Here is a 72,089-nt window from a genome sequence, read left to right on the forward strand (position 1 = left end):
TACAGAGCCTGTTTTTAGATATGGGTCATTCCACAAAAACAGAGTGACATTGAGACTCAGATTTTCACTTTAAAATGTATGCCAAACAAAACCCAATGATTGCAAACTTAGACATTCAACTTACACTGAACATTTTACAAAAACACATTTAACAGTGCAGATGCAAAGTTTGGTAACAGAATGACAGTTTGTGCTGTTGGTGCAGTCATTCTGTTAAATCATTGTTTTTTGTTTGTTATACATTTGTTTGTTATACAGTCTCAACATCCCTGTGTAACCGTGGAATTACCCATATGTGTATTAAGATAAATAAACTAAACTACACATGTCCTTGTTCAAACGTAGTTGTTGCAGTGCTTGGGTCCACTAGATGGCTAGTGTTTTCTCAGTGTCAACGTGCTTGATCATGATCCCCAATGCAAATGTAATACATTCCTGAAGTTCTGCAGTTAATTCTCACATCATGGAACTTTGATATGAAAACTCACTTGTCCTTTTTTCAATTGTGCTTGTTGCCACCACATCACACAAATGAGACCGTTTTGAACAAGCTGCTCTGTACAGTATGTAGCCGCAACATAGTCATACCAATCCAGCTCCCTCTTCAATTAGAGGAAAACACTGCTATTTGGCTCCAAGGACCAATCCTTCGTATGCACTTTATAGTAGCTACTATGTAAGGCTTCAGACCCCAGATGGCAACAGTCATATCAGGTAAACACCTCAATAACACATATCTTTGTTTGTACATGGGCCCAGAGCCCAGCTCCCGGGCCTCCAGGCAGGCACCCAGACATGCAAAACAGGTTGCTGGCTCACCTCCCCTTCCTCGCCTGGAGCCCCTAAGCCTGGCAGCTGGCCAGTGTACACTCTCGCACAACTCACGCTGCTACTATACTCTCGCACAACTCACGCTGCTACTATAATCTCACACGACTCACGCTGCTACTATACTCTCACACGACTCACACTGCTACTATACTCTCGCACGACCCACGCTGCTACTATACTCTCGCACGACCCACGCTGCTACTATACTCTCACACGACTCACACTGCTACTATACTCTCGCACGACTCACGCCGCTACTATACTCTCGCACGACTCACGCCGCTACTATACTCTCGCACGACTCACGCCGCTACTATACTCTCGCACGACTCACGCCGCTACTATACTCTCGCACGACTCACGCTGCTACTATACTCTCGCTGCTACTATACTCTCACACGACCCACGCTGCTACTATACTCTCGCACGGCTCACACTGCTACTATACTCTCACACGACTCACGCTGCTACTATACTCTCACACGACTCACGCTGCTACTATACTCTCACACGACTCACGCTGCTACTATACTCTCACACGACTCACGCTGCTACTATACTCTCGCACGACTCACGCCGCTACTATACTCTCACACGACCCACGCTGCTACTATACTCTCACACGACTCACACTGCTACTATACTCTCGCACGACTCACGCTGCTACTATACTCTCGCACGACTCACGCTGCTACTATACTCTCACACGACTCACACTGCTACTATACTCTCGCACGGCCCACGCTGCTACTATACTCTCACACGGCTCACGCTGCTACTATACTCTCACACGGCTCACGCTGCTACTATACTCTCGCACGACTCACGCGGCTACTATACTCTCGCACGGCTCACGCTGCCACTATACTCTCGCACGACTCACGCTGCTACTATACTCTCACAAGAGGCTTCAAGTTTCCCCTCGCCATCCCTGGACTAGAGAGATTTCTTAACACTGAAAGAGTATTGCCTAGAACCTACAGTACCCTGTACTTTATGTCATTTTAGCAGATGCTCTTAACCAGTTGACTTACAGGAGCAATTAGCGTTAAGTGCCTTGCTCATGGACACAGACCGATTTTTCACCTAGTCAGCTCTGGGATTCGAACCAGCGACCTTTCAGTTACTGGCCCAACACTTAACCGCTAGGCTACCCGCCACCTGATATACTGGAACTATAATAAAGCTAGTAACTGGCTATAAAGCTTACTATCCCAGGCTACTATGGAGGCGATTATTCAACAAGAGTTTAGTAAACTGAGCTAGTCGCCTCTAAAAACACCTTCCTAATATAAAGTTGCCCCATAAGTGTCTAATTGAGTTGAGATCTGGTGACAGACACACACAGCCTTTAAGACCCCTCTTTCAAAGGCACAGATCTCTTCTAGCCATGGTAGACAAAATAATAATCAACTGGGCATTATTATACATGACCCTAAGCATGATGGGATGTTAATTGCTTAATTAACTCAGGAACCACACCTGTGTAGAAGCAACTTCTTTCAAAATACCCCTCATTTACTCAAGTGTAAAATAAAGGTACAAATAAATGCTCCTTCATGGATGCTAGAACATTGACAGGAACATCAGCACAGTAGAAGACTGAGATAATACGTTTAAAAACAATAGAACAGACAAGTATATGTAATTCCATGCATTCTTTATTCCATTAAGCATTAAAACATCCACTGTGTTGCCTGAAAGCAACACAGCCAACATGAATGACAATCTGTAGCACAGCACATTTAAGGCTTCTTCTTTGTCAGTTTAACACTAAGAAACCTCTGTACCCACTAGTTTTTTTATGCATTAGATTTGCATACTGTGACTCCAGTGTTAAACTCAAGTAGGCTAGAATAGCCCTTAAATCAATGTTTTATATTATGTATAGAGGATATATAGATACATTACATATGGTTCTGACAAACCAGCATTAGAGTGTAAATCTATCAACATTTACTGGAAAATAACATAGTAAAAATGTCAGTATCAAAACAATAAATGGGACTAAAGCAGTTTTTCGTTCTTTAAAAAGACGAGCAGTAAAAACTAGATGTTAAGTTAAAGGGCTCGTTGTGTCAAAACATAGGCCCCTTAGTAAGTTATGACGAGAAAACACTAGAATCTTTTATTCGTCACACAAAAACCCAACCACGACCGCAAAATACAGCCATCACCTCACAGCAATACACTGTCAGTCAAAACATTAATCACAAGTTGCTACGCACATATCCTTCACTTATACCCCCTCCTTCCAAAAGGACACTCCTTGAGCAGTGTAGTGTTTCTGTGTTTATTATTATTTTACAGCTGAGAACATTAGCAGAAGACTTCCAACCCAGTCATTCCTCTGTCTTCTTCTCTCTACACTCAAAATGTCCTTTATGAAAAGTTGTTTGCATGCAGTGTTTCTTCCAAAACGTAGTCTTGGTGACACTTGCAGAGTTCTTTGGAGTGAAACGAGATGGGGAGCAGGGAAGGGGTCTGTTGGGGGGAATCCCCCCTTTACCCCCAGACAAAAAGGGATACAGCCAGAATCTGCAAATGGTGGTGAGATGGCTCAAAAATCTCTCATCTACATGTGAAGACTCATTGAGATTGCATTAGGTGAAGTACCTTTTTGATCAGTATTACCCCAAAACATCTTTTCACAGTGATTGAGAAGATTCCTCCAACCGAACCCATAGCAGCAGTCAGTCCCCCTGCAGACCATGAGACTCCCCAACTCAAGTCGACAGGAATTTTAGGGTGAAATGTCCACAGACTTAAGGCTTTATTTGAAGATTTGAAATGAAAGGAACAGCTACATACTGACAAACAGCAACCCAAAGCATTTACGTTAAACACAATCTTAATTCTGAACAAACAAAATGGCTTCGCGGAAAACTTCTGAACAAAAACATCTACACTGGTGCTGAATCCCAAATCAACTCCTACGCCCAAGACATACCTCCAGATCTGAAATGAATGGATAGGTCTTAGCAATATGGTAAAACATCCTCCGAACAGCAAGACATGAATACTGCTTCAAATCGGCTCCTTTCAGATCTACACGGGTGTCTAGAGACAGTACTGGCTAGGGGCTGATCAGGTGTGTCTAGAGACAGTACTGGCTAGGGGCTGATCAGGTGTGTCTAGAGACAGTACTGGCTAGGGGCTGATCAGGTGTGTCTAGAGACAGTACTGGCTAGGGGCTGATCAGGTGTGTCTAGAGACAGTACTGGCTAGGGGCTGATCAGGTGTGTCTAGAGACAGTACTGGCTAGGGGCTGATCAGGTGTGTCTAGAGACAGTACTGGCTAGGGGCTGATCAGGTGTGTCTAGAGACAGTACTGGCTAGGGGCTGATCAGGTGTGTCTAGAGACAGTACTGGCTAGGGGCTGATCAGGTGTGTCTAGAGACAGTACTGGCTAGGGGCTGATCAGGTGTGTCTAGAGACAGTACTGGCTAGGGGCTGATCAGGTGTGTCTAGAGACAGTACTGGCTAGGGGCTGATCAGGTGTGTCTAGAGACAGTACTGGCTAGGGGCTGATCAGGTGTGTCTAGAGACAGTACTGGCTAGGGGCTGATCAGGTGTGTCTAGAGACAGTACTGGCTAGGGGCTGATCAGGTGTGTCTAGAGACAGTACTGGCTAGGGGCTGATCAGGTGTGTCTAGAGACAGTACTGGCTAGGGGTTGATCAGGTGTGTGTAGAGACAGTATTGGCTAGGGGCTGATCAGGTGTGTCTAGAGACAGTACTGGCTAGGGGCTGATTTGGTTCATTACAGTACATTGTAGGTATGTTTTTATTTGATACATGGTGTCCCTCAAGTGTTATCATTAGGGTCAGGTGGTGTCCCTCACTGGAAAACCCCAGTTGAGGAAAAACACCTGACGTCCAGTTAACAAGAGCATTGTTACAGGAGGTGAGACACCCAGGGGTGAGCTGGGTAATGACGTTTTTCAACCACACGCATCTCTCACACGGTCACACACTGCCTTGAAAACAAGATGGGAATGAGATTCTGTGTAGTGAAACACATGGAATGTCAATAAGATAACAAAGAACATACATCAGAACATACAGTATGATTACCTGAACTTATCTGCACAATAAAAGTGCATTCGTTTCAATTCACCCTGAATGGAAAAAAAATAAAATAATATTTAACAAACACAAACAAGCAAGAACATCAATCATGTATCTGAGGTGCAAAACAGATTGTTCTTCATCAGGTAGAAAAGAATACAAAGTCAATCAATCATGAGCATAAAAGAGAGCGAAACAGATGAAATAGGGAGAACAAGATCGCAGAGGGAATTTATCACATCCCCACCGGCAGAGAGGGAGAGCGAGAAGGAGAATCAAATCCAGATCCAGATTGAAGAGCAAGTGCAAATACTGAGCGGGCCCTAGCTCCTTGGCAAAGAGACCTGGGACCTGTCCACATATGAGCGCCGGGGATGCCTTGGCCTGGCTCAGCTCAGCCTGACCTGGTTAAGCCCTGGGGGAAGCATCTCAACACTTCCTCCCCTCCTCTCCAACATCTGCACCGATAAACAATACAAACCAACATGGTGGATTTCAGGTATCAAATTTCCACCAATCCACTTCTCTCTGCACAGATCAAGGAAAGAAAAAAGGAAGCCATTTTAGACTTGATACGCAGCCCCCCTCTAGGTTTTACTGGAGGAGGCCAAGGGAGATCAGGATGTGGGCAGCTCGATGGAGATGAACTGCTTGAGCCGCTCCAAGTACTGGGCGTAGAGCTCGATGTCGTTGTGCCCGGCGCCCTCCACCCACAGGGGCTCCACGGCACGCGGGCAGCGCTCGTACATTGCCAGGCCGTGCGAGAAGTCGATCACCTCATCCTCCGTGCCGTGGATCACCAGCACCGGCGACGCCACCTTGGACACCTTGTCGATGCTGGGGAGAGAGAAGGGGTTACAGTTTATCAATGCTTTAACAAAGCCAGAGCCCACGCAGCAGAGAGAAAGACAGAACAGGGAGAGAAAACAGAGAGAGAACAGGGAGAGAACAGGGAGGAAAGGGAGAGAAAGAGGAAAGGGAGAGAACAGGGAGAGAACAGGGAGAAAAGGGAGAGAAAGAGGAAAGGGAGAGAGAGAAAAGGGAGAGAGTGGGGAAGACAAACACATTAAGACAAATGGACCTCCTTGGGGGCATTAGTAGTTGTATCCATCTGTCTTGTAGCGGTGCAGTAACAGCAGGGGTGGAGAGACCGACTCCACACAGCACGCTGCCAAACCATTAACTACATATCATACAGAGGGGGTGTGCGCACCTTATTTGCACTACATATGATATATACACATATGATATAGAGATATAATATCAAATTGATCAGAAATACAGTTTAGACAAAGCACTTTCTTATGAAACTCGTCAGTCTATTCGTGTTCTGAGAAATGAAGGCTATTCCATGCAAGAAATTTCCAAGAAACTGAACATCTCGTACAACGCTGTGTACTACCCCCTTCACAAAATAGTGCAAACGGGCTCTAACCAGAATAGAAAGAGGAGTAGGAGGCCCAGGTGCACAACTGAGCAAGAGGACAAGTACATTAGTGTCTAGTTTGAGAAACAGACGCCTCAAGTCCTCAACTGGCAGCTTCATTAAATAGTACCTGCAAAACACCAGTCTCAACGTCAACAGTAAAGAGGCGACTCCAGGATGCTGGCCTTCTAAGCAGAGTTGCAAAGAAAAAGCCAACACTCTGTCCAGTGTTTGTTTGCCCATCTTAATCTTTTCTTTTTATTGGCCAGTCTGAGATATGGCTTTTTCTTTGCAACTCTGCCTAGAAGGCCAGCATCCCAGAGTTGTTTCTTCAACGTTGACGTTGAGACTGGTGTTTGCGGGTACTATTCATTGAAGCTGCCAGTGAATCACACTTCACCATCTGGCAGTCTGATGGACAAATCCGGGTTTGGCGGATGCCAGGAGAATGTTACAAGCCCGAATACATAGTGCAAACTAATGTTTGGTGGAGGATAAATATTGATCTGGGGCTGTTTTTCATGGTTCGGGCCCCTTAGTTCCAGTGAAGGGAAATCTTAACACTACAGCATACAATGACATTCTAGAAGATTCTGTGCTTCCAGCTTTGTGGCAAAAGTTTGGGAAGGCCCTTTCCTGTTTCAGCATGACTGCGAGCCAGGCCTAATCGCCCAACATCAGCGCCTGACCTCACTAATGCTCGTGTCTGAATGGAAGCATGTCCCTGCAGCAATGTTCCAATATCTAGTGAACAGCCTTCCTAGAAGAGTGGTGTTAGAGCAGAAAAGGGGAGACCAACTCCATATTAATGCCCATGATTTTAGAATGAGATGTTTGACAAGCAGCTGTCCACATACTTCTTGGTATTAATGTATGCATGTACACACACACACAGAAAATGAGGTTGGAATGATAGTAACATTGCGGGTAATGCCCTTGTAGTGTAAGAGCTGGAGTTCTGACCTGACTGGTGAATTTGTTTAAATACCAATAGGAGACTTCCAAACCTCTTTCCCCAATTACAGGTACTTTTCCCCTCCCTTAAACACACTGACTGAAGCAAAATTCTTGCTTCAGAAATTGTTCTTTGCTATGCTATTATTGACAATTTGAATTGAAAACAAATCACAGCAAGGTACTTACTTAATTGTTACCCAGAAATGATGTGATGTCTGCATTGTAGCTTTAAAGCAGGATCCTCACATTCCAGGTGGAATAAGACTATAATCTCAAAGGGTTCAGAGACTAACAACAAAAGCACACACAGGCATGCATATTGCCATTTACCTGTCCCTTTAAGGGGGTAGAGGACCTAAACCATGCCAGGATATTGCAGCCCACACCATACAGTGGCTTGTGAACGTTTTCACCCCCCTTTGGCATTTTTCCTATTTTGTTGCTTTACAACCTGGAATTAAAATAGATTTTCAGGAGTTTGTATCATTTGATTTACACAACATGCCTACCATTTTGAAGATGCTAAATATTTTATATTGTGAAACAAGAAATAAGACACAAAAAAATGAAAACTTGAGCGCGCATAACTATGCACCACTCCAAAGTCAATACTTTGTAGAGCCACCTTTTGCAGTAATTACAGCAGCAAGTATCTTGTGGTATGTCTCTATAAGCTTGGCACATCTAGCCACTGGGATTTTCACCCATTCTTCAAGGCAAAACTGCTCCAGCTCCTTCAAGTTGGATGGGTTCCGCAATCTTTAAGTCATACCACAGATTCTCAATTGGATTGAGGTCTGGGCTTTGACTAGGCCTTTCCAAGACATTTAAATGCTTCCATTTAAACCACTCGAGTGTTGCTTTAGTAGTATGCTTAGGGTAATTGTCCTGCTGGAAGGTGAACCTCTGAAATGGGTTTCCTTCAAGGATTTCCCTGTATTTAGCGCCATCCATCATTCCTTCAATTCTGACCAATTTCCCAGTCCCTGCCGATGAAAGACATCCCCACAGCATGATGCTGCCACCACCATGTTTCACTGTGGGGATGGTATTCTCGGGGTGAGGAGGGTGTTCTCGGGGTGAGGAGAGGTGTTGGGTTTGCGTCAGACATAGCTTTTTCCTTGATGGCCAAAAAGCTCAATTTTAGTCTCATCTGACCAGAGTACCACCTTCCATATGTTTGGGGAGTCTCCCACACGCCTTTTGGGGAACACCAAAAGTGTTTGTTTATTTTTTTCTGGCCACTCTTCTGTAAAGTCCAGCTCTGTGGAGCTTTGCAGCTCCTTCAGGGTTATCTTTGGTCTTTTTGTTGCCTCTCTGATTAATGCCCTCCTTGCCTGGTCCGTGAGGTTTGGTGGGTGTCCCTCTCTTGGCAGGTTTGTTATGGTGCCATATTATTTACATTTTTTAATAATGGAATTAATGGTGCTTCGTGGGATGTTCAAAGTCTCGGATATTTTTTTATAACCCAACCCTGAACTTTGTCCCTGACCTGTTTGGAGAGCTCCTTGGTCTTCATGGTGCCACTTGCTTGGTGGTGCCCATTGCTTAGTGGTGTTGCAGACTCAGGGGCCTTTCAGAACAGGTGTATATATATACACACTGAGATCATGTGACACTTAAAGTCCACCTGTGTGCAATCTATTTAATTAATTATGCCACTTATGAAGGTAATTGGTTGCACCAGGGGGCTTCAGAGAAAAGGAGGTGAATACATATGCACGCACCACTTTTCATCATTTTTTTGAAATCGTATTTTTTAATTTCACTACACCAATTTGGATGATTTTGTGTATGTCCATTACATGAAATCCAAATAGAAATCAATTTCAATTACAGTGTAGAAAAGGCCCATAGAGTTGGTGGAAGAATCTTTTAATTCAAGGCCACTTGCTCAGCTGGGCCAGGAGTGCTTTAATTAGGTCAGGTGGAAATATCCCACAGATCTCAACTCCATAAAAGGAGGAAATCGCCATCGCCCATCTCGCTGCTTTCTCTTCCTTAACTCAGTCTAATCCAGAAGTTCTGTGCGTCCATGAATCCACGTTAAGTCCACCGACTCTGTTACCTTTCATCTGAACTATCTGTTGCGATCAGGAGAGTGGGCCATTCAGTTATTGTTTATAGTTATTAACGCGGAGTGCGGCTTGGAGCGCACGCTTCAAACCTATGAGAATGCTGTTCATTGACTACAGCTCGGCATTCAACACCATAGTACCCTCCAAGCTCGTCATCAAGCTCGAGACCCTGGGTCTCGACCCCGCCCTGTGCAACTGGGTACTGGACTTCCTGACGGGCCGCCCCCAGGTGGTGAGGGTAGGCAACAACATCTCCTCCCCGCTGATCCTCAACACTGGGGCCCCACAAGGGTGCGTTCTGAGCCCTCTCCTGTACTCCCTGTTCACCCACGACTGCGTGGCCACGCACGCCTCCAACTCAATCATCAAGTTTGCGGACGACACGACAGTGGTAGGCTTGATTACCAACAACGACGAGACGGCCTACAGAGAGGAGGTGAGGGCCCTCGGAGTGTGGTGTCAGGAAAATAACCTCACACTCAACGTCAACAAAACTAAGGAGATGATTGTGGACTTCAGGAAACAGCAGAGGGAACACCCCCCTATCCACATCGATGGAACAGTAGTGGAGAGGGTAGCAAGTTTTAAGTTCCTCGGCATACACATCACAGACAAACTGAATTGGTCCACTCACACAGACAGCATTGTGAAGAAGGCGCAGCAGCGCCTCTTCAACCTCAGGAGGCTGAAGAAATTTGGCTTGTCACCAAAAGCACTCACAAACTTCTACAGATGCACAATCGAGAGCATCCTGGCGGGCTGTATCACCGCCTGGTACGGCAACTGCTCCGCCCTCAACCGTAAGGCTCAACCGGGGGCAACCGGGGGCAAACTACCTGCCCTCCAGGACACCTACACCACCCGATGTCACAGGAAGGCCATAAAGATCATCAAGGACATCAACCACCCGAGCCACTGCCTGTTCACCCCGCTATCATCCAGAAGGCGAGGTCAGTACAGGTGCATCAAAGCTGGGACCGAGAGACTGAAAAACAGCTTCTATCTGAAGGCCATCAGACTGTTAAACAGCCACCACTAACATTGAGTGGCTGCTGCCAACACACTGACACTGACTCAACTCCAGCCACTTTAATAATGGGAATTGATGGGAAATGATGTAAATATATCACTAGCCACTTTAAACAATGCTACCTTATATAATGTTACTTACCCTACATTATTCATCTCATATGCATACTGTACTCTATATCATCGACTGTATCCTTATGTAATACATGTATCACTAGCCACTTTAACTATGCCACTTTGTTTACATACTCATCTCATATGTATATACTGCACTCGATACCATCTACTGTATCTTGCCTATGCTGCTCTGTACCATCACTCATTCATATATCCTTATGTACATATTCTTTATCCCCTTACACTGTGTACAAGACAGTAGTTTTGGAATTGTTAGTTAGATTACTTGTTGGTTATTACTGCATTGTCGGAACTAGAAGCACAAGCATTTCGCTACACTCGCATTAACATCTGCTAACCATGTGTATGTGACAAATAAAATTTGATTTGATTTGTGTAATGTGAATGGTCAATGATCACGGCCCTACGGATCATCACAGGCCAATTATGCCATCGATATATGCTTAATATGTAATGAAATTACATGTACACACGAAGACACTTGAAAGGGTGAAATATGAAACGTCATTGTTTGCTGAACTGATCGATTCTGATATCAAACTAATGGGGATTATAGATTGATCACTGTATTCTTCTTCTCATGATTATGATAAATAGTTACGAGCATAAATGACTCAAGGATGATTCCTATTGACTTCTTAATGAACTGGATTGTTGAATTCCCTAATTATGTTAATAATGAATGATTGTTATGACTTGATCTTTGTGATTATGAGTTTGATTGGATACATGTTATTCTGTTTCCTTTGTGATGCAGCACAGACTACTCAGTAAATATACCACTTTATGGTTAAAGGAATTCCTGCCTCAGTCTCATCCATTCCTCTGTCACCTGACACGTTCACCTGTTCACCTTCACTGTCAGTCATCCTACTTGTCCAGCTACCCACACAGATTCCACGAAGCTTTCATACAGGTTGTAATGCAACAAAATAGGAAAAATGCCAAGGGGGATGAATACTTCTGCAAGGCACTCTAACAGAGACCCTCTAAGGGGATGAGAGGTCCTAAACCATGCCAGGATAATGCACTGCATATCATAAGAGAGACCCTATAAGGGGATGATGTGAGGTCCTAAACAATGCCAGGATATTGCACTCCACACCATAACAGAGACCCTATAAGGGGATGATGAGAGGTCCTAAACCATGCCAGGATAATGCACTGCACATCATAACAGAGACCCTATAAGGGGATGAGAGGTCCTAAACCATGCCAGGATAATGCACTCCACACCATAACAGAAACCCTGTAAGGGGATGATGAGAGGTCCTAAACCATGCCAGGATAATGCACTCCACACCATAACAGAGAACACAGAACCCTCATTTACTCAAGTGTTTCCGTTATTTTGGCAGTTACCTGTAGGCCTCTATAGCAGTCCTCTACAGCAGTACCAGCTTAGGAGAGCCACTTGCAGATTCAACTTCTGCTCGCTCCCCCTCCCCCCCCCTTCTCCTCCTCCTCTTCTGCCCGCTGTCCCACAGATCTCATGGCTGATAACAGTTTGATGCCATTGTTCCACAGGAGTCAGGGCTGAGGGTTATTAACAGTTTGATGCTATCTGTTCCTCCCACCTGCACCAAATGTACAGTATTTCTCATCCTAATAGCTTGTTCTCCATCTGATAACCAAGACTTATTTTCTAGTTTTCCGACCCTTTACAATAAAGCAGCACAGGAAGTAGCTGCTCATGGAATATGACTAGGGGACACAATACAAACCCTATGGATAATACAGGCATCTGATAGAGGCCAGCCAGAGACCGAGACCTGGGAGCCCTATTTTTCACTAGGTCTGTGAGCCCAGCCGCCAACCTTTCATAGCTAGCTAGCATGGCAAGCTACTACCTACCTACGGCTGCACCTTAACCTCATGAAACTCTGGGGGCAGTATTTCAATTTTGGATGAAAAACGTTCCCGTTTTAAACAAGATATTTTGTCACGAAAAGATGCTCGACTATGCATATAATTGACAGCTTTGGAAAGAAAACACTCTGACGTTTCCAAAACTGCAAAGATATTGTCTGTGAGTGCCACAGAACTAATGCAACAGGCGAAACCAAGATTACATTTCATACAGGAAGTGAGCCAGATTTTTGAGGCGCTGTGTACCAATGTCTCCTTATATGGCTGTGAATGCGCAAGGAGAGAGCCTACACTTTGTCGTTTCCCCAAGGTGTTTGCAGCATTGTGACGTATTTGTAGGCATATCATTGGAAAATTGACCATAAGAGACTACATTTACCAGGTGTCCGCTGGGTGTCCTCCGTCGAAACTATTGCGCAATCTCCAGGTGCGCACATTTTTTCCACTTTGAACAGAGGAGAAACCAAACTGCCAGGAGTGACTTATCATCAAATAGATTTGTGAAAAACACCTTGAGGATTGATTCTAAACAACGTTTGCCATGTTTCTGTCGATATTATGGAGTTAATTTGGAAAAAAGTTTGCTGTTGTTATGACTGAATTTTCGGGTTTTTTTCTCAGCCAAACGTGAAGAACAAAACGGAGCGATTTGTCCTACACAAATAATATTTTTGGAAAAACTGAACATTTGCTATCTAACAGAGTCTCCTCATTGAAAACATCTGAAGTTCTTCAAAGGTAAATGATTTTATTTGAATGCTTTTCTTGTTTTTGTGAAAATGTTGCATGCTGAATGCCAGGGATAATCCTATGCTAGGCTATCAATACCGTTACACAAATGCTTGTTTAGCTATGGTTCAAAAGCATAATTTGAAAATCTGAGATGACAGTGTTGTTAACAAAAGGCTAAGCTTGAGAGCTAATATATTTATTTTATTTCATTTGCGATTTTCATGAATAGTTAACGTTGCGTTATGGTAATGAGCTTGAGGCTATAAATAGGATCCCGGATCCGGGTTTGCTCGTCGCAACAGGTTAACATTCCCTCAGCACCCTGCAGGAGAGAGATAACACTACCTACCCAAAATCCAAATCAGGGCTTTGCCACATGGCTGTATATCAACTGTCATTCAGTCAAAGACAACAGGCCAGGAAAGCTAACACATCCAACATCCCTCTGTCCCTAGACTCCATCTATTTCCGCCGACCCACTATCTCACCATCTCACCCCATAATAACCCACCTGGGGAAGGCGTCGAAGCAGTAGGTCTTGCGCGTGTCAGGGAAGGCCACTCGCAGGCCGGACATAAGAGGTGAGTGCAGGATGACGGCGGCACACTCGTAGCGCGCCGCCAAATCCACCGTGGGTACCGTGCCGATGCTCTGACCGTACAGGATGATGTTCTCTGGGGTCACTCCATACCTGGATAGGAAGGAGGTTAGGACACAGAGAGAGAGAGAGAGAGAGAAGATGGGGGGGATAGACAAACCGATAGTTGTGGACAAGGAGATGAAGGAAAGTGGGTGAAAAAAAAGGAAAGAAACAAAATAAGGTTAATAGATCAGACCCAGATTACTACCATCGTCATCCTCCTAGGAGATATCTGACCCAGATTATTACCATCGTCATCCTCCTAGGAGATATCTGACCCAGATTACTACCATCGTCATCCTCCTAGGAGATATCTGACCCAGACTACCACCGTCGTCCTCCTCCTAGGAGATATCTGACCCAGACTACCACCGTCGCCCTCCTCCTAGGAGATATCTGACCCAGATGACTACCATCGTCATCCTCCTAGGAGATATCTGACCCAGATTATTACCATCGTCATCCTCCTAGGAGATATCTGACCCAGATTACTACCATCGTCATCATATCTGACCCAGATTAATACCATCGTCATCCTCCTAGGAGATATCTGACCCAGACTACTACCGTCATCATCCTCCTAGGAGATATCTGACCCAGACTACCACCGTCGTCATCCTCCTAGGAGATATCTGACCCAGACTACCACCGTCGTCATCCTCCTAGGAGATATCTGACCCAGACTACCACCGTCGTCATCCTCCTAGGAGATATCTGACCCAGACTACCACCGTCGTCATCCTCCTAGGAGATATCTGACCCAGACTGCCACCGTCGTCATCCTCCTAGGAGATATCTGACCCAGATTACCACCATCGTCATCCTCCTAGGAGATATCTGACCCAGATGACTACCATCGTCATCCTCCTAGGAGATATCTGACCCAGATTACTACCATCGTCATCCTCCTAGGAGATATCTGACCCAGACTACCACCGTCGTCATCCTCCTAAGAGATATCTGACCCAGACTACCACCGTCGTCATCCTCCTAGGAGATATCTGACCCAGACTACCACCGTCGTCATCCTCCTAGGAGATATCTGACCCAGACTACCACCGTCGTCATCCTCCTAGGAGATATCTGACCCAGACTACCACCGTCATCATCCTCCTAGGAGATATCTGACCCAGACTACCACCGTCGTCATCCTCCTAGGAGATATCTGACCCAGACTACCACCGTTGTCATCCTCCTAGGAGATATCTGACCCAGACTACCACCATCATCATCCTCCTCTGAGATATCTGACCCAGACTACATCACTGTACAACAAGGAGACGATACCTCCCATCTAACATCACTGCACAACAAGGAGACGATACCTCCCATCTAACATTACTGTACCACGAGACGACAGCTCCTCCCATCTAACATCACTGTACAACAAGGAGACGATACCTCCCCCATCTAACATCACTGCACAACAAGGAGACGATACCTCCCATCTAACATTACTGTACCACGAGACGATAGCTCCTCCCATCTAACATCACTGTACAACAAGGAGACGATACCTCCTCCTATCTAACATCACTGCACAACAAGGAGACGATACCTCCTCCTATCTAACATCACTGCACAACAAGGAGACGATACCTCCTCCTATCTAACATCACTGTACAACAAGGAGACGATACCTCCTCCTAACATCACTGCACAAGAAGGAGACAATATCTCCTATCTAACCCAACATGACATCACTGTACAACACGACATAACAGAAAGTTTACAATGTAATACGTAAACAATGCAATATAATAATACATGCCATTTAGCAGAGGCTTTTAGCCCGACGCGACTTAGTCATGCTGGCATACATTTTATGTATGGATGGTTCCAGGAATTGCATCCTCTATCTTGCAGTAACAAGCACCAGGCTCTGCCAATTGAGCTACAGAGGATGTCATGAAATAAGCTTCTAGAGACTGTAATTCTTATTTACCAAACACTGATATACTTAACCCTTATAAAATCCGACTGACATTAAACATCTACTCTTATCAGCACATCAGTTAGAGTTGAGATGAGTTTACACAGTGAAAGGAGAGCTGTGTAGTTAAATCCAGACTTGTGTACAGAGCTATACTTATATATACACTATGTAGCTAAGCTACGTTGCTATATAGCTTAGTCTCTAGGCTCGTAGTGAGAGGCAGCAGGCCGAATAGGGGAGGATCATGTCACTTTAAAGCCTGGCTGCCAGTGCTGCGGCCGGGGCAGCTGTCTGCCGGGGCAGCTGTCTGCCGGGCACACTGACACACACACTTCAGGCATCAGTTCTGCCCTATAAAAACTAAAGCCAGAGCATTGAGATAAAAATAAGGGATGGATGGGTGGAGGACAGAGGTAGCGAGAGGACAGCCCTACATTTCATTCTCCCACTCCTCCTCCTCCACTCTTGGCAGGCTTTCCCATGGCGAGAGCAAACCTCAGGGAACCCGATCTTCGGGGTGCTGTGTGTCAGGTATGCGGTGAAGTCTGCCCGACAAAATGGAAACATATTTGATACGTGACCTAAAGGCTGGGCCTCAAAGGTTTCGAAAGGCTAGTCCCCTTTGATGGCGAAAGTTGCAGAGGAGACAAAACAGCTGCGCACCCCGTGTGTGTGTGTGTGTGTGCGTGCAAAGGCAGGCGAGGCAGAGAGGAAGGGAGTGCTGTACAACGTGTTCGCTGAGACTGCCCTCAACATCACGTTCTGCTTTGTTTGGCCTTTTAGAATGAACTCTGAGAACTCCAAGAAAGTGTGGAATGCATGGGGGTGAATCAAAGGCTTACACAACTCACCACAAGCTAAGATGTAACACGCAACACGCGGTACAGTTAGGCATGGCTAAATATGTGGAAGGTGAGCAGGTGCATGTAAATTTACCCATGAAATTACGCTGTAGACTTAGGCCCAGCTAAGGAGGCGGAGGGTTGAAGGAGGTGTGCGATTGGGTGTGTGTGTGTTTGAGGGTGTGCGCCAGGGTTTCCGTTAGCCAGAAAATGCTGGCTTTTGGACCCAACAAAATTAATGAAAAGCCGATAAAGTCAGCCAAAAAGTTGCAGGCCCAATGCCTAATGCTTTTTATTAATTGATAGAAATGCCAGTCGACATGCTCTAACTTCAAAGGCAAATAAACTGCATGGGTTAATGAATCCTCAGGCTGCTGGGAAATTCATGTGTGTTTCTATTTTCACTCACGCAAAAGATGTGAGGTTCCCATCAGGGACCAGCTAAGTACACCCAGACTGGGCAACATTTGCCCAGATTAGAGATCGACAGATTCAATCAAATTTATTTTATATAGCCCTTCGTACATCAGCTGATATCTCAAAGTGCTGTACAGAAACCCAGCCTAAAACCCCAAACAGCAAGCAATGCAGGTGAAGAAGCACGGTGGCTAGGAAAAACTCCCTAGAAAGGCCAAAACCTAGGAAGAAACCTAGAGAGGAACCAGATTCATTGGAATGGCCGATTATTTAGGGCCGATTTCAAGTTTTCATAACAATCGGAGATCTATATTTTTGGACACTTTTTTTTTTACACCTTTATTTAACCAGGCAAGTCAGTTAAGAACACATTCTTATTTTCAATGATGGCCTAGAACGGTGGGTTAACTGCCTCGTTCAGGGGCAGAACGACAGATTTTCACCTTGTCAGCCCGCAATCTTGCAACCTTACAGTTAACTAGTCCAACTCTATAACCACCTGCCTCTCGTTGCACTCCACGAGGAGACTGCCTGTTACGCAAATGCAGTAAGCCAAGGTAAGTTGCTAGCTAGCATTAAACTTACCTTATAAAAAACGATCAATCATAATCACTAGTTAACTACACATGGTTGATGATATTACTAGTTTATCTAGCGTGTCCTGCATTGCATAGAATCTTACTGAGCATACAAGTATTTGACTGAGCGGTGATAGGCAGCAGCAGGCTCGTAAGCATTCATTCAAAAGCTCTTCGTTGTGCGCCAAGCATTGCGCTGTTTATGACTTCAAGCCTATCAACTCCCGAGATGAGGCTGGTGTAACCAAAGTGAAATGGCTAGCTAGTTAGCGGGGTGCGCGATAATAGCGTTTCAAACGTCACTCGCTCTGAGACTTGGAGTGGTTATTCCCCTTGCTCTGCATGGGTAACACTGCTTCGAAGGTGGCTGTTGTCGTTGTGTTCCTGGTTCGAGCCCAGGGAGGAGCGAGGAGAGGGACGGAAGCTATACTGTTACACTGGCAATACTAAAGTGCCTATAAGAACATCCAATAGTCAAAGGTTAATGAAATACAAATGGTATAGAGGGAAATAGTCCTATAACTACAACCTAAAACTTCTTACCTGGGAATATTGAATACTCATGTTAAAAGGAACCACCAGCTTTAATGTTCTGATGTTCTGAGCAAGGAACTTAAACGTTAGCTTTCTTACATGGCACATATTGCACTTTTACTTTCTTCTCCAACACTTTGTTTTGCATTATTTAAACCAAATTGAACATGTATCATTTATTTGAGGCTAAATTGATTTTATTGATGTATTATATGAAGTTAAAATAAGTATTCATTCAGTATTGTTGTAATTGTCATTATTACAAAAAATAAAAAAAAATGTATATATATTTTTTAAATTGGCCGATTAATCGGTATCAGCTTTTTTGGTCCTCCAATAATTGGTATCGGCGTTGAAAAATCATAATTCATTGGTCGACCTCTAGCCCAGATTCTGTTGATTATGCCCGTTTCACTGAGCCCGAGAGGGGATTCTTTCTCCAAAACAGAGTAAAGATGGCTTCCAGATCGCTCCTTCTCGAAGACACAGTAACGAGGCTGATGGCTTCCAGATCGCTCCTTCTCGAAGACACAGTAACGAGGCCGATGGCTTCCAGATTGCTCCTTCTCGAAGACACAGTAACGAGGCCGATGGCTTCCAGATCGCTCCTGCTCGAAGACACAGTAACGAGGCCGATGGCTTCCAGATCGCTCCTGCTCGAAGACACAGTAACGAGGCCGATGGCTTCCAGATCGCTCCTTCTCGAAGAGACAGTAACGAGGCCGATGGCTTCCAGATCGCTCCTTCTCGAAGACACAGTAACGAGGCCGATGGCTTCCAGATCGCTCCTTCTCGAAGACACAGTAACGAGGCCGATGGCTTCCAGATCGCTCCTTCTCGAAGACACAGTAACGAGGCCGATGGCTTCCAGATCGCTCCTTCTCGAAGACACAGTAACGAGGCCGATGGCTTCCAGATCGCTCCTGCTCGAAGACACAGTAACGAGGCCGATGGCTTCCAGATCGCTCCTTCTCGAAGACACAGTAACGAGGTCGATGGCTTCCAGATCGCTCCTTCTCGAAGACACAGTAACGAGGTCGATGGCTTCCAGATCGCTCCTGCTCGAAGACACAGTAACGAGGCCGATGGCTTCCAGATCGCTCCTTCTCGAAGACACAGTAACGAGGCCGATGGCTTCCAGATCGCTCCTTCTCGAAGACACAGTAACGAGACCGATGGCTTCCAGATCGCTCCTTCTCGAAGAGACAGTAACGAGGCCGATGGCTTCCAGATCGCTCCTTCTCGAAGAGACAGTAACGAGGCCGATGGCTTCCAGATCGCTCCTTCTCGAAGAGACAGTAACGAGGCCGATGGCTTCCAGATTGCTCCTTCTCGAAGAGACAGTAACGAGGCTGATGCACATTAAGCTGCTCCAAGGAGTTGGACAGTTTGGACTTCCAACAGCAGCGGCTCACTTTGAGCAGGAAAAGGTCCGCTGCAAATGCAAGAAAATTAGAGGCAAATTGTGTTATTCAGGCCTGGTCCCAGCAGTTCTGATGCTGCCCTAGACCAGACCAACATATGCCGGCCGTGTCATGTATAGTATAAAGATTTGTGTTGGATTGATATAGTAGAGTCATGTGGATCATGTGTAATTGGTGCATTTCAGATGAGCTTATTCAGTAGCACTTTGAAACTAAACATTGTGGCCATCTATTCACAATTCCAATGTTGCAATCACTAGGCAGCCAACTGCCTACAGTAGGAAACTGAGCCGGTATCAATAAGATACCTATATTACAGGACACGAGTCACGGCCCCACGATCGTTCAAATTACCATGTGTGTGTGTTTGAGAGAGGCAGCTAGAGAGAGCAAGAAGGTGAGTGAGGAAAATAGTGTAACCAAGAAATTAACACAGAAACAGAGGAGTGAGTGAACAACATGCCCCTCTCTTTTCAGCCGGTCAGCCAAGAGAGCTTTACTAACAAGATTCCGAGCCAAATCTAACTGTTCCATCCAGGAGGAAAAGCTGATGGTTTTGGCCTTAGAGGCAAGCTGCAGTAGCTACAAAAAATTTGACTTATAAATTAATAGTATGGACCAACTGATTCTTAAAGAATATAATGTAGAAATGCCTCAGGCGCTTAGTTCAACTGTCCTACCCCATCAGAACCCAAAATAAGCTTTACTCCAATGTTTGTAAACAAAGTAAATGTAAAAACAAAAAACTGTATAACCTTAAAACATGGTTAAAACTATTATTTTAATATCATGGATGGTCAGTCCTTGCATCCATAGCGCCGTCTATTAATTTGAGAGTGGTTCCATTTCCCTATCCCTCAGCTTTTTAGCAAACGCTTTGTTATCGTTTCGACTGCTGATTGACGCTTTAAGTTTGATGCAGGCATTTATTAACCAGGGATGTTAAAAGGATGAGACAAGTTCACTTCCCTTTTAATTTCCCCTGCTAAGGCATCACAGGCTGGACATCTTTGTTTGCAGACACAGCTGTTATTGTAGTCCCAAAGGCTCAGTTCTCCCAGTTCTGGAGAAAGCAACAAGGTGTACAGGATTTTAGTTCCAGCTCAGTATTAACATACCATATCAGACGCCATTCTAACACCAATGTAGTGAATATTCAAGCCTAGTTGAATGAGGTATATTAGAAACGGGTCGGAAGAAAATAAAAAAATGCCTGGAAACAAACCTTGTGGGTCTCCAACATGAGGAATAATGACCCCTGACCTGAGTAAAGGTCAGGCATTGAGATAAACAGGTCAAAAAGTCAGAGAGACACCAAGTTGTGATTTCAGATGTGGAATTTAAAAAGACATCCACTGCCAAAGTATCACTGGAAAAAGGGCTGTTCGCTAGAGAGAGAAAAATGGACAGGAAATGGAATTGCGTTTAAACTGGACAAAAACAAGAACATTCTCTTATTCCATGCTAATCAGGGAATTGATCATAACCCAGCGCTTGGAGAAGCAGTGACATGTGGAGTGAGGGAAAATAAAGTGTTCCGTGAAAACACTTGTCCAAACACCAGAGGCACTTAATGGAAGGAAAGCTACAGAGAGAGAACTACTAGAGAGGAAGAAAGATATTCAAAAGAGGAGTCAAGCCCAGTGCAGATGCCATGTTTCCATAAACAAATATCCATTGGTGAGATTCAATGGAAAAATGGGGCTAGAACGACAGGGCAACCTTGACGTCCAGGCCAGCACTGAATCGACCTCAAGAAAGTCCACTACATAACAAACCAACAAACTGTAGCCCAATATATAGGCTAGGTTTGCATTCCCCCGTACACATCAATCATACTGTTTACCATAAATGGTGAGAGAGAAAGAGTTAGGCTGAGAGAGAGCAGAGCAAGAATGAAAGCAGTTGTACTGGGAAACCTTGTCAAGTCAAGAAATTGCAAAGTGCTCGCTCAAAAAGTCCTTACATTGTGGGCTGCTGAATCCTTAGAACAGTAGACTTATCATCATAGCATGCCAAATATACAGACTTGAAATCAACCTTCTTAACCTTGAAGTCAAAAAGCCAGCACCGAGTTGAACTCGAGCATTCACTAGAACCAGAAGAAGAGTTAACAGGTAGCAGAAATAATGAAAGCAAGCCCTAAGTGCCTTGGACATTAACTAAAAGAGTGTTTTGAGCCGCGAGAGAAGGGTGTTAGCAAGATAAAGCGCCTTATATACAGTAGTCTTAGTTTTGCGAAACGGCTCATGGGAGCCAAAACAAACATTTCCAGATGTTTTCAGGCAGAAACTTCCCTCCGGTTGCCAGTCTTTACAGTTTACCCTGAAAACACCCCAGCTCTGAGGTGAATTAAATCCTCAGACTGGACTTGAAACATCACAAAACCAAACTTGTTGTGGAAATACGACTGCAAATACCAGCTCACCCATACTAGTGAATTTCTTTGTTGTTTTCTATCACAATAAATCATATGTTTAATTGGAAGAATAGTTTATTAGAAAAGGTTGGAGTTGAGCACTTTTGTTTGAAGAGAGGATCTTATTGGTTGTTATTCAGAGCATCCTGCCTAAGAATTTAGCAAATTCCAGCCGTGCATCTCAAGTAGTTTCCTCTCGTTTTCTCGTCTCCTTGCCTTCATTTGTACTCATGCGAATTCCAAGTAGACACTATCAACAATAGTACCATCAACCTTCAAATTGTCAGATGAAGGAGAAGACGAGGAGAGGAAGCCACTTTAAACCATGATGCAGCCTACAGTATGTGCAAATGTGTTCAGAGAACATTTCCAAGGATGTAAGCTCCGTGGAGAGGACAAAGGGGCAAGGGCCTCGGGTATTCGTCGGTACAGACAATTTAATTTGAACTTCTGATGACATTTAGCGAGACCTAGCCTTGGCATTCTACAAGCCCATTCGCCATTCTCAATGCATTAATAATGAATGTGAGATTTTACTTTTTTAATTTCCTACCATTTTGTCCTTTCCTGTATATTGGCTGTTTTTGTTTTCTTTGTGTTGTCGTAAATGAGTTTTTATTTGATTCTTTTCACTAGTTATTCCCTGTTTCTAGCCACGTTTCAGCCTATTGCCCTGTGTTTCCATCTAGCTATTCATCTTATGCACCAATTGTCATTCATTGTCCCCATGTCTTATTTAAGACTAATAATAATAATATTACCAGGTTATCACATGCTGGGTTAAAGATGCTCATTAACAACTGTTAAACAGCATGAGTAGTATTCTCTTAGGAGGACAGAGGAGGTTCACAACTGGTCAGGTCATATGTCCATGGATGCCTGAGGCACTGAGGTGGACAGCCTGAGGAGAGGTGAGAGAATAGGAGAGATGTCCATCAGTGGGAGGCACAGGAGTGTGAGGTCTTTACTCAGGTCATGATTCAAACGATTCACTGGAAAACAGCCTGGCAGAGACCACCTAGACAGATCTGACAACTGGTCACAGGCTGTGGAGAGTGCACAGAAATGAGGCACAAAGGCCCATCAACATCTAGGCTCAAACCATACGCAACTGGTCAACTCCACCCCCGTGGGGAAATGGGGGTTGCGTTGAAACTGACACTCCACCCCCGTGGGGCAGAAGGGTGCTGCGTTGAAACTGATACTCCACCCCCGTGGGGCGGAAGGGTACTGCGTTGAAACTGATACTCCACCCCCCGTGGGGCGGAAGGGTGCTGCGTTGAAACTGATACTCCACCCCGTGGGGCAGAAGGGTGCTGCGTTGAAACTGATACTCCACCCCCCGTGGGGCAGAAGGGTGCTGCGTTGAAACTGATACTTCACCCCCCGTGGGGCGGAAGGGTGCTGCGTTGAAACTGATACTCCACCCCCCGTGGGGCGGAAGGGTGCTGCGTTGAAACTGATACTCCACCCCCCGTGGGGCGGAAGGGTGCTGCGTTGAAACTGACACTCCACCCCCGTGGGGCAGAAGGGTGCTGTGTTGAAACTGATACTCCACCCCCGTGGGGCGGAAGGGTACTGCGTTGAAACTGATACTCCACCCCCCGTGGGGCAGAAGGGTGCTGCGTTGAAACTGATACTTCACCCCCCGTGGGGCGGAAGGGTGCTGCGTTGAAACTGATACTCCACCCCCCCGTGGGGCGGAAGGGTGCTGCGTTGAAACTGATACTCCACCCCCCGTGGGGCGGAAGGGTGCTGCGTTGAAACTGATACTCCACCGCCGTGGGGGGGAAGGGTGCTGGTTGACACTGATACTCCACCGCCGTGGGGCGGAAGGGTGCTGGTTGAAACTGATACTCCACCGCCGTGGGGCGGAAGGGTGCTGCGTTGAAACTGATACTCCACCCCCGTGGGGTGGAAGGGTGCTGCGTAGAAACTGATACTCCACCCCCGTGGGGTGGAAGGGTGCTGCATGGTATAGAGGATTTCAGAGTTTCGTCTTTTCAAAGGATATCTTTAAGCTAGCCTGGAGTTTTCCCATGTCAGGTCACATGGTCTAATAGCCTACAGCCTACTAATACTAATAGCCTACAGCATTACCATCAACTGTAACCCAGCCTCTCTTTAGCTTGGCCTGTACTCTACTGTCCAGACTAGAATCTGCTTCTCCCACAGAGCACCAGCCATAGCTATGAGGCTAGCCAGACCAGACCACAGTAGGAAGGGAACAGGGAAGAGACAGGATGAGCATCCTGAGGGAGCATCCTGGTGCTTCACCCACATTGTAACCATTTGGCCTGTTGACCCTATTTGCCTGAAAACAAAAAGGGGCATGGTGTTAAGCCTTAATGCTTGTAGAAAAGGAGCATTAAAAAAGCACATCCCCTCTGGAGGATGGAACAACTGGTGTAGGGCTATGCTCTGTCTAGTCCTTAGTCCCTGGAGCACTAAGAGACCATGATGCACCCCTGAGGGATTCTGAGAAGACACTGCCAACATGACAGTGAGTGTTTGATTTTGTCCCAAATCCCCATAACATGTCGACAGCTGTGGGGGATTAGAAACTGGGCACAACTTACATTCCAGACCCCTTTTCTAAATAGTTTTCAATTATTTTGCCGTAATGACTTAATCCCATCGTGGATATGGTTCAATGTTCACATGCTTTATGGGTGGGGAAAAGGGTCAAATTAATTCAGCGGGATTGATAAAGCTAAGCCTCCCACCAATGAATAATTTAGTGCAATGTTATTAGCTGCACGTAAACAGACGTGCAGCATGGGGCTAAGCCTAAATGATGGGGCTGTGTGAGAATACACTAGCTTGTTTATTTATGTGCATGTTAAGAAAGAAGGAGGGTTCCTCCACAAAACCAGTTGTGACCCTAGAGCTGGTGTAGAGAAGATGTGCATGGCCAGGTGAAGTTGTGACTAGAGCTGGTGTAGAGAAGACATGACTCTAGAGCTGGTGTAGAGAAGATGTGACTCTAGAGCTGCTGTAGAGAAGATGTGCATGGCCAGGTGAAGTTGTGACTAGAGCTGGTGTAGAGCAGATGTGCATGGCCAGGTGAAGTTGTGACTAGAGCTGGTGTAGAGAAGATGTGCATGGCCAGGTGAGGTTGTGACTAGAGCTGGTGTAGAGAAGATGTGCATGGCCAGGTGAAGTTGTGACTAGACCTGGTGTAGAGAAGACATGACTCTAGAGCTGGTGTAGAGAAGATGTGCATGGCCAGGTGAGGTTGTGACTAGAGCTGGTGTAGAGAAGATGTGCATGGCCAGGTGAGGTTGTGACTAGAGCTGGTGTAGAGAAGATGTGCATGGCCAGGTGAGGTTGTGACTCTAGAGCTGGTGTAGAGAAGATGTGCATGGCCAGGTGAGGTTGTGACTAGAGCTGGTGTAGAGAAGATGTGCATGGCCAGGTGAGGTTGTGACTCTAGAGCTGGTGTAGAGAAGATGTGTATGGCCAGGTGAAGTTGTGACTAGAGCTGGTGTAGAGAAGATGTGCATGGCCAGGTGAAGTTGTGACTAGAGCTGGTGTAGAGAAGATGTGCATGGCCAGGTGAGGTTGTGACTAGAGCTGGTGTAGAGAAGATGTGCATGGCCAGGTGAGGTTGTGACTCTAGAGCTGGTGTAGAGAAGATGTGCATGGCAACAATAACATGGCACGACCATCTCGGAAACGTTGAGCAGGCAAGGAGACAAACCTATCTGGAATGAAATGCAGCCGGTGTGTTACTAGGCAGGGTATGGCATCCACAGGACTTTATATTACTGTACCCGAGGGCAGATTAATGCAGAGGGTGACCTCATTTATAAAGCAGCTCCTGTGGTAATCCGGACAAACATATCACACCTGCCTGCAGAGCATTACCAAGGCCAGGGAGGTTGAGGTAGCCCATCTTGTGCTAGCTAGGTAGACCAGTCTAAATCAGAAGGCGTATATTAGTTTACAAGTCTGAAATGGCACCTCATTTCCTATAGTGCACTCCTTTGGGCAGAGCGCCAAGTGACCCAGGCCAACACAAAACTAGTGTACTTGCTCAGGGTTTCCCAAACTCTGTCCTGCCCCCCCAGGGGCCCGTTTTGGGTTTTGCCCTACCACTATACAGCTGAATCAAATAATCAAAGCTTGATGACTTGGTACTTTCTTATCAGTACTTTTAATGCACTGAGTAACCTGCATGTTCAGCTGGCAAAACCCTATGTATTCATGTTCAGAAGGCCTACATAAAGTTGGATTTGAATTGATTCTACAGGTAGGGTATTATAACAGACCAACTCATTTCTGGAAGCTTGGGGATATTGTGCCTGGCCCTTCCCTAGCATTCAACCATCTCCTCTAAATGGGGCAGTAATCTCGTCTCAGGGCATGGGGGAAACCACACTTCATCTATGCCGGGGCACGCCTCTACTCCCGCCAGCGTTACCCCGGCAACAGTGAGGGATGGCAGAGAAAGACAAGTAGTAATAAAAGAATGAAACCAATAAAGGAGGGTTTTTCTGCTTTCTTTTCATTGTCCTCTGATAGCAATGCCATTCGAGGAATCTGTCCCTTAACGTTGTGACTGCCCTTAGCGGTGTTGAAAACAGTATAATGCACGAGGACGGAGGCCTGCACATGCCTATTCAAACAACTGACATGACATGAATATGAATGTAGCTTGGAGAGAATATCCCGGTGAGCGATGCAAGGTGAGCAGCATCAGTCTCGTCTCACAACACAATGGCGACCTGTCATTCAGGGCTTGCCGGTTGTTTTGGCAATACGTGTCACATACAGTGGGGCAAAAAAGTATTTAGTTAGCCACCAATTGTGCAAGTTCTCCCACTTAAAAAGATGAGGCCTGTAATTTTCATCATTGGTACACTTCAATTATGACAGACAAAATGAGAAGAAAAAAACCCAGAGAAAATCACATTGTAGGATTATTAATGAATTTATTTGCAAATTATGGTGGAAATATTTGGTCACCTACAAACAAGCAAGATTTCTGGCTCTCACAGACCTGTAACTTCTTTAAGAGGCTCCTCTGTCCTCCACTCGTTACCTGTATTAATGGCACCTGTTTGAACGTATCAGTATAAAAGACACCTGTCCACAACCTCAAACAGTCACACTCCAAACTCCACTATGAATGAATAATAGTGTTGTTTGACGTGACAAGGAATGAAAAGGCCATGGAGGCGTTCATAGAATTAGGAATTACAATACTAATAGATTCTCAATGGAGGCGTTCATAGAATTAGGAATTACAATACTAATAGATTCTCAATGGAGGCGTTCATAGAATTAGGAATTACAATACTAATAGATTCTCAATGGAGGCGTTCATAGAATTAGGAATTACAATACTAATAGATTCTCAATGGAGGCGTTCATAGAATTAGGAATTACAATACTAATAGATTCTCAATGGAGGCGTTCATAGAATTAGGAATTACAATACTAATAGATTCTCAATGGAGGCGTTATTGCGACAAGGTAGGAACCAAATTGTTGGTCAGTGTTTCCCAGGAGAGTGGGACCCTATAATCTTTGGTTACATTAAAATGTTATCTTACTTCATGTAGTTAACATATTCATGCTTTGCCTATTCCCCTCTGATTTATGCCAACACCAGTACAGGTATCAGGCTGTATTAGCTAGCTACGTTTTCGCTGACTCAGTACATTTCATCTAACTAGAAATTAGCGGCTAACAATTTATTGTAGCCACAACTTGCTAAGCAAAGACAAACTGTTTGCAGACAGTAAGATATACAAACTAGGTGTCATTATAAAGTACATTTGTGGATTTATATTAAGAAGCGAAGTGGAAAGCAGCATCATTGTCATCAACATATTGTTGCATCTGTGCATTGATCATGCAGACTGAAGAGTGAACAGTCAGCAAATGATCTCATGGTCGATCAACAACTGCACTCCTTGAGTGACAGGACGCGGGGTTGGTGAGAGGGAGCGAGACGACTCAAGTAGTGGAGTAAACTAGAAAAACTAAGTGGCGTATCACATTTAACAAACCAAACACTGAAATACCGTTATAGAAAGTAAAGTAAATACCCAAACCGGTCCGTGCATCAATAGCGGTATACCGTCCAGCCCTAGTATATTGGTCTCATTATGTAGGCTAACCTAGGCCTAGCCTATATAATAGTGCCAACTAACTGCATGGCATACTTCAAGGCAGGGTTTCCGAACTACACCTTTTGGTTTTTCCCCCTAACACGACACAGCTGATTCGAATAGTCAAAGCTTGATGAGTTGGTTATTTGAATCAGCTGTGTAGTGCAGGGGCAAGAACCAAAACGTGCACCCTGCTTCAAGGGATAGGCCTACTTCACCACCCACCCCTGTATAAAAGAATGAGATTCCTTCACGTATACCTAAAAAACAGTCTCAAGTCAAACAGTGGAAAAGATGGGCACCATTTAATGAAATGGAATAATATGATGCCACTGACAATCTTTCCAATTCAAATGGGACTGACGCCTGCGGATCTCTCTGAACACATATAGTGGGATCGACACAACAGCCCCCTTTAAGTCTAAAACCTGCAGACAGACTGATATTTTGGTTAACAATCCCTTTAAATCAACGGCATCCGAGGGATGTGAAGTCAGTGAGTTACAGGCAGGGTGGTTGGGAGATATGGGCTCTCCTCAGCGGAGGCTTTATAACCATTCAACAGGAATGAGACACCACATCAAGTGAGCCGTTAATGAGCAGTATTGATGAAGCCATTTCAATAACTGAACACTAGTCAACTTTGTCCAATTCAAGAGAGTAGCCCGAGGTAGGCCTATTTCATTTCTAAGAAATCAAATGGGTTGTGTGCGTGCGCACGTGTTTGTTTCCAGGCACAATCTTAATGGTTTCCCACCAAATGTGATTAAAAAGATATTGAATAAACATACATCTTTTCCGCAGGTACGCCGGCCACCCCAAAGAGAGGAATGATTAACAGTGTTTTCATGCATGGGCAGGCAGCTCAGGAGGGTCAGGGCATAATGAAATGTTTTCATGTTTAATGCACAAAAGGAGGACTTGTTAAAGGCTCTCCCTTCAATGGCATTCAGACAATCTGTCAAATTCAGTTTTAATTAGAGACATGTTTGGAATGGGAGATGAGATGGCCTGGCTGGAGTACGTGTTATTCTTCTGTGAGCCTATTTTTAATTCATGTTCATTTGAGGGAAGAGGTTCAGCGTGAGGATTATTGATCAGTGTGTGACAGCGAGCAAACAAAATGAATTACAGTGTGGAAGTCATTTGTTCTTCTGTAATCATAGCTGTATTACAAAATAAGGCCAAAGAAAGCTCACAGAGCATTGAATGACGTGAAGTTGGCTGCAACACTGGTAAAGATGCCACACGGTTGGTTGCACTGAACTGATAAGTACAATAAACACAATATAACAAATATGGTGGCAGACCCCCAAGACAGGTTGGCTGTGAGGTTTATGATGGAGAAGCTCCTTACCCATTACCCATCGGAAGGCAGCGGAATAGAATGCAAATTAAACTAGTTGAAATAGTGGTGGGAAGTTGACAATGATACATGTTTGCCTGCCTGTAGGCAGGACTGTATCACTCAAACTGCTGTTTAAAAGAGAGGAATGATGAAAGGCTTACACAATTGCAAACACACGTGCATTCCTACACTAGGGGACATTATCACCAGGCCGTTGTGACTGAAGGGGGCTTTATCACCAGGCACTGAAGGCAGGCTCTCAATGTGTCACACTGGCTTCTCCTGAAGCACATCAGGGCAGCAACAGCCCACTTTATAGAGCCATTCATTTGCTCACTCAATTACGGCTGAAATTCTCCTGAAAAGGCTGATTGTGTCAAACAAGTCCAGGGAAACTGGTTTGACACCACTTTGCTTGACAACTGCTGCCAAGCGACAATAGCCCAATAAGAAAAAGGTAGCTTGAAAACGGTTGGAAATAACAAAAAGGAGCTAGTCCAAGGCCCCTATTCCTTTGTTGAACACTGGTGGTGTGCAGGACCGTGCACAGACCTTTCAGGGGACAGGTGATACAAATAAAAAGCACCATATACAAATCATGTACTTTCAGAATACACATGTAGAAATGTATAACATACTGTACAAACTGCTTCTGTAGCTAGTTATATTTTAGCATAGGCCTATTTATTAAGTCATCACACCCACTCATCACAAATTGCAAGCTAGTTCGTTACATTTGAGTCATTTAGCAGACTTACAGGAGCAATTGGAGTTAGGGGGGGTTGATCAAGGGCACAGACTGATTTTTCACTAAGTCTGCTCAGTGATTAGAACCAATGACCTCTCTGTTACTGTTACTGACCCAATGTTCTTAACCACTACCTGCCACCCAGTGTGGCCCAAAGACATGATTGACATGGGGAAAAGAGGGTAGGCTATCAGCTGAACATTGATGTTGATGACAATGAATGGTAAAGACTCACACTTGAGTGATCAAGCCTGGAGTCACTTAAATGTAGCCTATAGAATGAATCGATTTCATTAACACAGCTTATTTCACAATTTTTAGGGACACTAATGGTTCCAAGAAAATGCAGAGTAATGTATTAAAATATTCCTAAGACCTTAATAAGGCTGCAGGGGCAGTATTGAGTAGCTTGGGTGAAAGGTGCCCAGAGTGAAAGGCCTGCTCCTCAGTCGCTAATATATCCATAGTATTATTAGTATTGGATAGAAAACACTCTGAAGTTTCTAAAACTGTTTGAATGATGCCTGTGAGTCTAACATGACATAACATATGGCAGGCAAAAACCTGAGAAGAAATCCAAACAGGAAGTGAGAAATCTGAGGTTGGTTGATTTTCAACCCAGGCCCTATTGAATTCACAGTGGGATATGAATGAAGTTGCACTTCCTATGGCTTCCACTAGATGTCAACCATCTTTAGAAACTTGAATGAGGCTTTGACTGTGTTGTGGGACTGGAATAAGAGCTGAATGAGTCAGGTTACTGCCAGAGAGCCATTTCCTGGTCACGCGCATTCCACATGATATCGACCTGTGTTCCGTTGCTCCTCTAGACAAAAAGGAATTCTCCGGTTGGAACTTTATTGAAGATTTATGATAAAAAACATCCTAATGATTGATTCTATACTTAGTTTGAAATGTTTCTTTGACCTGTAATATAACTTTTTGAAGTTTTTGTCCGAAGTAATGCTCGACCTGCATGAGCGTTTGGATTTGTATACCCAACGAGCTAACAAAAGTAGCTACGTGGACATAAATAACGGACATTATCGAACAAATCAAGCATTTATTGTGGAACTAGGATTCCTGGGAGTGCATTCTGATGAAGATCATCAAAGGGAATATTTATCATGTAATTTCTGGTTTCTGTTGACTCCAACATGGCGGCTAATTTGATTATTTTTCTGAGCGCCGTCTCAGATCATTGCATGGTTAGCTTTTTTATCAAGTTTTATTTTTTTTTTATTTTTTTTTTTAATCTGACACAGCGGTTTCTCACAGAGGTATGTCTATAATTCCATGTGTATAACTTGTATTATCATCTACATTTATGATGAGTATTTCTGTTGAATCGATGTGGCTATACAAAATCACTGGATGTTTTTGGAACTAGTCAACGTAACGCACCAATGTAAACTCAGATTTTTTTATATAAATATGAACTTTATCAAACAAAACATACATGTATTGTGTAACATGAAATCCTATGAGTGTCATCTGATGAAGATCAAAGGTTAGTGATTAATTTTCTCTATTTGTGCTTTTTGTGACTCCTATCTTTGACTGGAAAAATGGCTGTGTTTATTCTGTGGCTTGGTGGTGACCTAACAATCGTTTGTGGTGCTTTCGCTGTAAAGCATATTTGAAAATCGGACACTGTGGTGGGATTAACAACAAGAGTACCTGTTGCGACGAGCAATCCCGTATCCGGGAGCGTAATTATAGCTTTAAGCTCATTACCATAACGCAACGTTAACTATTCATGAATAGAAATCGCAAATGAAATGAAATAAATATATTGGCTCTCAAGCTTAGCCTTTTGTTAACAACACTGTCATCTCAGATTTTCAAAATATGCTTTTCAACCATAGCAAAACAAGCATTTGTGTAAGAGTATTGATAGCTAGAATAGCATTAAGCCTAGCATTCAGCACGCAACATTTTCACAAAAACAAGAAAAGCATTCAAATAAAATACAAAAATTCAGTCATTATAACGCCAAACTTTTTTCCAAATTAACTCCATAATATTGACAGAAACATGGCAAACGTTGTTTAGAATCAATCCTCAAGGTGTTTTTCACACATCTATTCGATGATATATCATTCGTGGAAGTTTGGTTTCTCCTCTGAACGACATGGAAAAATGCATGCAGCTGGAGATTGCGCACCAATTTCGACGGAGGACACCAGGCGGACACCTGGTAAATGTAGTCTCTTATGGTCAATTTTCCAATGATATGCCTACAAATACGTCACAATGCTGCAAACACCTTGGGGAAACGACAGAAAGTGTAGGCTCATTCCTTGCGCATTCACAGCCATATAAGGAGACATTGGAACACAGCGCCTCCAAAATCTGGTTTTGCCTGTACCATCAGTTCTGTGGCACTCACAGATAATATCTTTGCAGATTTGGAAACGTCAGAGTGTTTTCTTTCCAAATCTGTCAATTATATGCATAGTCGAGCATCTTTTCGTGACAAAATATCTTGTTTAAAACGGGAACGTTTTTCATCCAAAAATGAAATACTGCCCCCAGAATTTCAAGAGGTTAAAACGGTATAATGTATGTTTGAGGAATTTATGAGATTTAATTTTTTTTTTTTTTGACGCCCTGCACTTTCACTGGCTGTTGTCATATCAATCCCGTTAACGGGATTGCAGCCATAAGAAGTTCTTAACACACATTGTGAGATTGGTCAGCTAGTGAAATGAGGGATGCACGATATATCGTGAACATATCAGAATCGGACGATATTAGCTAAAAATACCACAATCAGCATCGGCCCGATGTCTAGTTTAACGGCGATATGCAAAACCGATGTCAAAGCATACCTAGCTAACGTAATGACGCCACGAAAAACAGTGCTACACAGAACAAAATCTGAAAAATACTAAGCACAGACTTCCAACAACTAAACAAGTTCAAGTCGAGCAGTCATTTGAAAGAGTAAGGAAATTTCAGCGAGACAAGACAAAGGCAAAATCCATTAACGCCAAGATAACGGAATTAATTTCCCTTGACAATCAACCGTTCTGTCGTGGATGATGAAGGCTTTCGCCTACTGGTCGAGCCCCGGTACACACTACCAAGTAGGCGCTATTTTTCAGATGTTGCCCTACCAGAGTTACACAGTATTGTTGAAACTCACATCTATGAGTTACTTGCCATGTTACTGCCATTAGCTTCACGGCTGACATTTGGACCAGCGATGTCAGCCCCATGAGCATGCTGAGTCTGACAGCAACAGTGGGACGACAAGGATTTCGTACTGAGGAAAGCCGTATTGCATGCTCAAGAATGTGCTGGTTCTCATACCACTGCTGCCATTTCAATGGCTTTTGGGAACATGTTTGAAACATGAACACACTCCTAGTGCCATTCGAACGGACTCAAGAAATAAGCTAATCAACTGCGTATGTAGCAGATGGGATACCCTCTGTCATCATTGAAAGGCCTGCTCAACCAAACCCCACAGTCTGTATCGGCAGTTAAAACTTGCAAAAGTACTCGAGGCTGTGAACAAGCGATTCGGTGGCATTCTCTCTGAGTCTCTTTACTGTGTCGTCACCCTGCTTGATGCTAGGTACAAGGACCTCTACTTCGACGCAGACAAGAAACAGGGTTTACGTGAAATGTTACAGACACAGCTGCACAAGATGGAAACGGACACGGTGACAGTGCGCACCGAGGAAGAGAGGCCACAGACAGACAGAGCCTGTCAGAATAAAGAGCAAGTAAACAAGGAAAGGAAGCTGGCGGTTGTCTCTAATCTAGCTACTAAAATGACACAGCCCGCCATGCAGTCCGTCCTGCCCTGACACTGCCATAAGCATCTCATAGCTGGGCTAGTAAGCTAGTGTCATCTGCTATGGCTAGTTTATAACTAAAGCTCTCCATCCTCGGCATAAAGAGGAGACAAGTCAAACCTGTTCTTATGATTTCTGGAAGATCAATGTTTTTGGACTCATTCAGAAGGTTTTACCTGATTAAGTATAAGACATAAACTACTGTAAATTCATGTTTAAAGTTCCAGTGTGGACTTCAAGAGAAGTTGTCTGGCCTGCACAGATCATCAAAGTTTAAACATGGAAGCTTCTGGACATGTTTAGAGTAGCATGCCACAAAATCAATTGAATATGTGCGAAGTATCAAATCACTATGCAACTAACTACCACCTAAACGTGTGCACAGAACCTAATGTTAACAGTCCTCTCAGCCATATAAATGAATAGCTAATGCACTGCTCTCAGCTGTGTAGGCAAATAAATAAAAAAGCTGTGTAGGCATGTTATAGTGGTTGTCATAGCAACCAAATATGGAGGGGGGGGGGCATAGAAATGGAGTACAGTAGCTAGCAAACGTTAGCTAACTAACAAAGCCCAATACAATAAACCCAACTAGCTATGTAGCTTGCATGTTAGCTTGTTGACACTGGCTGTATAGGCTAGTGCTATACTCACTTGTTCCTTAGCACCTGCCAGGCAGCCTCGATGTCCGCATACAGGTTCTTTTCTGACGGTTTCCCGCTGCTGACACCGTAGCCCGAATAATCATACGAGAAGACGTTGCAGTTTATCCTCGAACCGAGGCCGATGTAGAAACTACACATTTGGCCTAAGTCCACTGCGTTACCGTGGGAAAAGAGCAACGTGTACCGGCTGTTGGGTGCGCATCGTACAAACATGCAACCCAGTCGGTTTCCCCGACTGGTTCTGGTGTTGAACACCTCGACAGCGTCCAGTTCGCGTTGGGAGTACTGCCAGTCTGCTCGCTCGGTTAGATGCAGGCTACTCGTCCCGTTAGCATCGGTGTGTACGGAGTACGTGGGTTCGGGAGGGAGAAAGGCTAGTTTGGATGCGATGCGACTGGGACAGGGCGGGCAACAGAATAGCCAGCATAGTTCGCCGAGGGAAAAACCATTCATCCTTGGGCCTTGTTCGGGCATTGAGGCTTTTTCTTTGTAACACCAGCAAATGTATCCAGCTATGTTTAAAAAAAATCTATCTGGTAACAAAATAACAATAAAACACTTCGTAAGGAGCTAAACTAGCTAGCCACCTAGTACTAGCTAGGCTAGTAGCTGGCTAACTGGTTTCTCCTTTGTATAGCTTGGTAGCTAACGTGATTTACAAAACTCAGAAAGACGTTAACTTTTTTTGTGTCTACAGAAGCGATATAACTTGCTTGTTATCATACAATTTCAAAACGTTGGTCGAAGAATTAAGCTTATGTCAAACGTAAACGTCGAGTTAGCAGGCTAATACAATGTATGCAGCCATATCTTTCAGCAGTAACGCCAAATATAAGATTTCCGGTCGAACCGGATATCCTTTCGCACTTTTTCGTCAAAATCATGTTGATGACAGAACCGTAGTAGCAATAATATGTATATTATATAGTCACTTACTTGATAGTAGGCTATTATTGAAATATTAGTGTTTTCTCTAATGGATATGCAATCATGCAACAGCTTTGTTCATGCTAGCTACATCAATAGTTTGCCCACCCCCAAATGTTGCTTAATGCTCAGCACTAAAGGCTAGTAAATGTCTGACATACAGATTCGAGGTCGGAAAGGGCAGCGAGTAGTGTGGACGAAATGGAGAAAAAGTTGGTGAAGCAACAATATGGGTGTCAGTTCTGATGTTATGGAGCAGGAGGATAATGGTCAATGACCAGAATGGCCAGTAGTGGAAAGACATATGTTACCTTCCCCAGTTTCTGTGTTTTGGATGTTTTGTTTTGTATGTGTTTGTGTGTGTGTATTTCAGGAAGGCTTCCTGGATTTTAAGCAGCTGATTGGTTGGCCCAATCGGTGATTGGAGCTCTGAACCCTCCCTCTCTCGTCAGGGGAAACAGCTGTTTTCAATTACCAACTCCTTCTCCAGCTGGATAAAAGCCAGTGTTCCTTTATCAAAAGAAGGGCTTCTTTGATGTTCTGTGTTGGTTGTTTCCCCAGTGACAGTTATGTTGAAGGTATTTTGTAGCTGCTACTTCTGAGGTAGAGCATAGTGTTTTTTTTTTTTTTTTTTAAGTCCCTATAGAACGCAGTGTTTTTGATTATTGAAATGTTTCACTTTATGTTAGTAATTATTCTGTGTTTGTTCCCAGGGGGGGAAGAAGGAACCTTGGGAGTGTTTAGGCAAGAGGCCTGCAGGCATACATAACCTGTAGTATTTACTGTCTATGCACACCAGGTAAGACCTGGGCAGACCACCCTCTGTATTTTGGTTAGTGTGCCAGGAGGTGCTAAAAGGTTAGGTAGGAGAGGGGACTCTTTTACTTTCTTTGCTTTGGTTCTGTCTAGCCCCTTTCCCCCCACATTACTGTGTTAAGGAAATACATTCTCTGTAAATGGTCATATTCTCTGCCATCCTTACCTGCACCTACAATCACATACATCTTTCACTCCATGGGGAGTAACGTTGTAGCAGGGTGTTGTTTCCCCCCCCCCCCCCCCCTCCAAGAGGTGTACATAACAACATGGGAAGAGCGATCTTGATACAGAAAGCATTGAAGCATCTAGTAAAGAAATCATAAAGAGGACCAAAGTAGAAAGCAAGAATGGTGATGGTGTTAAGACTGCAGGGCCTTACACCCTATCCAACTAACGCCATAGAGAAAGAGGTAGGTCAAGTTAAATTAGCTTGGTTCATTGGAAATGGTAGATTGTTTGTATTGTGTGATAGCCAGGCTCAGCAAGAGAAGATTCAGAAAATGGGAAGAAGATTAAAAGACCTGTCCCTGGCGCTTATGCTAGGTTGAGGGGAGTCATCACCGGGGTCTCTATCTTACCAATTGGCTTGGACCCCTTATTGTCAACACGGCGCCTCGCCAATCCATCACGACTGGTCTGCCGACGTAAACGTCCGATTGGGGCGTCGTTAGAGCGTTGGACTAGGAACCGGAAGGTTGCAAGTTCAAATCCACGAGCTGACAAGGTACAAATCTGTCGTTCTGCCCCTGAACAGGCAGTTAACCCACCGTTCCTAGACCGTCATTGAAAATAAGAATTTGTTCTTAACTGACTTGCCTAGTTAAATAAAGGTAAAATAAAATTGTGGTTTCAAAAGGCCTTTCCGTTGCGATGTCGCCGAAGACCCATCTCCTGGCCCGCTAGCTTTCTGAACGCCTTGTCTCTGGCTTGCCTAGCGTAGTAGCGACTACAGAACGGCTCCCTGACTCTCCTATTGCTGCTCGTTAGACCTTATGATCACTCGGCTACACAGCTGATACCTGCTGGACTGTTCATTAACACTACCTCTTTGTTTATCTGTCGACCCCAGCCTCAAACTCAGGCCCTGTGTGTACCTAACTGACCCCCTTTGCCCATTCATCTCCATTTAGCTGTTGTCCTAGCTCTCCCTACCAATACCTGTGATTGCCTTATGCCTCTCTGTCAATATGCCTTGTCTGCTGCTGTTTCGGTTCGTTTTATTTCACTGTAGAGCCCCCGGTCCCGCTCAACATACTTACTGTAGATGGCTCTTTTGTCTCACCTGGCTTAACTGGTGCCCCCAGACACGCAACCTCTCGTCACTCAATGCCGAGGTTTATCGCGGCAGGGTAGCCTAGTGGTTAGAGCGTTGGACTAGTAACCGGAAGGTTGCGAGTTCAAACCCCCGAGCTGACAAGGTACAAATCTGTCGTTCTGCCCCTGAACAGGCAGTTAACCCACTGTTCCCAGGCCGTCATTGAAAATAAGAATTTGTTCTTAACTGACTTGCCTGGTTAAATAAAGGTAAAATAAAATAAATAAAAATCGCCAGTGTACTCACATCCTACCATACCCTTGTCTGTACACTATGCCCTGAATCTATTCCACCACGCCCAGAAATCTCCTTTTATTCTCTGTTCCCAAACCACTAGACGACCAGTTCTTATAGCCTTTAGCCGTACGCTTATCCTACTCCTCTGTTCCTCTGGTGATGTAGAGGTTAACCCAGGCCCTGTAGCCTCCAGTACTACACCTACTCCCCAGGTCAGTCTCATTTGTTGACTTCTGTAACCGTAAAAGTCTTGACTTCATGCATGTTAACATCAGAAGTTTCCTCCCTAAGTTTGTTTTAGTTACTGCTTTAGCCAACCCTGATGTCCTAGCCGTGTCTGAATCCTGGCTTAGGAAGGCCACCAAAAATTCTGACATTTTCATCCCCAACTACATTTCCTGTTAAGATAGAAATGCAAAAGGGGTGGAGTTGCAATCTACTGCAGAGAGAGCCTGAAGAGTTCTGTCATACTATCCACGTCTATGCCCAAACAGTTCTTTCCAGAAGTCTCTCACTGTTGCACCTTGTTATTGACCCCCACAGCTGTGCCCTGGACACCGTATGTGAATCTCTTCAGAGTTTGTACTGTTAGGTGACCTAAACTGGAATATGCTTAACACCCCGGCCCTCCTACAATCTAAACTAGATGCCCTCAATCTCACACAAATGATCAAGGAACCTATCAGGTACAACCCTAAATCTGTTAACATGGGCACCCTCATAGATATTATCTTGACCAACTTGCCCTCCAAATACACCTCTGTTGTCTACATCCAGGATCTCAAAGATCACTGCCTCATTGCCTGCGTCCGTAATGGGTCCGCAGTCAAACGACCACCCCTCATCACTGTCAAATGCTCCCTAAAACACTTCAGCGAGCAGGACATTCTAATCGACCTGTCCCGGATATCCTGGAAGATATTGAACTCATCCTGTCATTAGAGGATGCCTGGTTGTTCTTTAAAAGTGCTTTCCTCACCATCTTAATTAAATAAGCTTGCCCCGTTCAAAAAATTTAGAACCAGGAACAGATATAGCCCCTGGTTCACTCCTGACTTGACTGCCCTAGACCAGCACAAAAACATCCTGTTGGTGTATTGCATTAGCATCAAATAGCCCCCGCAATATGCAGCTTTTCAGGGAAGACGGGAACCAATATACAGTCAGGAAAGCAAAGGCTAGCTTTTTCAAACAGAAATGTGCATCCTGTAGCACAAACTCTAAGTTCTGGGACACTGTAAAGTCCATGGAGAATAAGAGCACCTCCTCCCAGCTGCCCACTGCACTGAGGCTAGGAAACACGATCACCACCGATAAATCCACGATAATTGAGAATTTCAATATGCATTTTTCTACGGCTGGCCATGCTTTTCACCTGGCCACCCCTACCCTGGCCAACAGCTCTGCACCCCCCGCAGCAACTTGCCCAAGCCGCCCCCTGCTTCTCCTTCACCCAAATCCAGATGGCTGATGTTCTGAAAGAGCTGCAAAATCTGGACCCTTACAAATCAGCTGGGCTAGACAATCTGGACTCTCTCTTTCTAAATTATCCACCACAATGGTTGCTACCCCTATTACTAACCTGTTCAACCTCGCTTTCGTATCGTCTGAGATCCCTAAAGACTGGAAAGCTGCCGCGGTCATCCCCTCTTCAACGGGGGAGACACTCTAGACCCAAACTGTTACAGACCTATATCCATCCTGCCCTGGCTTTCTAAAGTCTTCGAAAGCCAAGTTAAAAAACAGATAACCAACCGTTTTGAATCCTACCGTACCTTCTCCGCTATGCAGTCTGGTTTCAGAGCTGGTCATGGGTGCACCTCAGCCACGCTCAAGGACCTAAACGATATCATAACCGCCATCGATAAGAGACATTACTGTGCAGCCGTATTCATCGACCTGACCAAGGCTTTCGACTCTGTCAATCACCACATGCTTATCGGCAGACTCAACAGCCTTGGTTTCTCAAATGACTACCTTGCCTGGTTCACCAACTACCTCTCTGATAGAGTTCATTGTGTCAAATCGGAGGGCCTGTTGTCCAGACCTCTGCCAGTCTCTATGGGGTGCCACAGGGTTCAATTCTCGGGCCGACTATTTTCTCTGTATAGATCAATGATGTCGCTCTTGCGGCTGGTGATTCTCTGATCCACCTCTACGCAGACGACACCATTCTGTATACATCTGGCCCTTCTTTGGACACTGTGTTAAAAAACCTCCAAACGAGCTTCAATGCCATACAACACTCCTTCCGTGGCCTCCAACTGCTCTTAAATGCAAGTAAAACTAAATGCATGCTCTTCAACCAATCACTGCCCGGACCCGTCCGCCAGACTAGCTTCACTACTCTGAACGGTTCTGACTTAGAATACGTGGACAACTACAAATACCTAGGTGTCTGGTTAAACTGTAAACTCTCCTTCCAGACTCACGTTAAGCATCTCCAATACAAATTAAATCCAGAATCGGCTTCCTATTTCGCAACAAAGCCTCCTTCACTCATGCTGTATACAGACGTATACATACCCTCGTAAAACTGACTATCCTACCGATCCTCGACTTCGGCGACGTCATTTACAAAATAGCCTCCAACACTCTACTCAACAAACTGGATTTAGTCACAGTGCCATCTGTTTTGTCACCATAGCCCCATACACTACCCACCACTGCGACCTGTATGGTCTCGTTGGCTGGCCCTCGCTACATATCCATCGTCAAACCCACTGGCTCCAGGTCATCTATAAGTCAATGCTAGGTAAAGCCCCGCCTTATCTCAGCTCACTGGTCACCATAGCAAAACCCACCCGTAGCATGCGTTCCAGCAGGTATATTTCTCTGGTCATCCCCAATGCCAACACTTCCTTTGGCTGCCTTTCCTTCCAGTTCTCTGCTGCCAATGACTGGAACGATTTGCAAAAGTCATTGAAGCTGGAGACTTACATTTCCCTCACTAACTATAGGCATCAACTGTCAGAGCAGCTAATCGATCACTGTACCTGTACACAGCCCATCTGTAAATAGCCCACCCAACTACCTCATCCCCACATTGTTATATATTTTTTATCTTTTGCACCCCAGTATCTCTACTTGCACATCATCTGCACATCTTTCACTCCAGTGTTAATGCTAAATTGTAATTGTTTGCCTTTCTACATTTGCACACGCTGTATATAGATTCTTCTATTGTGTTATTGACTGTATGTTTGTCTATCCCATGTCTAACTCTGTTGTTTTTGTCACACTGCTTTGCTTTATCTTGGCCAGGTCGCAGTTGTATATGAGAACTTGATCTCAACTGGCTTACCTAGTTAAATAAAATAAATCTGGCTACAGATATTAAAGAAAATGTGAAGAGGGACAGAGTGATTGAGGCCAAAAAGTTGATCAGTAGGAAAGGGGGTCAAATAAGTGAAGCTTATTAGTGATGCTGAGGTTTGAGAAAGTCTTGCCAGGAAAAGTACAGATAGGATTCCTTAGTTTCAATGTTAGAGAATGTCACATATGCACTGCAGTGTTTTAAATGCCAAATAATAGGACATGTAGCTGCTCAGTGTAAAGGAAAGAAAATATGTGCCAAGTGTGGAGGGGCACATGATTACGGTGAATGTGGAAGCAATGTGAAGGTTAAGTGCTGTAATTGTGGGGGAGAATACAGTGCAGCATTTGGTGGATGCCAGGTGTAGAGAGAGGGTCAGAGATATAGGATCATTCATGATGTATCGTATGCAGAGGCCGTAAAACAGATTGGTAGAACTACAGTGCGGACTGATTGAGTTTACATGGATGTACCTGCAGTAAGTGGACCTACTGTCAGACTGATGGAGTTTACATGGATGTACCTGTAGTAGGTGGACCTACTGTCAGGCTGATGGAGTTTACATGGATGTACCTGTAGTAGGTGGACCTACTGTCAGACTGATGGAGTTTACATGGATGTACCTGTAGTAGGTGGACCTACTGTCAGACTGATGGAGTTTACGTGGATGTACCTGTAGTAGGTGGACCTACTGTCAGACTGATGGAGTTTACGTGGATGTACCTGTAGTAGGTGGACCTACTGTCAGGCTGATGGAGTTTACATGGATGCACTACAGAGCAAAGAGGAGGAATGTTTGTTTTCGTCAGGTTTAGGTAGGGAGGCAGTGGTGATTAAGGTGAGTGCAGACAGGTGTGGAGGCTGATTAGCAATTATCTGCAGCTGATGCTTGTTGAGGAGCTGCGGTCAAGACAACTACTTAAAATGTTGCAAACAGGCGAGGAGGCTGATTGGCAATTAGTAGCAGCTGCTGCTTGTTGAGTTGCTTGGAATTTGTGTATAAGGCAACTAGTTAAAGTGTTGCATTCAAGTCTTGTCCTCTCACCTGAATTCTTGGTAAGTGGAAATGTGAATTAGCGTGAAAGCATATTTGAATACCTTAGAGCACAGGTGTCAAACTCATTCCACGGAGGGCCGAGTGGTTGCGGGTTTTCGCTCCTCCCTTGTACTTGATTGATGAATTAAGGTCATTAATTAGTAAGGAACTCCCCACACCTGGTTTTCTAAGGCTTCATTGAAAGGGAAAAACCTAAATCCAGCATAGACCAGACCCTGCATGGAAAGAGTTTGACACCCCTGCCATAGAGGTTGCAACTTGCATCCTTTTCTTGCGTGTGTGTGTGTTGTAGTAGGGAGTGGTGTTTCTGCAGTATCATAGAATCCCTCCACCAACGTTACACAAACACACAGTTGTACTCTCTCAAACACGCACCCGGACACACTGCCACGATCAGTAATAACCATATGGAGTCGAGACTGGGCTGGATTTATCATAGCTAGAAGGATGAAGCACTTGGCCAGATAGACTAATGTGCTTAAAGCTAACAGGGTGCAGAGAGACGTGGCCTGGGACTTGTCAGAAAACCACTCGGCTGCCTGGGAAATTAAGTGGGGTATAAAGTGGCAATTGCTCCAACCCATCTGTTTAATATTCGGACGAGATAAGCATAATTTTTCTTAGCATAACTTCAATTCCCATGTAGAGCCCCATGCAGCTGTAAAGTGGAGGAGGCATGTGCCCATCAGAGGTTGGTGGCACCTTAATTGGTTTCCACGTGTTTGATGCCATTATGAGCCGTCCTCCCCTTAGCAGCCTCCACTAATGCCTATTTGCACCATACAAATAACATGTTAGTGTGTTCTGTAGTCTAGGCATCTACCAGTCACTCACAGTCACGCACATGTTAAAAGAGAAGCATCCAAGAATGTCATGTACCTACTCGCCTCGTCATCATCTGCCCTTCATCATCCCTAGGTAGGTATGCACAACCCACACATCTCTCTTTCCTCCTCTGCCCTACGTTCCTCTTGTTTGTATACGTTGACGTGCATTCTCAAATGAATGAAAGGAGACCGACAGGGATCATTAAAATGCAAAACAATTCCTAACATTTTTGACATGTGTTTTTCTAGATTTTGTTGTTATTCTGTCACTCACTGTTCAAATAAACCTACCATTACAATTATAGATGGATCATTTCTTTGTCAGTGGGCAAACTTACAAAATCAGCAGGGGATCAAATACTTTTTCCCCTCACTGTAAGTTATATTCTTCAAGAATCAATGGGTACATTGCATCGCTTCAGAAGTCCAAAAATGGATGAAGCAACTGTAGATTTCATTTTCTTGGGACATTTTATGAAAATCAGCTGATCAAATGCATTAGAACAGTGTTTCTGAACTCCAGTCCTCGAGTTCCCCCAACAGTACACATTTATACTGTAGTCCCGGACAAGCACACTCGATTCAACCTGTTAACTAATCATTAAGCCGTCAGTGAGTTGAATGAGTGTTTGTCCGGGGCTGCAACAAAAATGTGTACTGGTGGGCGGCAAGTTGGTTCAGTTGCACAAGCTGCCCTCTAGTTATGAAATTCTGCCCTTAGGACAGAACAAGGGTTTGTCTATCCCAAGACAAATAAGATACAAAGACAGCCTGCTGATCATTGCCTCTACCCAACTAGGAAGGTCATGGCATGGCTTCCCCTCCATATGATGTATTTGCGGAGTAGTATGAGACTGATCTTAGGCCAATTTTGATTGTCCCCTTAGTGGTTAAGGGTTGGATGTCGAGAGGGGTAAGCTGATCCTAGATCAATGCCAAAGGGCAACATTTTAACCTGGAGTGAATGTTTGTTTAAATAGATCTGATTCCAGCTATGAGAGAGAGAGGTTTAGATCTGTCTCTCTGAGGTCGATGAGTATGGAGGGTTGGGTTAAAGTCCGGTCACAAGCAGGGACAACAATCACCGTCTTGAATTTCTGCTATAACAGACCTCTTGCTGTCAAGCTGTCTGCACAATAATCCATCCCAGGTTTTGACACACTGCAGTATTTGTATTCTGACGGTATCTCATGTCCATATACTCAGCTGTGCCTGTGGTAGACATGAGAAGAAGATAACTCTACATTTGAAACAGTAAGTGTAAACAAACGAAGCAGACTATATTTTTAAAGGAACACATTCTTTCATAAGACCCTTTATTTGGAAGTCTAGAGGCTACTATGGGTGGTGCTAAGGCCTGTACTTGGACCAAATCACCACTCACACCCCAGCCCAAAGGATTTGGTTACAATCACCCAGACACACAATCACTGGAAATGCACATCAACACGTGGTGCTAAAACAGCTGTCTGACTTTCAGTCTTAAACAAAGGACTTTTTAAGAGCGTCATCCTTACGACCGCAATATCTGGAAGAGTTCTCAACTTTAAACAAATATTGTCATGCTAGACCTACAATGGCTTCCACAAAAATATGCACAGTGCCATATCTATTAAATCGACTAGACAAATACTAGACTGCAACAACAAGACTTTGTTCTTACGTCAAACAACTTTAAAGTAGGTTTTTATGTGAGGTTTTATGTGAGGTTGACTAGTTCATCATTTTGTACCGCCACCTCGTTAAATCCATTACAGGTTTAATGGAGGTGAGGGAGCAAGTGCCCAGAGAAAAAGAGATGGGTGGGGAGTGAGAGAACAGAGAGGCTAGAGACATGAGAGTATAGGGAGAGTATAGGGAGAGAGAGACAAAGGAAGAGACATACTGTGAAGAGAGTGTGATAAGGAGACTATCATAACTAGTCATGTAGTGTAGACCAAAGGAAGATACATACTGTGAAGAGAGTGTGATAAGGAGACTACCATAACTAGTGATGTAGTGTAGACCAAAGGAAGAGACATACTGTGAAGAGAGTGTGATAAGGAGACGATCATAACTAGTGATGTAGTGTAGACCAAAGGAAGAGACTTACTGTGAAGAGAGTGATAAGGAGACGATCATAACTAGTGATGTAGTGTAGACCAAAGGAAGAGACTTACTGTGAAGAGAGTGATAAGGAGACGATCATAACTAGTGAAAACGCTGGTCAGGGTGAGTAAAGTAAAGCTCCCTATACTTTCAATGCACTTTTCTGCTAAAGGTGGGTTAACCATATGCACAGAATAAAATGGTGGGATCGTTTAAGTGCGTTTACCTTCCACTGCACCACTGGTCATAACCAGCTGTGTGTCATAACATGTAATAGCCAGCTATGTCCTAACCAGCTGTGTGTCATAACCAGCTATATGTCATAACATGTCATAACCAGCTAAATGTCAGAATGTGTCATAACCTGCTGTGTGTCATAACCAGCTATATGACATAACGTGTCATAACCAGCTGTGTGTCATAACATGTAATAGCCAGCTAGATGTCAGAATGTGTCATAACCAGCTGAGCTGTGTGTCATAACCAGCTATATGACATAACGTGTCATAACCAGCTGTGTGTCATAACCAGCTATATGACATAACGTGTCATAACCAGCTAGATGTCAGAATGTGTCATAACCAGCTGTGTGTCATAACATGTAATAGCCAGCTATGTCCTAACCAGCTGTGTCATAACCAGCTGTGTGTCATAACCAGCTATATGACATAACGTGTCATAACCAGCTGTGTGTCATAACCAGCTATATGACATAATGTGTCATAGCCAGCTAGATGCCAGAATGTGTCATAACCAGCTGTGTGTCATAACCAGCTATATGACATAACGTGTCATAACCAGCTGTGTGTCATAACCAGCTATATGACATAACGTGTCATAACCAGCTGTGTGTCATAACCAGCTATATGACATAACGTGTCATAACCAGCTGTGTGTCATACGCAGTTGTGTGTCATAACATGTCATGTCCAGCTGTGTATCATAACATGTCATAACCAGCTGTGTTCCATAACATGTCATAACCAGCTGTGTTTCATAACATGTAATAACCAGCTGTGTGTCATAACTTGATAACCAGCTGTTTGCCATAATGTAATAACCAGCTGTGTTTCATAACATGTCATAACCAGCTGTGTGTCATAACATGTCATAACCAGCTGTGTCAACCATAGCTTGTTCTTTCAGAGGGCACAATGAGGATATGACGCCTTTAGAGTCACACTCCAGCCAGCTTCCCGCTTTGTGCATCAGCACTCCCATCCCGTACCTCTTCTCTCTGCCAACTCTATCAGCATCTACTTCCTGTATGTGTTTGATCCCCTCCCTCTCCCTGTCATGCCTATCGTCTGCCAGGGGGAAATCCCTGCCCAACAACTCCAATTTCCGGTTCACTCAATGCTGGGCACCGTAAATCCTTTCATTGCCATATCCTAGATTGCATCCCAAATGGCACCATATTCCCTATATAGTGCACTACTTTTGACAAGGGCTGGTCAGCTGTGTTTCATAACAGTGCACTATATAGGGAATAGGGTGCCATTTGGGACGTAACCCTCTTGTATTAGCATAATAAGACAGTAGCCGACGCGCCCAGATGGTGCAATAAAAAGGGCTTTGAGCAAACAGGGAGAAGTGACCGGGTAGCTTACGTTCACAATTGACCAGGACTCTCCCAAGGCTTTTGTTCAGGCGACGTCAAAGACACTAATATAACCTGGTTCCTTCATCATAGCCACACAGTATTCACATCAACAATGGAGGGAGCCAATTCAGCTGATTACTCAACAGTACCTGACTCACTCCTTCTGGGAAGAGAAGCGTTCTCAGGCACACACACATACAGAGCATACAAACATTCAGACGCACACACACACTGTCCACAATCACATCACTACCAACCACTGAGGGACTTCATCTAAAATCCTCAGAGTTAAATAACCGTGTTGATTTCAGCTAGAGAGAGTAAACATTCATTCTGTGGCACTTAACGATCAAAGGGACCAAGACAAATGATACTTTACCCACTGGGGAGATGGATAAGAGAGATGTTTTACGGCTATGATCTACCCCCCAGAACAACAACTATCTGAGGTCATCAGACTGCAGTCTATAGCTATGCTAGCGCAACACCAGTACTGAATGGGATGTTCTGAGCTTGCCCTGATAATAGACTTCCATTATCAAAGTCATCATTCCCACAGAAAAGCAAAGACACTCAATGACACCTAGACAAGCAGCCAAAGTCCGTTGTTTTTTGATCTGAGATGTCTTGTAGGGGGGGTGGATTTGGGCGCCGGCATCTGCACTTAGATTGAGAAAGATTCATTTTCTGTAGGAATGATGCCTTAATGGGCCTATGGGAGTCCATTCTCAGGCAAGCTGCATGCTTATCGTCTGAAGAGTCAACACATGCTTCATTAAGCAAACACACACACACACACACACACACACACACCCTGGTGGAGTGGTGCCAGGAAAATAACTTCTCCCTCAGCATCAACAAAACGAAGGTGCTGATTGTGGACTACAGGAGACAACAGAGAGAGCACGCCCTCATCCACATCGACAGGGTCGCAGTCGAGAGGGTCAAAAGCTTAAAGTTCCTCAGCGTGCACATCATTGAAGAGATGAACTAGTCCCTTCACACACACAGTGTGGTGAAGAAGGTGCAACAGGAGGCTGAAGAAATTCATCTAGGCCCTTAAGACCATCACAGACTTCTACAGATGCACCATTGAGAGCATCCTGTCGGGCTATATCACCGCCTGATATGGCAATTGCACCGTCCGCAACCGCAGGGCTCTCTAGATGCTGGTGTAGTCAGCCCAACGCAACACCAGGGGCACACTGTCTGCTCACCAGGACATCTACAGCACCCAATGTCACAGGAAGGCCAAGATGATCATCAAGGACCTCAGCCACCTGAGCCACGGCAGGTACACCCCGCTACCATCTAGAAAATCATCAAGGACCTCAGCCACCTGAGCCACGGCATGTACACCCCGCTACCATCTAGAAGATCATCAAGGACCTCAGCCACCTGAGCCACGGCAGGTACACCCCGCTACCATCTAGAAAATCATCAAGGACCATCTAGAAGGAGGAGACAGTACAGGTGCATCAAAGCTGGGACAGAGAGCCTCCACCCAGTACCCTGCCCTGCACCTTAGAGACTGTTACTAACCAGCTACCACCCGGTACTCTACCCTGCACCTTAGAGACTGATACTAACCAGCTACCACCCAGTACTCTACCCTGCACCTTAGAGACTGATACTAACCAGTTACCACCCGGTACTCTACCCTGCACCTTAGAGACTGATACTAACCAGCTACCACCCAGTACTCTACCCTGCACCTTAGAGACTGTTACTAACCAGCTACCACCCGGTACTCTACCCTGCACCTTAGAGACTGTTACTAACCAGCTACCACCCAGTACTCTACCCTGCACCTTAGAGACTATTACTAACCAGCTACCACCCAGTACTCTACCCTGCACCTTAGAGACTGTTACTAACCAGCTACCACCCAGTACTCTACCCTGCACCTTAGAGACTGTTACTAACCAGCTACCACCCAGTACTCTACCCTGGACCTTAGAGACTGTTACTAACCAGCTACCACCCGGTACTCTACCCTGCACCTTAGAGACTGTTACTAACCAGCTACCACCCAGTACTCTACCCTGCACCTTAGAGACTGTTACTAACCAGCTACCACCCAGTACTCTACCCTGCACCTTAGAGACTGATACTAACCAGCTACCACCCGGTACTCTACCCTGCACCTTAGAGACTGTTACTAACCAGCTACCACCCAGTACTCTACCCTGGACCTTAGAGACTGTTACTAACCAGCTACCACCCGGTACTCTACCCTGCACCTTAGAGACTGTTACTAACCAGCTACCACCCGGTACTCTACCCTGCACCTTAGAGACTGATACTAACCAGCTACCACCTGGTACTCTACCCTGCACCTTAGAGACTGATACTAACCAGCTACCACCCGGTACTCTACCCTGCACCTTAGAGACTACTGCCCTACATACATAGTCATTGAACACTGGTCACATGAATTATGTTTACATACTGTTTAACCCACTTTATATGTATATACTGTAATCTAGTCATGGCTCATCCTGTATAACTAGTGCTGTACACACCTTTTCTATTCATGTACACACATTATATACAGTACCGGTCAAAAGTTTAGACAGACCTACTCATTCAACGGTTTTTCTTTATTTTTACTATTTTCTACATTGTAGAATAATACTAAAGACATCAAAACTATGAAATAACACGTATGGAATCATATAGTAACCAAAAAAGTGTTAAACAAATCAAAATATATTTTATATTTGAGATTCTTCAAAGTAGCCACGCTTTGCCTTGATGACAGCTTTGCACACTCTTGGCATTTTCTCAACCAGCTTCATGAGGTAGTCACCTGGAATGCATTTCAATTAACAGGTGTGCCTTGTTAAAAGTTCATTTGTGGAATTTCTTTCCATCTTAATGAGTTTGAGCCAATCAGTTGTGTTGTGACAAGGGAGGAGTGGTATACAGAAGACCAAGTCCAAGACCAAGTCCATATTAGGGCAAGAACAACTCAAATAAGCAAAGAGAAACGACAGTCCATCATTACTTAAAGACATGAAGATCAGTCAATCCGGAAAATTTCAAGAACTTTGAAAGTTTCTTTAAGTGCAGTAGCAAAAACCAACAAGCGCTATGATGAAACTAGCTCTCATGAGGACCGCCATAGGAAAGACTTACCTCTGCTGTGGTATGATGAAACTGGCTCTCATGAGGACCGCCATAGGAAAGACTTACCTCTGCTGTGGTATGATGAAACTGGCTCTCATGAGGACCGCCATAGGAAAGGAAGACCCAGAGTTACCTCTGCTGTGGTATGATGAAACTGTCTCTCATGAGGACCGCCACAGGAAAGGAAGACCCAGAGTTACCTCTGCTGTGGTATGATGAAACTGGCTCTCATGAGGACCGCCACGGGAATGGAAGACCCAGAGTTACCTCTGCTGTGGTATGATGAAACTGTCTGTCATGAGGACCGCCACAGGAAAGACTTACCTCTGCTGTGGTATGATGAAACTGTCTCTCATGAGGACCGCCACAGGAAAGACTTACCTCTGCTGTGGTATGATGAAACTGTCTCTCATGAGGACCGCCACAGGAAAGGAAGACCTAGACTTACCTCTGCTGTGGTATGATGAAACTGGCTCTCATGAGGACCGCCACAGGAAAGACTTACCTCTGCTGTGGTATGATGAAACTGTCTATCATGAGGACCGCCACAGGAAAGACTTACCTCTGCTGTGGTATGATGAAACTAGCTCTCATGAGGACCGCCACAGGAAAGACTTACCTCTGCTGTGGTATGATGAAACTAGCTCTCATGAGGACCGCCACAGGAAAGACTTACCTCTGCTGTGGTATGATGAAACTGTCTCTCATGAGGACCGCCACAGGAAAGACTTACCTCTGCTGTGGTATGATGAAACTGGCTCTCATGAGGACCGCCATAGGAAAGGAAGACCCAGAGTTACCTCTGCTGTGGTATGATGAAACTGGCTCTCATGAGGACCGCCACAGGAAAGACTTACCTCTGCTGTGGTATGATGAAACTGGCTTTCATGAGGACCGCCACAGGAAAGGAAGACCTAGACTTACCTCTGCTGCAGAGGATAAATTCATTAGAGCCTCAGAAATTGGAGCCCAAATAAATGTTTCACAGAGTTCAAGTAACAGACACATCTCAACATCAACTGTTCAGAGGAGACTGTGTGAATCGGGCCTTCATGGTTGAATTGCTGCAAAGAAACCACTACTAAAGGACACCAATAACAAGAAGATACTTGCTTGGACCAAGAAACACGAGCAATGTTCATTAGACCGGTGGAAATCTGTCCTTTAGTCTGATGAGTCCAAATTTGAGATTTGGTGGATGGAGGAGGAGGTGTAATGATGTGGGGATGCTTTGCTGGTGACACTATCTGTGATTTATTTAGAATTCAAGGCACACTTAACAAGCATGGCTAAAATTGAGCCCACAGTCATGCAATCTCCATAGACAAACATTGGCAGTAGAATAGCCCGTACTGAACAGCTCAGTTGACTTTCAACATGGCACCATCATAGGATGCCACCTTTCCAACAAGTCAGTCCGTCACATTTCTGCTCTCTCTATAGCTGCCCCGGTCATCTGTAAGTACTGTTATTGTGAAGTGGAAATGTCTAGGAGCAACAACGGCTCAGCCGCGAAGTGGTAGGCCACACAAGCTCACAGAACGGGACCTCCGAGTGCTGAAGAGTGTAACCATCGTCTGTCCTCGGTTGCAACACTCACTACCGAGTTCCAAACTGCCTCTGGAAGCTACATCAGCACAAAAACTGGAGCTTCATGAAATGGGTTTCCATGGCCGAGTAACCTAAGATAACCATGTGCAATGCCAAGCGTCGGCTGGAGTGGTGTAAATGAGAATGTGTTCGACGAGCAGGTGTCCCCATACTTTTGGTCATGTAGTGTGTGTGTATATATATATATATATATATATATATATATGACATTGTTCGCTCTGATATTTCTTCATTTCCTTCTTTTTACTTCATGGATTAAGTGTGTATTGTTTTGTATTGCTAGATATTATAACTGCACTGTTGGAACTAGAAACACAAGCATTTCAGTGCACCTGTGAAAACATCTGGGAATCTCTGTACGTGACCCATAAACTTTGATTTGACATGCAATCACGCACATATTTGACCCCCACGGTTTCCCACACTGATATGCTCCCAGCTGGAGGAGATTTGACCCCCAGAAGGCCCCTGGCAGACACCAGCCCTGCATACCTCCTCCTTGGGTTTAGTCCAGCCGGGGCCTGGGCCGATCAGGATAGAAGGCCGGGAGAGGATTCCTGCTTTCAGCAACCTCACTCCCCTGGGGTTAAAAGACAGAGCTTTGACTTTAATTGAATGAGTTTAACTCAATAACCTTTAGTGTAAATCATCAAATTGACGTTAAAATGACAAATGATATTTATTTACTTAGGCAAATGGACATTGGTGACTTCAGCAGATTGTTGTATTCAGCCTTCAGCTAGTAGCCTAGCTGCTGGTAAGGTGGTACACTGATTGGATAAAGTACACAAGCATGTTACTAATGGTGCTAGTTTGTCCTGAAGCTACAAACACCTGGATAAGACAGCAGTGAAATGCTTTAGCCATCATATTAAATCCACTGTAGAACCTTCCACAGTTGAATGCACAGAAAAAGGCACCAAAGACATAAAATAAAAAAGAATCTGCCTCTGGCTCTCGACGTGAGATCGAGAGAAAAATATGAAACAAGCAGAATCTAATTCATTCCGTTCATCCCTAAAGAATTGTTCTTTAAAGCCTCTCTTCCTGTGAGAGATATGACAAGGAAACAAAGTCACACATTCTGCCTGAGGGTGAATCTCCTAGCCAATGAGCGCCCTTTCCTTCCTACCCCTCAGTGTGTGTGTGTGTGTGGTAGGAAGCCATCATATTCATGTACCTGTGCTGTAAAAGCACTCAACCACGAAACACTACAATGCGGCTGATTTATAGAAGTGGGTAACACCAGTTATAATTGATGTCCTACGACAGGTTTCCCACACACCTCCTGGGTGTGTGTTTTGGTTTTTGCCCCTGGCACTAGACAGCTGATTCAAATAATCAACTAATCATCAAGCTTTGATTATTTGAATCAGCTGTGTAGTGCCAAGGCAAAAACCTAAATATGCAGCTCTTGGGGTCCTTAGGATGGAGTTTGGGAAACAGTGCTCTAAGGTGTTTCTTCCTGACTACGACACCACAGGACTAGCACAGAACTAAAATACTCCCCTCTGGAAAAGAACATGTTGTTTTAGCAAGGTTGTAATCTGACAGTGAGAGGAATGTAGAAAAGTACCCTGCAGAATATACAATTCCCACACATTCCTTCTGAATATGAAGTAGTATCCTTTCAGCACAAAACTCAGTGTTATTGGTCAGGGTTTGGGCTGTGCTGAACCAAACAGAGATGATTTCTCTCACCGGAAGGAGATCTGATGATTATTTTTAGCGCCAGGTTTTCCTGACCATGTGCCCTGACCAGGAAACAGTCCAAGACCTAGTTATGACCATGTGCTCTGACCAGGAAACAGTCCAGGACCTAGTTATGACCATGTGCCCTGACCATGAAACAGTCCAGGACCTAGTTATGACCATGTGCCCTGACCAGGAAACAGTCCAGGACCTAGTTATGACCATGTGCCCTGACCAGGAAACAGTCCAAGACCTAGTTATGACCATGTGCCCTGACCAGGAAACAGTCCAGGACCTAGTTATGACCATGTGCTCTGACCATGAAACAGTCCAGGACCTAGTTATGACCATGTGCCCTGACCAGGAAACAGTCCAGGACCTAGTTATGACCATGTGCCCTGACCAGGAAACAGTCCAAGACCTAGTTATGACCATGTGCCCTGACCAGGAAACAGTCCAGGACCTAGTTATGACCATGTGCCCTAACCAGGAAGTCCAGGACCTAGTTATGACCATGTGCCCTGACCAGGAAACAGTCCAAGACCTAGTTATGACCATGTGCCCTGACCAGGAAACAGCCCAGGACCTAGTTATGACCATGTGCCCTGACCAGGAAACAGTCCAGGACCTAGTTACGACCATGTGCCCTGACCAGGAAACAGTCCAGGACCTAGTTATGACCATGTGCTCTGACCATGAAACAGTCCAGGACCTAGTTATGACCATGTGCCCTGACCAGGAAACAGTCCAGGACCTAGTTATGACCATGTGCCCTGACCAGGAAACAGTCCAAGACCTAGTTATGACCATGTGCCCTGACCAGGAAACAGTCCAGGACCTAGTTATGACCATGTGCCCTAACCAGGAAGTCCAGGACCTAGTTATGACCATGTGCCCTGACCAGGAAACAGTCCAAGACCTAGTTATGACCATGTGCCCTGACCAGGAAACAGCCCAGGACCTAGTTATGACCATGTGCCCTGACCAGGAAACAGTCCAGGACCTAGTTACGACCATGTGCCCTGACCAGGAAACAGTCCAGGACCTAGTTATGACCATGTGCCCTGACCAGGAAACAGTCCAGGACCTAGTTATGACCATGTGCCCTGACCAGGAAACAGTCCAAGACCTAGTTATGACCATGTGCCCTGACCAGGAAACAGCCCAGGACCTAGTTATGACCATGTGCCCTGACCAGGAAATAGTCCAGGACCTAGTTATGACCATGTGCCCTGACCAGGAAACAGTCCAGGACCTAGTTATGACCATGTGCCCTGACCAGGAAACAGTCCAATACCTAGTTATGACCATGTGCCCTGACCAGGAAACAGTCCAGGACCTAGTTATGACCATGTGCCCTGACCAGGAAACAGTCCAGGACCTAGTTATGACCATGTGCCCTGACCAGCAAACAGTCCAGGACCTAGTTATGACCATGTGTCCTGACCAGGAAACAGTCCAGGACCTAGTTATGACCATGTGCCCTGACCAGGAAACAGTCCAAGACCTAGTTATGACCATGTGCCCTGACCAGGAAACAGTCCAGGACCTAGTTATGACCATGTGTCCTGACCAGGAAACAGTCCAGGACCTAGTTATGACCATGTGCCCTGACCAGGAAACAGTCCAAGACCTAGTTATGACCATGTGCCCTGACCAGGAAACAGTCCAGGACCTAGTTATGACCATGTGCCCTGACCAGGAAACAGTCCAGGACCTAGTTATGACCATGTGCCCTGACCAGCAAACAGTCCAGGACCTAGTTATGACCATGTGCCCTGACCAGGAAACAGTTCAAGACCTAGTTATGACCATGTGCCCTGACCAGAAAAAAACTGCTTACGAGGAAGAAATAACTACATACAGTATGATATCTCCTTCATCATGTATAGTAAATCAACAGTTATCTTTTAAGAGGAAATGTTTGTTCACAGTGCATGTGTGAGATGATGTCGCCCATATGCTTGATTTCTCTGATTTCTCTCCATGTTAGCTCAGTTTCACGCACACCGCACGCACGCTGGCAAGCTCACTTGGTAACACCTCTCCAGAATCTATTTACGAGGTCTTGAATGTACAGGTAGTCAATTATAAATGGCTGCCTGGCCTGCATTCCTACCTGACATGACACGCACTAAGATTAGCCTGTAAATACCTATCTGACATCTGCTAAGCTCTGAAACATTTCTGAGAGAGATAACTAACTAGGGGCGTGGTCTTTCTGTAGCTACATGCACTGGTGTTTGTCTGGCGTCTACCACAGTCTATCATGCCTGATTGTCATAACCTCATAGCTGGTAGCCTGGTGTTTATTTGAAAGTGTCAAGCTGAAGTATTGTTAATGCTGTGCTTTAGAAAGGCATGTCCTTCACACAGCTCTCTGCTCCAGGCCCTGCAATCACCACTGAGATGAGATTTGGAATCCGCCGTGGTGTGTGTGTGAAATCTGCCGTGGTGTGTGTGTGGAATCTGCCGTGGTGTGTGTGTGGAATCCGCCGTGGTGTGTGTGTGGAATCCGCCGTGGTGTGTGTGTGGAATCTGCCATGGTGTGTGTGTGGAATCTGCCGTGGTGTGTGTGTGGAATCTGCCGTGGTGTGTGTGTGGAATCTGCCGTGGTGTGTGTGTGGAATCCGCCGTGGTGTGTGTGTGGAATCTGCCATGGTGTGTGTGTGGAATCTGCCGTGGTGTGTGTGTGGAATCTGCCATGGTGTGTGTGTGGAATCTGCCGTGGTGTGTGTGTGGAATCTGCCGTGGTGTGTGTGTGGAATCTGCCGTGGTGTGTGTGTGAAATCTGCCGTGTTTGCCAGGGCTGGGTTTTGCGTCTGTCTTTCTGTTTGTCTGTCAGTCTTGTGTGCTGACAGGCTTGAATCACGCTCTTCTGCACGGACAACGGCAATAAACTCCAAAACAACAACAACCTGTTGACTTGGGGAATCGTGTTGCTTCGGCTGTGCTTTGGAGATCACACATTCCACACACTCTAATTAACAATACACTTTGGTCTGGTTTCCTGGACACAGACTAAGCTTAGTCCTGGACAAAAAAGCCCTTTCAATGGAAAATTCTCATTGAAGTGTGAAAGACTTGGTCTCCTGAGAGACACAAGACTGTGTTAGCTTCCCGATGGCTGTGTTAGCACCCCGATAACTCTGTTAGCTCCCCGATGACTGTGTTAGCACCCCGATAACTCTGTTAACACCCCAATAACTGTGTTAGCTCCCCGATAACTGTGTTAGCTCCACGATAACTGTGTTAGCTCCCCAATAACTGTGTTAGCACCCTGATAACTGTGTTAGCTCCCCGATGACTGTGTTAGCTCCCCAATAACTGTGTTAGCTCCCCAATAACTGTGTTAGCGCCCCGATGACTGTGTTAGCTCCCCAATGACTGTGTTAGCTCAACGGACTAATGCAAGTCTTCAGGTCTCAGGAAACATTACTCAGCACCTGAGCATGGTTAATTAGCCCACTGGACATTGTTGTTTGTGTTTTTTGTGTATATCCCTTATCTGCATCAATTGTCTTTGTATTTTGATAGGCCTACTCTATTGACCACGTTCCAGGCCGACTACAACAACAGATTTTTACCTTGTCAGCTCGGTGATTCAATCTAGCAACCTTTCTTTTACTGGCCCAATGCTCTAACCACTAGGCTACCCCTGGACTTTTTACACATTTTGTCGTGTTTCAGCCTGAATTTAAAATAGATTCAATTTAGATTTGTCACTGGTCTACACACAATACCCCCTAATGTCAGTCAAATTATGTTTTTAGACATTTTTACAAATTAATACAAAATAAAGCTGAAATGTCTCGAGTCTAAGTATTCAACCCCTTAGTAATGGCAAGCCTAAATAGGTTCAAGAGTAATTTGGTTAACGTAAGTTGCATGTACTTACTGTGTACAAAATAGTGTTTAAAATGATTTACCCAGAAAGACTCACAGCTATAATCGCTGCCAAAGGTGATTCTAACATGTATTGACTCTGGGTTCGGAATACTTATGTAAATAACATATTTCTGTATTTAATTTTCAATAGATGTGTAAAGATTTCTAAAAACATGTTTTCACTTTGTTTTCGCTAGGGTCAGTCTGTTATATCTGGTGTCATTCTCCTGGCTTGTCTGGTGTCCTGTGTGAATTTAAGTATGCTCCCTCTAATTCTCCCTTCCCTCCCGGAGGACCTGAGCCCTAGGATCATGCCTCAGGACTACCTGGTCTGATGACTCCGGGCTGTCCCCAGTTCACCTGGTCGTGTTGCTGCTCCAGTTCCAACTGTTCTGCCTGCGGCTAGGGAACCCTGACCTGTTCACCAGATGTGCTACCTGTCCCAGACCTGCTGTTTGACTTTCTCTCCCGCACCTGCTGTCTCGACCTCTGAATGCGTGGCTATGAAAAGCCAGCTGACATTTACTCCTGAGGTGCTGACCTGTTGCACCCTCTACAACCACTGTGATTATTATTCGACCCTGCTGGTCATCTATGAACATTTGAACATCTTGAAGAACAATCTGCCATGAAGAACAATCTGCCTTAAATGGCCATGTACTCTTATAATCTCCACCTGGCACAGCTAGAAGAGGACTGGCCACCCCTCCGAGTCGGGTTCCTCTCTAGGTTTCTTCCTAGGGAGTTTTTTCTAGCCACCGTGCTTCTACATCTGCATTGCTTGCTGTTTGGGGTTTTAGGCTGGGTTTCTGTATAGCACTTTGTGACATATGCTGATTTAAAAAGGGCTTTATAAATACATGTGATTGATTGCTTGAATAAGTTAAGGGATATGAATACCTTGAAATCACCGTACGTCATAAATTTGGCTCTCCAGACCCTCGAGGTCATTTTCACATATGAACTTGGTTCCCTGGTGTGTTTGTGACAGTTCTCCAAAATACATTTTGCTTTCAAAAGACCAGAAAATATCACCTTTAGGATGTGATTTGCAAGACACACATTGTTAGCAAGCTAGCTTGTTCACAACGAGCAAAAGGTTCCACTGTCTTCACACTAGGGTCTATCATTCAAGCTGTACAGTAAGATGTCAGGATGTGTGTTTTGAAAGCAACCAGATTCAGTATAGTTACACTGGTGTCAGGAGAACAAGGTCCAAGTAGGTTAAATACACGAGAGCCACCTGAAAACACACACATCCATCTCCTGTGAAGTGTTATTGAATCCTTCCATAAACCCCTCTCACAGTGAAACCCTTTTCAGTGTGCCATCTTCCCCATCTTCCTGCCATTTTCCTCTCAGACCATTCTTTCAAGCAAAGATTCGTCGACTATGGTGGACGCAGAACCATAGCATTGCATGCGTTCTTAAAGCAGACAAACTGTAAATACAGTAGGGGAAATAAGTACACCCCCTGGAAAGTTTTTTATTTGGACAGATGGATATGTAATCTTCACTTCAACACTATTGACAGATAAAGATAACCTAATTTAACAAATGAAACTGAAAGATTATACTTTGTAATCATTTATTCATTACAAAAAAAAACATCTAAAATAATATAAAAATAAAAAAAGTAAACCCCTAGCTTCAATAGCTGGTGTTGGCTGAAATAACAATGTAGCCGTTTCTTGTAAATGTCTATCAGTCTCTTATATCGACCACTCTTCTTTACAGTGCTGCTTCAACAGTGTTATTTCATACATGCACGTCCCTCTTCAAGTCCCCCAACAGCATTTCAAAACGATTCAGATCTGGGCTTTGACTCGGCCATTCCATAACCCTCCATTTCTTCTTGTTGAGCCATTCTGTTGTAGCTTTGCTTGTGTGTTTTGGATCATTGTCCTGTTGCAAGATCCTTGTTCGGTTCAGCTTCAGCTTCTTGACATATGGCCTCACATTCTCCTCGAGAATTCTCAGGTAAGATTTGGAATTTATAGTTGACTAAATGATGACAAGTTGGCCAGGCCCTCAGGCAGCAAAGCAGCCATAAACCATAATTCTACCGCCTCCATGCTTTACGGTTGGTATGAGGTTCTTCTGTTCAAAGGTAGTGTTTTGTTTTTGCCAAAAATGGCGTCTGGAATTGCGGCCAAACCACTCCACCTTTGACTCATATGTCCAGAGCACATTGTTCCAGGAGTTTTGGTCTTTACCCAGGTGTTGTCTGGCAAACGTCACTCTGGTCTTGATATTCGTTTTTGAGAGCGGACTTCTTCCTTCCTGACCTCCCATGTAGGGCAAGTTTGCCAGTCTCTTTCTGACAGTTGACTCATGCACTTTGACATTGATTGTGTCAAGAGAGGTCTGTAGATCCCTTGATGTTACCCTGGGGTTCTTAAGAGACTTCTATGAGCATCTTTCGATCAGCTCTTGGGCTGAATTTGGTGGGACGACCTGTCCTAGGTAGACTGGTGGTCTGGAATTTTCCCCATTTGTAGATGATCTGTCGGACAGTGGAACGATGTACTTTGAATTGCTTGGAAATGGATTTGTAATTCCTCCCATACCCATGGTCAATCGTTATCATTCTTCTGAGGGCCTCTGAGGTCTTTTGATCTTGGCTGATGTGTTATCATACACCCATATGGTTAATACCAAACCAAGTTTATAATCTTTATGGAAGGCTGTACACTTCCAAGGTACTCTCTAATGATTTCCTAATCATACACATTTTTTCTGCATAAGGAAACTGAATTTTTGGTCATTTTAATTGTTTTTTATTTTTAACAAATTATTATTTACAATGATGGCCTAGGAACAGTGGGTTAACTGCCTTGTTCAGGGGCAGAACGACATATCTTTTTACCTTGTCAGCTCGGGGATTTGATCTAGCAACCTTATGGTTACTAGCCCAACACTCTAACCACTAGGCTACCTGCCGTTAATTGCATAACATTTTCAAAGTACATTTTTTTGTGTTTTTTTGTTCCATTGGGTTACATTTATCAATGAATGTGGTTGGAATTTAGTTCAAATGTTCATGTGCCCAAAAATAAAAAGACCACTTTCCAAAGGGTGTACTTTATCACGACTGTATAAGTCTGGGTGTATAACCAGACTAGTAGTACAGCTCGGCTCAGGTCACCTAGTAGGCCTTACAGAAGTGTGACAAGGTCAAGAGAGTGGCTGTATCTAACACTTTTAAAAAGCTTTTCTTACCGTGTCACTTCCTTTTTCAAGTTCAGCAGTGTTTTTTTAATTTGTACCATTTTACCATATCTAGTCATCTCAGTGTGTTCGTGAAGGAAAGAGAAAGGAAGAGGTAGCCATTTTACCATTGAAACAGCCATTTTGATGTTCTTTCTGCAGACTCATGTCCCGGTAAGTCCACCAGATCCACCTAAAGGAAAACAGACACACACCCATCTTGTCTTGTGTGAAGTGATAGTGTGGAAAGAGTGGGACATGCCTGCGAAATCACCACACACAAGTAAGTACTCAAGCACACACACCTTCAGACTGTGAACTATGGGAGAGAGCCCAACTCAGCACCTCCCTCACGTCTACCCTGATTCCTCCCAGAAAGGAAGGGCACTCTGTTGCTACTGGCACTAGGACAGGGCTCGGGAGGACTCCAATGAATGAGTGATAAACACACACATCTTCTCATGACTATATGTTATGACAAGAAACAGAAACCTCCAGTAGAGACAGACCTAACATATCCCTTGGTAAATCTAATCTTTGGACTAGATTGGAGATCGTCTCCATTACAAAAACACCGGACAAGGATGTGTCTCAAACAATGGCACACTATTACTTGTCTGGAACCATTAGAAATAAAACCTGGTTTCCTCCATGTTCTCCAATGTTCTTCTTGCACTTTATGGTTTTGTGTTTATTATTTCTACACTATATTCCACGACACAAAAATCTGCCCGGAAACACTTCTTTGATTAGAAGCCACGTAACCAATAAACATTTATTTTCACAAGCACAAAAATGTGTTAAACAAAAATAATGGGTAACATTTACACACTTTTATACAGTTTCCTTAAACTCAATGTACAATTAAGACTAAACTAAGTACCGATAGTTAAATATGTACTCACATTGCACACATTGATGACACCTACATAAACCTACACAAAAAACAACGGATACTGTGTAAAAGTAACGAGTCAACATAAAAATCACATTATTTACAAAAACATACATTTTTAGATTTTTTTTTTAGCAAAAGGATTCCAGTTGTAGAATCTGTCCCATCAGTCATTAACCAGAGACACGGTACACAATCTATCATTCTGTCCCATCAGTCATTAACCAGAGACACGGTACACAATCTATCATGTAAAAGTTCCCTCGCTATAAAGTAGAATTCAGTCTCTGTTAATAATCAGGAAAGAGAATAATATAATAAAGTTATAAAGTAGAGCAGCGAGAGCCACAAGGATACACTAAACTAGTATATATACTGTACTGCGTTGCTTTGGCGGTATGGCGGTTTCTCCCTTTTTAGCAAGCTGGTGAGTTTTAGCGGTTAGCTTCGATGAAGTGCACTTAAGCATTGTAGCTTAGCAACTTTTGCCGGTGAGTGGAATCTTTATTTTTATTTTTTCTACACAGAATCCTTCTAGACTTCCGTAGGTTTTATCTAGGTGTTATGAACATCACTACATATAGGTATAATTTACAGCATAAAGCTTAATGTAATACTGAGGGAGGAGCAGCAGTGGCATCCTGTATGATAATATGTATCGATGGTACCAACATTGATCAGCGTGGTGAGTGTCTCTTGGCCTGGAGCAGTTTGGCAGAGTGGAGTGCAAAGTGGATATTGGCAGCTTAAAAGGTGCAATCTGTCATTTTTGTTTCCCCCCCCAAAAGTGCTGCCTGCCTCTGCAATGGTTTGCAAACGGAAGGTGGGGGGGGGGGGGGGTCTGCACTGGTGAATTTTCTAGGCTTTGTATTTTTTTACTGCTTCTTGACATATTTTGTAGTACTTCCAGATGCCACTAGGGGAAATGAAAGTTACAGATTGCTCCTTTAAATTCACAAGCCTTTGTTAAAAGAACAGGCATCATTTAAGTGAATGAAGAAGACATTATTACAAAGGAAAAGGTCAGCACACCACTAGCAATGTACCAGTCTTCTATAGAACCAACTCTCTTCTCGTAAAGGAAACAGGTATGTGTCAGAGTGTGTTTATGAGAGGGTGCATCTGGACATTCACTGTGTGATAAAGTGTGTGGTGAGGTTGGGGAGCCATGAAGGAACCAGCACATTGTGTTCTATTCCTTTTCCTCTATCAGAGGGTTCTAGTGGAAGAACAGAGCAGTGTTCCATTGATAGAACGTTAAAGGGTTCTACTCGGAGAAGGGAGGGAACATGCCCAGATCAGCAAAGTCTTCAATGTTGTAGTTGGCTGTTCCTTGTGTTGGGTCTCCTGCCATCGGCAACATGTCCTACAGAGAGACAGACGGGGAGGGAGAGAGGAAAGATCAGGATCAGGAACACAGACTTTCATGTGGAGCCATATCACACAGCACTGTGTACCCTGGGCTCAGGCCAGGGAAGGAGAGGAAATAAGCCATTGAAGCCCAGTGTGTCCAAGGTGACCTCTCTTCCTGCCTCTCATACACATGGATTACTGTAGGATATTGGAGTTTGGGATTGGTGTGCATGATACCTGGAAGAGTTAGTGTCTCTCTGTGTTACCTGGAACACTGCTGTCTGGAAGGGGCTTTAGGGTGTGTCTCTGTTACCTGGAACACCGCTGCCTGGGAGGGGTTAGGGTGTGTCTCTGTTACCTGGAACACCTCTGTCTGGGAGGGATTAGGGTGTGTGTTACCTGGAACACCTCTGTCTGGGAGGGATTAGGGTGTGTGTTACCTGGAACATCTCTGTCTGGGAGGGGTTAGGGTGTGTGTTACCTGGAACACCTCTGTCTGGGAGGGGTTAGGGTGTGTCTCTTTTACCTGGAACACCTCTGTCTGGGAGGGATTAGGGTGTGTGTTACCTGGAACACCTCTGTCTGGGAGGGGTTAGGGTGTGTCTCTGTATAACCTGGAACACCTCTGTCTGGGAGGGATTAGGGTGTGTGTTACCTGGAACACCTCTGTCTGGGAGGGGTTAGGGTGTGTGTTACCTGGAACACCGCTGTCTGGGAGAGGTTAGGGTGTGTGTTACCTGGAACACCTCTGTCTGGGAGGGATTAGGGTGTGTGTTACCTGGAACACCTCTGTCTGGGAGGGGTTAGGGTGTGTGTTACCTGGAACACCGCTGTCTGGGAGAGGTTAGGGTGTGTGTTACCTGGAACACCTCTGTCTGGGAGGGGTTAGGGTGTGTCTCTGTATAACCTGGAACACCTGTCTGGGAGGGGTTAGGGCGTGTCTCTGTAGAACACCGCTGTCTGGGAGAGGTTAGGGTGTGTGTTACCTGGAACACCTCTGTCTGGGAGGGGTTAGGGGGTGTCTCTGTATTACCTGGAACACCTCTGTCTGGGAGGGGTTGGGGTGAGAGTGTGGCTCTCCTCCCTGTTGGCCATGGTGCTGGTTCTGCCATTGGGACCAGACCTCACTGGGCCGACCCTGGAACTGACCCCCACTCTGACTGCCCTCTCCTGACACATCTAGAGAGAGAGAGGGAGGAGAGAGAGGGAGGAGGGAGGAAGAGAAAGAAGAGAGGTAGGAGGAGGGGGGAGGGAGGGAGCAGGGGAGGAGGAGAAAGAAGAGAGGTAGGAGGAGGGGGGAGGGAGGGAGCAGGGGAGGAGGAGAAAGAAGAGAGGTAGGAGGAGGGAGGAATGAGGAAGGAGGGGAGGAGGAGAAAGAAGAGGTAGGAGGAGGGGGGAGGGAGGAAGGAGGGGAGGAGGAGAAAGAAGAGAGGTAGGAGGAGGGGGGAGGGAGGGAGGAGGAGAAAGAAGAGAGGGAGGAGGAGGTGGAAGGGGGAGGAGGGAGAGGGAGGAGGGGGAGGAGGGAGAGGGAGGAGGAGGGAGGAGGGAGGAGGAGGGAGAGGGAGGAGGAGGGAGAGGGAGGAGTAGAAAGAAGAGAGGGAGGAGGAGAGGGGGGAGAGAAGGGGAGGAGGGAGAGGGAGGAAGAGGGGGGAGAAGGAGGAGGAGAGAGGGGGAGGAGGGAGGGGGAGGAGGGGAGGAGAGAGGGGGAGGAGGGAGGAGGAGAAAGAAGAGAGGCAGGAGGAGGGGGGAGAGGGAGGAGGGGAGGAGGGAGAGGGAGGAGAGAGGGGGAGGAGGACAAAGTAGAGAGGTAGGAGGAGGGAGAGGGAGGAGGGAGGAGGAGGGAGAGGGAGGAGGAGGGGGAGGGAGGAGGAGGGAGGAGGAGGGGGAGAGACACAGTGAGCAGTCAGCAACACATTGCGTAAGTGTGAGGTGACCCTTCACCACCTTTGGTGTTCAGATAGAATACAGTCATCAATGTTCTCTGTTCCCTACAGGCCCAACACTAATACATGTCTACATGCCAAATGGCCCCCTGTCCCCTATATAGTGCTATATATAGACAGCCCTGATCAAAAGTAGTCCACTATGTAGGGAATAATACATATCTCCCTCAGGGGAGAGGTTTGAGATGCTGTTAGGAATGTTTCTGGAGAGCTGGATGCCAGCACCAACATGCAGGTCTGCATTCATGTATATAGATAGACATGTACTTTACACACACACACACACCTCCCTATCCCATAAATAAAACGGCTACATACCACGACAGGGGAAAGTGATGCAGTAGCTAGTAAGGCTGTAAAACCAATGTTTTATCTTGCTGACGTCATAAACAGCTTTGAAGTCTTGACCTGACTAGTTAATAAATCCTTATCTGAGAGGATCAGAGGGGAGAGCCACCGCTGTTGGCTTCCTAGAGAGACATGTCATTTATCAAATACAAATCAGTGTTTGGGGTGTGTTTGTGTTCCTGTACCACTAATGTAACGAGGAAGACATCCTACTCATAAATGTATTGATCTGCTGAGTGTACCCAAGGTGTCTGATATTTCACCTAGGTGTTCCTAACCAACAATACTGTGACTGTAGAAACACCATGATGTCAAGCCACTGCACAGAGACACAGACCATGAAGTGATATAACACCAGTCAAACCACTGCACAGAGACACAGACCATGAAGTGATATAACACCAGTCTAACCACTGCACAGAGACACAGACCATGAAGTGATATAACACCAGTCTAACCACTGCACAGAGACACAGACCATGAAGTGATACAACACCAGTCTAACCACTGCACAGAGACACAGACCATGAAGTGATATAACACCAGTCTAACCACTGCACAGAGACACAGACCATGAAGTGATGTCTAACCACTGCACAGAGACACAGACCATGAAGTGATATAACACCAGTCAAACCACTGCACAGAGACACAGACCATGAAGTGATATAACACCAGTCTAACCACTGCACAGAGACACAGACCATGAAGTGATATAACACCAGTCTAACCACTGCACAGAGACACAGACCATGAAGTGATATAACACCAGTCTAACCACTGCACAGAGACACAGACCATGAAGTGATATAACACCAGTCTAACCACTGCACAGAGACACAGACCATGAAGTGATATAACACCAGTCTAACCACTGCACAGAGACACAGACCATGAAGTGATATAACACCAGTCTAACCACTGCACAGAGACACAGACCATGAAGTGATATAACACCAGTCTAACCACTGCACAGAGACACAGACCATGAAGTGATATAACACCAGTCTAACCACTGCACAGAGACACAGACCATGAAGTGATATAACACCAGTCTAACCACTGCACAGAGACACAGACCATGAAGTGATATAACACCAGTCTAACCACTGCACAGAGACACAGACCATGAAGTGATATAACACCAGTCTAACCACTGCACAGAGACACAGACCATGAAGTGATATAACACCAGTCTAACCACTGCACAGAGACACAGACCATGAAGTGATGTCTAACCACTGCACAGAGACACAGACCATGAAGTGATATAACACCAGTCTAACCACTGCACAGAGACACAGACCATGAAGTGATATAACACCAGTCAAACCACTGCACAGAGACACAGACCATGAAGTGATATAACACCAGTCTAACCACTGCACAGAGACACAGACCATGAAGTGATATAACACCAGTCTAACCACTGCACAGAGACACAGACCATGAAGTGATATAACACCAGTCTAACCACTGCACAGAGACACAGACCATGAAGTGATATAACACCATTCTAACCACTGCACAGAGACACAGACCATGAAGTGATATAACACCAGTCTAACCACTGCACAGAGACACAGACCATGAAGTGATATAACACCAGTCTAACCACTGCACAGAGACACAGACCATGAAGTGATATAACACCAGTCTAACCACTGCACAGAGACACAGACCATGAAGTGATATAACACCAGTCAAACCACTGCACAGAGACACAGACCATGAAGTGATATAACACCAGTCTAACCACTGCACAGAGACACAGACCATGAAGTGATGTCTAACCACTGCACAGAGACACAGACCATGAAGTGATATAACACCAGTCAAACCACTGCACAGAGACACAGACCATGAAGTGATACAACACCAGTCTAACCACTGCACAGAGACACAGACCATGAAGTGATATAACACCAGTCTAACCACTGCACAGAGACACAGACCATGAAGTGATACAACACCAGTCTAACCACTGCACAGAGACACAGACCATGAAGTGATATAACACCAGTCTAACCACTGCACAGAGACACAGACCATGAAGTGATATAACACCAGTCTAACCACTGCACAGAGACACAGACCATGAAGTGATATAACACCAGTCTAACCACTGCACAGAGACACAGACCATGAAGTGATATAACACCAGTCAAACCACTGCACAGAGACACAGACCATGAAGTGATATAACACCAGTCTAACCACTGCACAGAGACACAGACCATGAAGTGATATAACACCAGTCTAACCACTGCACAGAGACACAGACCATGAAGTGATATAACACCAGTCTAACCACTGCACAGAGACATAGACCATGAAGTGATATAACACCAGTCTAACCACTGCACAGAGACACAGACCATGAAGTGATATAACACCAGTCTAACCACTGCACAGAGACACAGACCATGAAGTGATATAACACCAGTCTAACCACTGCACAGAGACACAGACCATGAAGTGATGTCTAACCACTGCACAGAGACACAGACCATGAAGTGATATAACACCAGTCTAACCACTGCACAGAGACACAGACCATGAAGTGATACAACACCAGTCTAACCACTGCACAGAGACACAGACCATGAAGTGATATAACACCAGTCTAACCACTGCACAGAGACACAGACCATGAAGTGATATAACACCAGTCTAACCACTGCACAGAGACACAGACCATGAAGTGATGTCTAACCACTGCACAGAGACACAGACCATGAAGTGATATAACACCAGTCTAACCACTGCACAGAGACACAGACCATGAAGTGATATAACACCAGTCTAACCACTGCACAGAGACACAGACCATGAAGTGATGTCTAACCACTGCACAGAGACACAGACCATGAAGTGATATAACACCAGTCTAACCACTGCACAGAGACACAGACCATGAAGTGATATAACACCAGTCTAACCACTGCACAGAGACACAGACCATGAAGTGATGTCTAACCACTGCACAGAGACACAGACCATGAAGTGATATAACACCAGTCTTACCACTGCACAGGGACACAGACCATGAAGTGATACAACACCAGTCTAACCACTGCACGGAGACACAGACCATGAAGTGATATAACACCAGTCTAACCACCGCACAGAGACACAGACCATGAAGTGATATAACACCAGTCTAACCACTGCACAGAGACACAGACCATGAAGTGATACAACACCAGTCTAACCACTGCACAGAGACACAGACCATGAAGTGATATAACACCAGTCTAACCACAGCACAGAGACACAGACCATGAAGTGATATAACACCAGTCTAACCACTGCACAGAGACACAGACCATGAAGTGATACAACACCAGTCTAACCACTGCACAGAGACACAGACCATGAAGTGATATAACACCAGTCTAACCACTGCACAGAGACACAGACCATGAAGTGATGTCTAACCACTGCACAGAGACACAGACCATGAAGTGATATAACACCAGTCTAACCACTGCACAGAGACACAGACCATGAAGTGATATAACACCAGTCTAACCACTGCACAGAGACACAGACCATGAAGTGATGTCTAACCACTGCACAGAGACACAGACCATGAAGTGATATAACACCAGTCTTACCACTGCACAGGGACACAGACCATGAAGTGATACAACACCAGTCTAACCACTGCACGGAGACACAGACCATGAAGTGATATAACACCAGTCTAACCACCGCACAGAGACACAGACCATGAAGTGATATAACACCAGTCTAACCACTGCACAGAGACACAGACCATGAAGTGATACAACACCAGTCTAACCACTGCACGGAGACACAGACCATGAAGTGATATAACACCAGTCTAACCACCGCACAGAGACACAGACCATGAAGTGATATAACACCAGTCTAACCACTGCACAGAGACACAGACCATGAAGTGATACAACACCAGTCTAACCACTGCACAGAGACACAGACCATGACGTGATGTCTAACCACTGCACAGAGACACAGACCATGAAGTGATATAACACCAGTCTAACCACTGCACAGAGACACAGACCATGAAGTGATATAACACCAGTCTAACCACTGCACAGAGACACAGACCATGAAGTGATATAACACCATTCTAACCACTGCACAGAGACACAGACCATGAAGTGATATAACACCAGTCAAACCACTGCACAGAGACACAGACCATGAAGTGATATAACACCAGTCTAACCACTGCACAGAGACACAGACCATGAAGTGATATAACACCAGTCTAACCACTGCACAGAGACACAGACCATGAAGTGATATAACACCAGTCTAACCACTGCACAGAGACACAGACCATGAAGTGATGTCTAACCACTGCACAGAGACACAGACCATGAAGTGATATAACACCATTCTAACCACTGCACAGAGACACAGACCATGAAGTGATATAACACCAGTCTAACCACTGCACAGAGACACAGACCATGAAGTGATGTCTAACCACTGCACAGAGACACAGACCATGAAGTGATATAACACCAGTCTTACCACTGCACAGGGACACAGACCATGAAGTGATACAACACCAGTCTAACCACTGCACGGAGACACAGACCATGAAGTGATATAACACCAGTCTAACCACCGCACAGAGACACAGACCATGAAGTGATATAACACCAGTCTAACCACTGCACAGAGACACAGACCATGAAGTGATATAACACCAGTCAAACCACTGCACAGAGACACAGACCATGAAGTGATATAACACCAGTCTAACCACTGCACAGAGACACAGACCATGAAGTGATATAACACCAGTCTAACCACTGCACAGAGACACAGACCATGAAGTGATATAACACCAGTCTAACCACTGCACAGAGACACAGACCATGAAGTGATATAACACCAGTCTAACCACTGCACAGAGACACAGACCATGAAGTGATATAACACCAGTCAAACCACTGCACAGAGACACAGACCATGAAGTGATATAACACCAGTCTAACCACTGCACAGAGACACAGACCATGAAGTGATGTCTAACCACTGCACAGAGACACAGACCATGAAGTGATATAACACCAGTCAAACCACTGCACAGAGACACAGACCATGAAGTGATATAACACCAGTCTAACCACTGCACAGAGACACAGACCATGAAGTGATATAACACCAGTCTAACCACTGCACAGAGACACAGACCATGAAGTGATATAACACCAGTCTAACCACTGCACAGAGACACAGACCATGAAGTGATATAACACCAGTCTAACCACTGCACAGAGACACAGACCATGAAGTGATATAACACCAGTCTAACCACTGCACAGAGACACAGACCATGAAGTGATATAACACCAGTCTAACCACTGCACAGAGACACAGACCATGAAGTGATATAACACCAGTCTAACCACTGCACAGAGACACAGACCATGAAGTGATATAACACCAGTCTAACCACTGCACAGAGACACAGACCATGAAGTGATATAACACCATTCTAACCACTGCACAGAGACACAGACCATGAAGTGATATAACACCAGTCTAACCACTGCACAGAGACACAGACCATGAAGTGATATAACACCAGTCTAACCACTGCACAGAGACACAGACCATGAAGTGATGTCTAACCACTGCACAGAGACACAGACCATGAAGTGATATAACACCAGTCTAACCACTGCACAGAGACACAGACCATGAAGTGATATAACACCAGTCAAACCACTGCACAGAGACACAGACCATGAAGTGATATAACACCAGTCTAACCACTGCACAGAGACACAGACCATGAAGTGATATAACACCAGTCTAACCACTGCACAGAGACACAGACCATGAAGTGATGTCTAACCACTGCACAGAGACACAGACCATGAAGTGATATAACACCAGTCTAACCACTGCACAGAGACACAGACCATGAAGTGATACAACACCAGTCTAACCACTGCACAGAGACACAGACCATGAAGTGATATAACACCAGTCTAACCACTGCACAGAGACACAGACCATGAAGTGATATAACACCAGTCTAACCACTGCACAGAGACACAGACCATGAAGTGATGTCTAACCACTGCACAGAGACACAGACCATGAAGTGATATAACACCAGTCTAACCACTGCACAGAGACACAGACCATGAAGTGATATAACACCAGTCTAACCACTGCACAGAGACACAGACCATGAAGTGATGTCTAACCACTGCACAGAGACACAGACCATGAAGTGATATAACACCAGTCTTACCACTGCACAGGGACACAGACCATGAAGTGATATAACACCAGTCTAACCACTGCACAGAGACACAGACCATGAAGTGATGTCTAACCACTGCACAGAGACACAGACCATGAAGTGATATAACACCAGTCAAACCACTGCACAGAGACACAGACCATGAAGTGATATAACACCAGTCTAACCACTGCACAGAGACACAGACCATGAAGTGATATAACACCAGTCTAACCACTGCACAGAGACACAGACCATGAAGTGATATAACAACAGTCTAACCACTGCACAGAGACACAGACCATGAAGTGATATAACACCAGTCTAACCACTGCACAGAGACACAGACCATGAAGTGATGTCTAACCACTGCACAGAGACACAGACCATGAAGTGATATAACACCAGTCTAACCACTGCACAGAGACACAGACCATGAAGTGATATAACACCAGTCTAACCACTGCACAGAGACACAGACCATGAAGTGATATAACACCAGTCTAACCACTGCACAGAGACACAGACCATGAAGTGATATAACACCAGTCTAACCACTGCACAGAGACACAGACCATGAAGTGATATAACACCAGTCAAACCACTGCACAGAGACACAGACCATGAAGTGATATAACACCAGTCTAACCACTGCACAGAGACACAGACCATGAAGTGATATAACACCAGTCTAACCACTGCACAGAGACACAGACCATGAAGTGATGTCTAACCACTGCACAGAGACACAGACCATGAAGTGATATAACACCAGTCTAACCACTGCACAGAGACACAGACCATGAAGTGATACAACACCAGTCTAACCACTGCACAGAGACACAGACCATGAAGTGATATAACACCAGTCTAACCACTGCACAGAGACACAGACCATGAAGTGATATAACACCAGTCTAACCACTGCACAGAGACACAGACCATGAAGTG

The 72,089-nt window shown here is 44.9% G+C and overlaps 2 protein-coding genes across 7 annotated transcripts in view; both read right to left on the reverse strand.

Moving 5' to 3' along the window:
* Positions 1-2,474: 2,474 nt before the first annotated feature.
* LOC110506889 (alpha/beta hydrolase domain-containing protein 17C) lies at positions 2,475-35,496 on the reverse strand. The gene is made up of 3 exons (XM_036963463.1): positions 34,602-35,496; positions 13,642-13,821; positions 2,475-5,738 (listed from the first exon to the last, which is right to left on the reverse strand). The coding sequence occupies exons 1-3, from the start codon at positions 35,084-35,086 to the stop codon at positions 5,519-5,521; spliced, it is 885 nt and encodes a 294-aa protein (XP_036819358.1). The 5' UTR covers positions 35,087-35,496; the 3' UTR covers positions 2,475-5,518.
* Positions 35,497-61,078: 25,582 nt separating this feature from the next.
* Positions 61,079-72,089, reverse strand: part of LOC110506172 (aryl hydrocarbon receptor nuclear translocator 2) — a 126,809-nt gene continuing 115,798 nt past the window's right edge. For all 6 annotated transcript variants that reach the window (XM_036963456.1, XM_036963453.1, XM_036963452.1 and 3 more), the window contains 2 exons: positions 63,616-63,761; positions 61,079-62,595 (listed from right to left, as the gene is read on the reverse strand). In XM_036963456.1, coding sequence (XP_036819351.1) covers positions 62,497-62,595; positions 63,616-63,761 — 245 coding nt within the window. In that variant the 3' untranslated portion in view covers positions 61,079-62,496. The remainder of the gene's footprint in view (positions 62,596-63,615; positions 63,762-72,089) is intronic.

The sequence above is a fragment of the Oncorhynchus mykiss genome, chromosome 26 (assembly GCF_013265735.2).
Source record: "Oncorhynchus mykiss isolate Arlee chromosome 26, USDA_OmykA_1.1, whole genome shotgun sequence".
Lineage (NCBI taxonomy): Eukaryota > Metazoa > Chordata > Actinopteri > Salmoniformes > Salmonidae > Oncorhynchus > Oncorhynchus mykiss.

What these genes read in the sequence shown, in the direction of transcription:
- LOC110506889 (XM_036963463.1), bottom strand. Translation starts at nt 35,086, where the DNA reads ATGCCCGAACAAGGCCCAAGGATGAATGGTTTTTCCCTCGGCGAACTA. An exon ending in TGGCAGGTGCTAAGGAACAA is followed by an intron (nt 13,822 to 34,601) that starts GTGAGTATAGCA and finishes CTTCCTATCCAG; the next exon opens with GTATGGAGTGACCCCAGAGA. An exon ending in TGCTTCGACGCCTTCCCCAG is followed by an intron (nt 5,739 to 13,641) that starts GTGGGTTATTAT and finishes CTCTCTCCCCAG; the next exon opens with CATCGACAAGGTGTCCAAGG.